Raw genomic sequence first — 72,089 nt, forward strand, 5'->3', positions numbered from 1 at the left:
TATTTCATTTATCATTTTATTGTGTGAGAATGTTGGGTGCATATTTTACACATTCGAGGACATCCATTTCTTGTTTTGTTTGTTTGGTTTTTCTTTTGCCAAATGGATGGACAAGAATGCCTAAGAACTCCCTCTAGCTATCTATGCTTTTCTCGTCTCAAACTCTATTCATGCTACATCACAAAGTTTGATCAAGTCAGATTCGAACCACTCCGTGTGAGGAGCACTCGAAGTCCCCGATTCGTCGTAGACTTAAACTTCCAAAACCTCTTTGTGCATTTCGGTCTGACCGAGAAATCCATTTCGGTCAAACCGAGTTCACTAAGTTGATCTAGGTTTTCATCTCGGTGCAACCGATTTGAACACTTCGGTCACACCGAGTTGCAGCAACCGCTTGCGATTCTGCAATCTCGGTGCCACCGAGTTGTTCCACTCGGTCACACCGACAGGGTCAGGATATAAATACCCACGGGTGAGACTTTGGAAATTTCTTCAAATTCTCTCAGCCCGCGCGTGTCCTGCTCTGCCTCCTCGGGTCTCCGGATCGTCTCCTCGCCGCCAATGACCTTTCGCCATTGGATTCTGCCGCCGTCGACGGAATCTGCTCCGCCGTCGCCGCCGTAGCGAACACTCGCCATTCTAGGGTAAGTGTTCGACCCCTTGTGCTATCTTTTTCACTCCGATTCCTAGCACAAGGACAATGCCATGTTTCTTGCCACGAATGAGATTAATCTATCCAGCTAAAACTTCCTTAGGTCTAGATTGATTCAAAAATTTTAGGGTTAGCTCTCCGCAGAACTCATCTCGGACCGATCGAAATGTAGAAATCGGTCTCACCGATTCAGCTTAGGCCATTGCACATGCGCTTTTCGGTCTGACCGAAACGTGCAAATTGGTGTGACCGAGTTCAAGATTCTGTGAAACCCTAGCAATCTCGGTGCCACCGAACTGTGACTCGGCCCAACCGAGTTCACTAGTTTAGGTTCCAACTGTTGCTTCGGTATCACCGAGTTTGTCAATTCGGTAGCTTCGAGATCACTTCTGTAGAGAACTAAAACTAAGATTTTTGACTCAATTTGTTTTGCAAAACCTCTGTACTTTGTGATGCTCATCTACTCTACCTCATCTACAACCTATTCACAGGGTCTGCTGATAGTTTGCCTACAAGATGTCTGACCAGAGTGACAACCAGAACAGGTCAGAGGAGCATGTGCAGATGAGTGAGGGCTCAGATCCCTCTAGCACTTCTGATGATGGCAGCAGGAGCACTCCAAGCAACTTGCCAAAGGCAGCCACCAGATCTAGGAAAAAGAGAACCTCAGAATCAAAGGATGAGGACTATGTGGCCACTGAGGAGGAAGTAATCTCCAAGAAGAAGGTGCTAAAGAAGGAGTATGGCATAGCTGCTGCAAGTACGCTAGTGCTGAACAAGAAGGCACCTGCCAGGAGAACTCCTATGTCTAAGGCCAGAGCCTCTACTCAAGAGACAATGGAGTTCACTCTTGAACCCAAAGAAGGAGGTGAAGGCAAGAAGAGGAAAGAAAGGGTCAAGAAGACCATTGCCTGAGTTATTGGGAAGTCCTCAATGGTGAGATCAGATGATGAAGAGGAAGAGGATGCTGCACCAGCACCCAAAGCTCGGAAGCTTATGGGAGATGCTATAAAGGCAGGGGCTACTCCATCAAAGCCCAAGTCTGCTCCCAAAGCTCAAGCTCAGAAGCCCCCAAAACCCAAGAGGAACACCAAAAGTATTCCAGCTGAGGAGAAGAACAAGGCCCCGGTGCTTGATGCTGAAGAAGAAGATGATGATTCACTTGTTTTGAGGAAGCTGAAGCCAAAGATCCCTGACCATAATGATGCACATCCTGTTGCGGAAGATATGAGGATCAAAAAGGATGCAGGACTGAGATTGTGGAGACAATCAGATCCTTATGCTGTGAGGAGGAGAACAACAGTTGATTATAGGTTCCACACAAAGGAACAATAAGATTTCTATGAGACTATCCTGCTTGACAAGAAGCCCATAGTGTGTGACATGAGATGGGTGGATTGGGAGTACATCAAGGAAAATGAAGATCACTATCCAGGAGTTTATGACAGCTCCAAGGCTTGTGGAGTAGATAAGTTTGTTGGACAGAAGCTCGCCAAATGGAATGATGAGCTAATCCTGCAGTTTTACTCCACTGCCCATTTCTATCCAGATGGGAGGATAATATGGATGTCTGAGGGTACAAGGTACCAGTCCACAGTTGAGGAATGGGCTAATCTGATAAATGCCCCTGAAGAACATGAAGATGACTTGGATGTGTATGCCACCAAGAAGAAGGATCACAACTCAATGGCAAACTGTACAAGGAGATCCCAGACAAAGCTTTGGAGACTCATAAGCTTGGATCAGTACATTACCTGTTGTCTGGTCTGCCTACCATCAACTGGATCCTTAGGCACACATTGCTACCCAAGTCTGGAGATCACAAGATGATAAGAGGACATGCTATCAATTTGCTACATTTGTTTGATGTGCCTCAGAAGTTCAAGGTCATGAGTTTGATTGTAGAGACAATCAAAAGGACAGCTGCTGACCAGAAGAGAAGATGTGGGTATGCTCCACACATTCAGGAGCTCATCAACTCCAAGATGGGCACATGCACATATCTATTGGACAAAGAGCATTTACCCCTCAGGCCAGACTTTGAGGACAACATTGTTGTCGTGACTGAAGAAGATCCATCATCAGTGCAAGCACATGAGAAGAGAGAGAAGGCAAGGGCAGAGAAAGCTGCAAGGATGCTAACTGCTGAAGAGGCATCTCAAGTTTTCCTGAAGAGCAAGCAAGATCAGCTTGGATATCTGATCCAATCCACCTTGAGGATTGAGAAGGGCTTGGCCACCCTGACTCAAAACCAGGAGAGCTTGGAGAGGATCATTGAGCAGAAATTCTATGATCTTGATGTCAAGGTAACTGAGATTCAGTCAGTGGTTGAGCAACTTCAGGAGGAAGTGGAGGAGAAGAAGGGCAAGTCTACTACTGAAGCTTTTACTAGAGTGTCCAAAAGCCAGAGGTCTGCTGCAGTGCCTATCCCAGACACAAGAGCTACTACATCAGTGCCACCAGCTCCAGCAGCCACCCCACCAGCTCCAGCTACATCGACAGAAGCTTTCGTCCTTGGAGTCATCTCTACACCACCTCATGAAGGCCAAGCTTGAGAGACGCGTATCACTATGCATATTTTTGAGTTTTTGGTACTTGTTGCCAAAGGGGGAGAAATATGTATAGATCATAGTCTGAGAGAGAGAGAGAGGGAGAGAGAGAGAGTGTTGTTTTGTCTCTCTTTGCATTTTTCTTGGTAGAACTTTATTGTGTGTTTGCTTGCTACATCATGTCTTTTGTGAGATACTTGGATGATCATGTGATTGATCATTTGCTACCTTAATGCTTGTTTGGATGATACTATCTTTTATATCTTATATATGATCATTCACTTTTCTTGGTGATGAGTGCATTGTCTTTAATTATTATCATTTTGAGCGCTCCACCAAGATGTATGTGACATGGAAGAGTGACCCATGATCCTAACAATTGTGCATTTGCAGTCCAAAGCAAATTTTAAATAATGCACAAATTTAGGGGGAGCTCTTGCTTATCACATACTTCTCAAAGCGACAATGTATTTCAACCTTATTATCATTTGTCGAAGCTTTGATCTATATGTTGTCATCAATTACCAAAAAGGGGGAGACTGAAAGTGCAACTATCGCTGGGTGGTTTTGGTAATGATTAACAACATATAGCTCATTGAGCTAATACTATTTGAAGATAAATATTTCAGGAAAGCTCGATGATTGGCATGGCATGGATTAGAAAGTGGACCCCTCAAAATGCTAAGGACAAAAGATTGGCTCAAGCTCAAAGCACAAGACTCTACATTTTATTTCTAGTGATCCAAGATCACATTGAGTCCATAGGAAAAGCCAATACTATCAAAAGGGGGTGAGGTGTTGCTTAATGAGTTACTTGCTCAAAATGCTTAGTGATATGCTCCAAAAACCCTCAACTACTTTCTCATATCCACATATGTCCCCCCAAACCAATAGTCAAACTCGGCCCCACCGGAACTTTCTATCCGGCGCCACCGAGTTCTCTTGACATAGCCACTTCCACATACCCTAGTCACTTCGGTCTCACTGATAGGGATCTCGGTCTCACCGAGATGGGATTGCAAACTCTCTGTTTCCCTTCGTAATGTTTCGGTCTAACCGAGATGAGCGATCAGTCCCACCGAGTCTGCAATGCAAACTCTCTATTTCCTTTTCATAACGCTTCGGTCCCACCGAGACGAGTGAATCGGTCCCACCGAGTTTGCCTGACCAACTCTCTGTTTGCTTATTACCAAAATCGGTCCCACCGAGTTTGAGTAATCGGTCCAAACGAGATTACGTTATGCCCTAACCCTAATGATATCGGTCCCACCGAGTTGACATCTCAGTCCCACCGAAATGCCTAATGGTCACATTATGAACCAAATCAGTCCGACCGAGTTTTCTCATTCGGTCCCACCGAGTTTTGTGATTTGTGTGTAACGGTTAGATTTTGTGTGGAGGCTATATATACCCCTCCACCCACTCTTCATTCATGGAGAGAGCCATCAGAACATGCCTACACTTCCAACATACATTTTTTGAGAGAGAGAACCACCTACACTTGTGTTGAGGTCAAGATATTCCAGTCCAACCACATAAATCTTGATCTCTAGCCTTCCCCAAGTTGCTTTCCACTCAAATCATCTTTCTACCAAATCCAATCCTATGAGAGAGAGCTGGGTGTTGGGGAGACTATCATTTGAAGCACAAGAGCAAGGAGTTCACCATCAACACACCATCTATTACCTTTTGGAGAGTGGTGTCTCCTAGATTGGCTAGGTGTCACTTGGGAGCCTCCGTCAAGATTGTGGAGTTGAACTAAGGAGTTTGTACGGGCAAGGAGATCGCCTACTTCGTGAAGATCTACCCTAGTGAGGCAAGTCCTTCATGGGTGATGGCCATGGTGGGATAGACAAGGTTGCTTCTTCGTGGACCCTTCGTGGACTTGCGCAACCGTTACCCTTCATGGGTTGAAGTCTCCATCAACGTGGATGTACGATAGCACCACCTATTGGAACCACGGATAAAAAATCTCCATGTCTACATTGCGTTTGCTCCTTCCAAACTCCTCCCTTTACCTTTGTATGCAATTGTTTTACATTCCGCTGCCATACTCTTAGAATTGCATGTGTAGGTTGATTACTTGATTTGTGCTAAGTTGCTAAAATCTGCCAAGACTTAAAATTGGGAAAAGGCTAGATATTTATTTGTTCAAGTAGTCTAATCACCCCCCCCCTCTAGACTTACTTTCGATCCTACAAACTCTCCCTCGGCACTCAGCTGGATCAAGAGTTCGAGGGACGTCACCGAGCTGAGCGTGTACAGATCGCAGAGGTGTCGTGCGTTCGGTACTTGATCGGTTGGATCGCGAAGACGTTCGACTACATAAACCGCGTTGCTTAATGCTTCCGCTTTAGGTCTACGAGGGTACGTGGACACACTCTCCCCGCTCGTTGCTATGCATCTCCTAGATAGATCTTGCGTGATCGTAGAATTTTTTTTGAAATACTGCGTTCCCCAACACTTTTGCCCTTGTGTATTTCAGGCGTTGCCGCATGTGGCTTTTTTAATCATGTTCCCAAATATGTAAGACAATTATTATCCACTGTCATCGTCCTTATATTCATCAGTCTTGCTATTAGTCGCAGTCGATGCTATATAGGTCCGTCGGATCTTACATCCAAATCCATGCAAAACTTTATTTTCAGATTTTCTTTTTTATCTCTTTAATCTCAGTCCAGTGAGACATAGCCACACCGTGGAACAGGGGCTCGGGCGCCATTAATGGAGACGTTGGGAGGGAGATGCACAACGGATAGAGGTCAAAGGGCTCTCCTCCCGATGAGCATGTGCAGGGGTCTGATCGCAAGCCTCCCGTACTCAAATAGCTACCCCGCATGGCACCTCCTAGCCAATAAAAAAAAGGGATGCGTGGCGGCACGTAATTAGTAAGTGGAACGCCCACGGTTTCAATAATGCTTGTGTTTTCGATTTGTAACGTGACAGCACTTGTTCCAAAATGACTGTGTTGATTGTTAATGTGTGTGCCTTCACAAATCGGACAGAAAGATTACCACAACATGTTGGTGCCATGTCATGACACCATGCCAAGTTTCATGATTTTCAGGCGAGTTTTGGATTTACAGGAATTTTAAAACCAAGTTTCTCGATGTTTTCAGCCGAGCCAAGATGCTCAGATGTTTGAATTCCATTCCCACTTCTTCCATGGGACCTAGAAGTTCTCCCAAGTACACATAAATGATTTTCCAACTAACTTTTGCGCACTGGAGCATGCGCTTGTACTTCAAATTTGAATTATGCGCATTAAATGCTTGGAAAATGAATTAATGTATAAAAAGGCCAAACGAACCCAGAATAATTCCAAAATTTAGCATGAAACTCCTATTTGGTCTAAATTGCCTGTGTAAAAAAATAAAGGCGGGAGAAGGCAGTGTATGTCATTTCGCACACGGAGGTGACACGTTCCCTCTCGAAACCATGAGCCTTCTTGAGATAAGCTCCGGTTTGCAAGCAGCTTATACCAAAGCTTGTCCCAATTCGGCCAAAAAAATTACCACATCATATTAGTGCCATGTCATGACACCATGCCAAGTTTCATGATTTCCAGGCGTGTTTTGGATTTACAGGAATTAAAAAACCGAGTTTCTCAATATTTCCAGTCGAGGCACGATGCCCAGATGTTTGAATTCCATTCCCATTTCTTGCATGGGACCTACAAATTCACCCAAGGACACACATGTGGTTTTTAAACTAACTTTGGTGCACTGGAGCATGTGCTTGTAGTTCAAATTTGAATTATGCACATTAAATGCCCAAAAATTCAATTAATGTATAAAAAAGGCCAAATGAACCCGGAATAATTCCAAAATTTAGCACGATACTTCTATTTGGTCTAATCTACATGTGTAAAAAAATTAAGGCGGGAGAAGGCAGTGTATGTCGTTTCGCACACGGAGGTGACACGTTCCCTCTCGGAACCACGAGCCTTCTTGAGAGAAGCTCTGGTTTGCAAGAAGCTTATACCAAAGCTTGTCCCAATTCGGCCAAAAAATTTAGGGATATTTGCATTCGTGCCCCTAGTTGGGTCACGCTCGACTGATTTGCCCCTATTTTTTCAATAATTGCGGTTTTGCCTAGCTCACTTCACTCGCCTTGTGTTTTTGCCCTTCTGGGGCGGTTCCGACCAGTGGCGAGCCCCAGAAGGGCAAAAACACAAGGCGAGTGAAGTGAGCTGGGCAAAACCGCAATTATTGAAAAAATAGGGGCAAATCAGTCGAGCGTGACCCAACTAGGGGCACGAATACAATTGAGACACCATGCCAAGTTTCATGATTTTCAGGCATGTTTTGGATTTACAGGAATTAAAAACCCAAGTTTCTCAATCTTTCCGGTCGAGCCACGACGCCCAGATGTTTGAATTTCATAATTCCCATTTCTTGCATGGGACCTAGAAATTCACCCAAGGACACACATGTGATTTTTCAACCAACTTTGGTGCACTGGAGCATGTGCTTGTAGTTCAAATTTGAATTATGCACATTAAATGCCTAGAAATTCAATTAATATATAAAAGAGGCCAAACGAATCCGGAATAATTCCAAAATTTAGCACGGTACTTCTATTTGGTCTAATCTGCTTGTGTAAAAAAATTAAGGCGGGAGAAGGCAGTGTGCGTATGTCGTTTCGCACACGGAGGTGACACATTCCTTCTCGGAACCACGATCCTTCTTGAGAGAAGCTCTGGTTTGCAAGAAGCTGGTACCAAAACTTGTCCCAATTCGGCCAAAAAATTTACCACAGCATGTTGGTGCCATTTCATGACACCATGCCAAGTTTCATGATTTTCAGGTGTGTTTGGATTTACATGAATTAAAAAAGCAAGTTTCTCAATCTTTTTGGCCGAGCCACGATGCCCAAATGTTTGAATTTCATTCCCATTTCTTGCATGGGACCTAGAAATTCACCCAAACACACATGTGATTTTTCAACCAACTTTGGTGCACTGGAGCATGTGCTTGTAGTTCAAATTTGAATTATGCACATTAAATGACCAGAAATTCAATTAATGTATAAGAAATTCCAAATGAACCTGGAATAATTCCAAATTTTAACATGGCACTCATATAGTTCTATGTTGCCTCTGTAAAAAAATCAAGGGGGGGAGGCAGCGTATATCGTTTCGCACACAAAGGTGATATGTCCCCCCTCGGGAACCACGAGTCTTCTCAAGAGAAGCTCCGGTTTGCAAGAAGCTTAAACCAAAAACTTGTCCAAATGTGGCCATTTTTTTAGCACAGCATGTTGGTGCCATGAAATGACACCATGCCAAGTTTCATGTTTTTCAGGCGAGTTTTGAATATCCAGGAATTTAAAAACCAAGTTTCTCAATGTTCCCGGCCGAGCCACGACGCCTAGATGTTTGAATTTGATTCCCATTTCTTGCATGGGACCTGTAAATTCACCCAAAGACACACATGTGATTTTTCAACAAACTTTGGTGCACTGGAGCATGTGCTTGTAGTTCAAATTTGAATTATGCACATTAAATGCCTAGAAACTCAATTAATGTATAAAAATGCCCAACGAACCCGGAATATTTCCAAATTTAAACACAACACTCATGTAGTTGCATGTTCACTATACATAAATGTTCTAGCAATTCAAACACCATCCTTTCCATCCGTAACACCATTTTGTCTTTCAAAACATAATGAAAAAAATCAGGTATACCAAAAACAGTTTACTAGAAAGAATCGTGTGGGATGCGATATAAAATATCTTGGCGCACCGTCTTGTCTGGCTTACGTAGGAAGCTTCGTCGTCTATAGTCCATCGCCCCCGCTCGAACCACACTTGCGCGCCAGTTTCTCGCGGCACCGAGCGAAATTTTTCTACCATCGCGGAAATATCTATCTCCTCGCCCCTTCCTCCCACCAAAAGCCACATTTCCACTGTTCCTCCTTGCTTTCCAAGTTCAAACCTTCACTGCTGCTTACTGGCGGCTCAGCCTCCTCCCCGGCGACCCTTCTTCTTGCAGCGTCGCCTCCTTGCCAGCTACCCTACTTCTTGCAGTGCCACCTCCTCGCCGGTGACCCTTCTTCTTGCAGCGCCGGCTCCTCTCCGGTGACCCTTCTTCTTGTAGCACCGCCTCCTCGCCGGTGACCCTTCCTCTTGCTGCACAGCCTCCTCGCCGGTGACCCTTCCTCTTGCTGCACAGCCTCCTCGCCGCTGACCCTTCTTCTTGCTGTGTGGCCTCGTCGATATGGTCAGGTAATCCACACCCCACCCACACCATCCTCCTCCTTCCTCGTCCCACATGCCCCGACCGACGGCGCGACACCTTCCACCAAAATCACTCTCCCCCTCCTCCAATTAAGCGCCGCCCACATTGATACGTCCATTTTGCATCATGCTTTTATATCGGTATTTATTGCATTATGGGCTGTTACTACACATTTTGTCACAATACTTATGCCTATTCTCTCTTATTTTACAAGGTTTACATAAGGAGGGAGAATGTCGGCAGCTGGAATTCTGGGCTGGAAAAGGAGCAAATATTAGAGACCTATTCTGCACAACTCCAAAAGTCCTGAAACTCCACGGAAGTTATTTTTGGAAATAATAAAAAATATTGAGCGGAAGAAATACCAGAGGGGACCCATACCCTGGGCACGAGGGTGGGGGCGCGCCCCCTGCCTCGTGGGCCCCCTGGTGGCCCTCCGGTGGCCATCTTCTGCTATATGAAGTCTTTCGTCCGAAGAAAAATCATAAGCAAGCTTTCGGGACGAGACTCCGCCGCCACGAGGCGGAACCTTGGCGGAACCAATCTAGGGCTCCGGCAGAGTTGTTCTGCCGGGGACACTTCCCTCCAGGAGGGGGAAATCATCGCCATCGTCATCACCAACACTCCTCTCATCGGGAGGGAGCCAATCTCCATCAACATCTTCACCAGCATCATCTCCTCTCAAACCCTAGTTCATCTCTTGTATCCAATTCTTGTCTCTAAGTCTAGGATTGGTACCTGTAGGTTGCTAGTAGTGTTGATTACTCCTTGTAGTTGATGCTAGTTGGTTTATTTGGTGGAAGATCATATGTTCAGATCCTATATGCATATTAATACTCCTCTGATTATGAACATGAATATGCTTTGTGAGTAGTTACGTTTGTTCCTGAGGACATGGGAGAAGTCTTGCTATTAGTAGTCATGTGAATTTGGTATTCGTTCGATATTTTGATGAGATGTATGTTGTCTCTCCTCTAGTGGTGTTATGTGAACATCGACTACATGACACTTCACCATTATTTGGGCCTAGAGGAAGGCATTGGGAAGTAATAAGTAGATGATGGGTTGCTAGAGTGACAGAAGCTTAAACCCTAGTTTATGCGTTGCTTCGTAAGGGGCTGATTTGGATCCATATGTTTCATGCTATGGTTAGGTTTACCTTAATACTTCTTTTGTAGTTGCGGATGCTTGCAATAGGAGTTAATCATAAGTGGGATGCTTGTCCAAGTAAGGACAGCACCCAAGCACCGGTCCACCCACATATCAAATTATCAAAGTACCGAACGCGAATCATATGAACGTGATGAAAACTAGCTTGACGATAATTCCCATGTGTCCTCGGGAGCGCTTTTCTCTATATAAGAGTTTGTCCAGGCTTGTCCTTTGCTACAAAAAGGATTGGGCCACCTTGCTGCACTTTATTTACTTTTGTTACTTGTTGCTCGTTACAAATTATCTTATCACAAAACTATCTGTTACCTATAATTTCAGTGCTTGCAGAGAATACCTTGCTGAAAACCGCTTATCATTTCCTTCTGCTCCTCGTTGGGTTCGACACTCTTACTTATCGAAAGGACTACGATAGATCCCCTATACTTGTGGGTCATCAAGACTCTTTTCTGGCGCCGTTGCCGGGGAGTGAAGCGCCTTTGGTAGGTGGAATTTGGTAAGGAAAAATTTATATAGTGTGCTGAAATTTACTGTCACTTGTTACTATGGAAAGTAATCCTCTGAGGGGCTTGTTCGGGGTATCTTCACCCCGACCAGTAGAGCAAAGAGTTGCTCCTCAACCTACTGAACCTACTGAAAATGAAAATGTCTACTTTGAAATTCCTTCGGGTATGATAGAAAAACTGCTAGCTAATCCTTTTGCAGGAGATGGAACATTACATCCTGATGAGCACCTAATATATGTGGATGAAGTTTGTGGATTATTTAAGCTTGCAGGTATGCCCGATGATGTTATCAAGAAGAAGGTCTTCCCTTTATCTTTGAAGGGAGATGCATTGACATGGTATAGGCTATGTGATGATATGGGATCATGGAACTACAAACGATTGAAATTGGAATTTCATCAGAAGTTTTATCCTATGCATCTTGTTCATCATGATCGCAATTACATATATAATTTTTGGCCTCGCGAAGGAGAAAGCATCGCTCAAGCTTGGGGGAGGCTTAAGTCAATGTTATATTCATGCCCCAATCATGAGCTCTCAAGAGAAATGATTATTCAAAATTTTTATGCTCGGCTTTCTGACAACAATCGCACCATGCTCGATACTTCTTGTACTGGTTCTTTTATGATGAAGACTATTGAATTCAAATGGGATTTATTGGAAAGAATTAAACGCAACTCTGAAGATTGGGACCTCGACGAAGGTAAGGAGTCAGGTATAACACCTAAGTTTGATTGTGTTAAATCTTTTATGGATACCGATGTTTTCCATAAATTTAGCACTAAATATGGACTTGACTCTGAGATAGTAGCTTCTTTTTGTGAATCTTTTGCTGCTCACATTGATCTCCCTAAGGAGAAGTGGTTTAAATATCATCCTCCCATAGAAGTAAAAGTAGTTGCACCTATTAAAGTTGAAGAAAAGACTATCACTTATAATGATCCTATTGTTCCTACTGCTTATGTTGAGAAACCACCTTTCCCTGTTGGAATAAAGGATCATGCTAAAGCTTCAACTATGGTTCGTAAGAGCAATATTAGAACTTATACACCTCCTGAGCAAGTTAAAGTTGAACCTAATATTGCTATTGTCAAAGATCTCTTGGCTGATAATATTAATGGGCATGTTATTTATTTCTGTGATGAGACTGCTAGAATTGCTAAACCTAGTGCTAAAGATAAACATAGACCTGTGGTAGGCATGCCTGTTATTTCTGTTAAGATAGGAGATCATTGTTATCATGGCTTGTGTGATATGGGTGCTAGTGCTAGTGCAATACCTATTGATTTATACAAAGAAATTATGCATGATATTGCACCTACTGAGTTAGAAGAAATTGATGTCACCATTAAGCTTGCCAATAGAGATACTATATCACCAATTGGAATTGTTAGAGATGTTGAAGTCTTGTGTGGGAAAACTAAATATCCTGCTGATTTTCTTGTTCTTGGTTCCCCACAAGATAGCTTTTGTCCCATTATATTTGGTAGACCCTTCTTGAACACTGTTAATGCTAAGATAGACTGCGAAAAGGATGTTGTTACCATTGGTCTAGGTGATATGTCTCATGAGTTTAACTTTTCTAAATTTCGTAGACAACACCGTGAAGAGGAATTACCTAGTAAGGATGAAATTATTGGTCTTGCTTCTATTGCCGTGCCTCCTAGTGGTCCTTTAGAACAATATTTGCTAGACCATGAAAATGATATGTTTATGAATGAAAGAAGGGAAATAGATGAAGTGTTCTTTAAACAGGTACCTATTCTGAAACACAACTTGCCTGTTGAAATCTTAGGGGATCCTCCTCCACCCAAGGGTGATCCCGTGTTTGAGCTTAAACCATTGCCTGATACCCTTAAATATGCTTATCTTGATGAAAAGAAGATATATCCTGTTATTATTAGTGCTAACCTTTCAGAGCATGAAGAAGAGAGACTATTGAAAACTCTGAAGAAGCACCGTGCTGCTATTGGATATACTCTTGATGATCTTAAGGGCATTAGTCCACTCTATGTCAACATAAAATAAATTTGGAAGAAGATGCCAAACCAGTTCGTGATCATCAACGAAGGCTGAATCCTAAGATGAAAGAAGTGGTAAGAAAAGAAATACTAAAGCTCCTTGAGGCAGGTATAATTTATCCCGTTGCTGATAGTCAGTGGGTAAGTCTTGTCCATTGTGTCCCTAAGAAGGGAGGTATTACCGCCGTTCCTAATGATAAAGATGAATTGATTCCGCAAAGAATTATTACAGGTTATAGGATGGTAATTGATTTCTGCAAATTAAATAAAGCTACTAAGAAAGATCATTACCCCTTACCTTTTATCGATCAAATGCTAGAAAGATTATCCAAACATACACATTTTTGCTTTCTAGATGGTTATTCTGGTTTCTCTCAAATACCTGTGTCAGCTGAATGATCAATCTAAAACTACTTTTACTTGCCCTTTCGGTACTTTTGCATATAGACGTATGCCTTTTGGTTTATGCAATGCACCTGCTACCTTTCAAAGATGCATGATGGCTATATTCTCTGACTTTTGTGAAAATATTTGTGAGGTTTTCATGGACGATTTCTCCGTTTATGGATCCTCTTTTGATGATTGCTTGAGCAACCTTGATCGAGTTTTGCAGAGATGTGAAGACACTAACCTTGTCTTGAATTGGGAGAAGTGCCACTTTATGGTTAATGAAGGTATTGTCTTGGGGCATAAAATTTCTGAAAGAGGTATTGAAGTTGATAAAGCTAAGGTTGATGCTATTGAAAAGATGCCATGTCCCAAGGACATCAAAGGTATAAGAAGTTTCCTTGGTCATGCCGGTTTTTATAGGGGGTTCATTAAGGACTTCTCAAAAATTTCTCGGCCTCTGACTAATCTATTACAAAAAGATATACCATTTGTCTTTGATGATGATTGTGTAGAAGCATTTGAAATACTTAAGAAAGCATTGATTTCTGCACCTATCGTTCAGCCACCTGATTGGAATTTACCCTTTGAAATTATGTGTGATGCTAGTGATTATGCTGTAGGTGCTGTTCTAGGGCAAAGAGTTGATAAGAAATTAAATGTTATTCAATATGCTAGTAAAACTCTAGACAGTGCTCAGAGAAATTATGCTACTACTGAAAAAGAATTCTTAGCAGTTGTATTTGCTTGTGATAAGTTCAGACCTTATATTGTTGATTCTAAAGTAACTATTCACACGGATCATGCTGCTATTAAATATCTTATGGAAAAGAAAGATGCTAAACCTAGACTTATTAGATGGGTTCTCTTGCTACAAGAATTTGATTTGCATATTATTGATAGAAAGGGAGCTGAGAACCCCGTTGCAGACAACTTGTCTAGGTTAGAAAATGTTCTTGATGACCCACTACCTATTGATGATAGCTTTCCTGATGAACAATTAAATGTCATAAATGCTTCTCGTACTGCTCCATGGTATGCTGATTATGCTAATTACATTGTTGCTAAATTTATACCACCTAGTTTCACATACCAGCAAAAGAAAAAGTTTTTCTATGATTTGAGACATTACTTTTGGGATGACCCACATCTTTATAAAGAAGGAGTAGATGGTGTTATTAGACGTTGTGTACCTGAGCATGAACAGGAACAGATCCTACGCAAGTGTCACTCCGAGGCTTATGGAGGACACCACGCTGGAGATAGAACTGCACATAAGGTATTGCAATCCGGATTTTATTGGCCTACTCTCTTCAAGGATGCCCGTAAGTTTGTCTTATCTTGTGATGAATGTCAAAGAATTGGTAATATTAGTAGACGTCAGGAAATGCCTATGAATTATTCACTTGTTATTGAACCATTTGATGTCTGGGGCTTTGATTATATGGGACCATTTCCTGCCTTTAATGGATATACACATATTTTAGTTGATGTTGATTACGTTACTAAGTGGGTAGAAGCTATTCCAACTAGTAGTGCTGATCATAACACCTCTATTAAGATGCTTAAAGAAGTTATTTTTCCGAGGTTTGGAGTCCCTAGATATTTAATGACTGATGGTGGTTCACATTTTATTCATGGTGCCTTCCGTAAAATGCTTGCTAAGTATGATGTTAATCATAGAATTGCATCCCCATATCACCCTCAATCTAGTGGTCAAGTAGAATTAAGTAATAGAGGGCTCAAATTAATTTTGCAAAAGACTATTAATAGATCTAGAAAGAATTGGTCCAAGAAACTTGATGATGCATTATGGGCCTATAGAACTGCATATAACAATCCTATGGGTATGTCTCCGTATAAAATGGTTTATGGAAAAGCATGTCACTTACCTCTCGAACTAGAACATAAGGCATATTGGGCCATGAAAGAGCTCAACTATGATTTCAAACTTGCCGGTGAGAAGAGGTTATTTGACATTAGCTCACTTGATGAATGGAGAACCCAAGCCTATGCGAATGCCAAACTGTTTAAAGAAAAAGTTAAAAGATGGCATGACAAAAGAATACAAAAGCGTGAGTTTAATGTAGGTGATTATGTATTATTATACAACTCTCGTTTAAGATTTTTTGCAGGAAAACTTCTCTCTAAATGGGAAGGTCCTTACGTTATTGAGGAGGTCTATCGTTCCGGTGCCATAAAAATCAACAACTTCGAAGGCACAAATCCGAAGGTGGTGAACGGTCAAAGAATCAAACATTATATCTCAGGTAATCCTATAAACGTTGAAACCTATCTTATTGAAACCGTAACCCCAGAGGAATACATAAAGGACACCTTCCAGAATGTTCCAGACTCAGAAAAGGAATTGGTATGTGGTACGGTAAGTAAACCGACTCCAAAACAGTTCTAATGGCATTTTTTCTCCGTTTTGGAATATTTAGAAAAATAGAAAAATAAGAAGCAGTCTGGGAAGGACACGAGGCCTCCACGAGGGTGGAGGGCGCGCCCTACCCCCTGGGCGCCCCCTGCCTCGTGGGCACCTCGTGCGCTCTCCGGACTCTGTTTTCTTGCACGATACGTATTTTGGTCTGTAAAAATTCATTATATAAACTCCCGAAGGTTTTGACTCCTGTATCACGCAATTGTCCTCTGTTCTTGTTTCGAGCTGTTTTTCTGACAGATCTAGATCATCATGACGTCTCCAAGTGCCCCCAAGGACAAGTTCTTCGAGAAGGTCATCAACCCCTACCTCGCGGAGGTACTGCAACACCGTCAAACCATTGAGATGCATGGGGGGGTGCACATCCGCGATGTTGAGGGACCAAGGAGGACCGGAAGCGTGGAGACAAGGCTCGAGGCAATGGAGCAACAAGTTTTCAAGTGCCAGGAGATGGTGGAGCGTGGACTTGACTCCAATCACATAATGATCACGGAGTTCACCAACAACCACAAGTTGGATGCCAAGGACATTGGGGAGGCCATCTTCAAGCTCCACGAGAAAATCGAGCACCTCCAAGCCCAAATCTATGACCTGCAAAACCAAAACTGTGAGTATGAATATAGATTCAAGAGGATGAGTTTGGCTGCAGATTTAAGGATCCCGGAGACTCGATCATCCTTCTATGATGGTGAGCCTATGCCTTGGAAGATGAACGACAAGCCTACATCATCAACAACTCCATCATCACCTCCTCCGAAAAATGAAAACTAAGTATCTGGTATGGGCACTCCCCTTGGCAACTGCCAAGCTTGGGGGAGGTGCCCCTGTATCGTATCACCATCACATCTCTATCTTTACCGTTTTTCTTAGTTCATTCCTTTTAGTAATATCTTGATCTAGTAGAATAAAGTTTTTAGTATGATTTAGTTTTGAGTTTTGCTTTATGATGCCTTTATGTAATCGAGTCCGTGAGCTATATAATAAAGATTAGTGTTGAGTCAAGGGCTTGATTATTTTGCTATGATCTTGAGGGAATAAAAGAAAAGATAAAGAATAAAAAGAAACAAAGAGATCATATTGATCTTATGGAGAGTAATGACTTCACATAGAAAGAGTATGATGATTAAAAGTTGTTGAGAGTTGACAAACATAGCTTTGGTCATCGTTGCAATTAATAGGAAGTAATAAAGAAAGAGAGGTTTCACATATAAATATACTATCTTGGACATCTTTTATGATTGTGAGCACTCATTAAAATATGACATGCTAAAGAGTTGATGTTGGACAAGGAAGACAACGTAATGGGTTATGTTTTCTTATATCTGAGATAAAGTATATTGTCATGGATCATCCAACATGTTGAGCTTGCCTTTCCCCCTCATGCTAGCCAAATTCTTTGCACCAAGCAGAGATACTACTTGTGCTTCCAAATACCCTTAAACCCAGTTTTGCCATGGGAGTCCACCATATCTACCTATGGATTGAGTAAGATCCTTCAAGTAAGTTGTCATCGGTGCAAGCAAAAAAATTGCTCTCTAAATATGTATGACGTATTAGTGTGGGAGAAAATAAGCTTTATACGATCTTGTGATGTGGAAGAAATAAAAGCGACGGACTTCATAATAAAGGTCCATATCACAAGTGGCAATATAAAGTGACGTTCTTTCGCATTAAGATTTTGTGCATCCAATCCTAAAAGCGCATGGCAACCTCTCCTTCCCTCTGCGAAGGTCCTATCTTTTACTTTTACCTCTTACCCTTATGCAAGAGTCATGGTGATCTTCACCTTTTCCTTTCTACATTTTATCCTTTGGCAAGCACAGTGTGTTGGAAAGATCCTGATATATATCCAATTGGATGTAAGTTAGCATGAACTATTATTGTTGACATTACCCTTGAGGTAAAAGGTTGGGAGGCGAAACAATAAGCCCCTATCTTTCTCTGTGTCCGATTAAAACTCCGTAACCACAACTGTTGCGTGAGTGTTAGCAATTGTGAAAGACTAAATGATAGTTGAGTATGTGGACTTACTGAAAAGCTCTGACATAGACTCTTTCTGATGTTATGATAAATTGCAATTGCTTCAATGACTGAGATTATAGTTTGTTAGTTCTCAATAAAGTTTCTGATTCATACTTGACATTGTGAATAGATTATTACTTGAGCGTAAGAAATCATATGACAATATCTATATATGTTGATGTTATAAGAATGATCATGATGCCCTCATGTCCGTATTTTATTTTATCGACACCTCTACCTCTAAACATGTGGTCATATTTATCGTTATCGGCTTCCGCTTGAGGACAAGCAAGGTCTAAGCTTGGGGGGAGTTGATACGTCCATTTTGCATCATGCTTTTATATCGATATTTATTGCATTATGGGCTGTTATTACACATTTTGTCACAATACTTATGCCTATTCTCTCTTATTTTACAAGGTTTACATAAGGAGGGAGAATGCCGGCAGCTGGAATTCTGGGCTGGAAAAGGAGCAAATATTAGAGACCTATTCTGCACAACTCCAAAAGTCCTGAAACTCCACGGAAGTTATTTTTGGAAATAATAAAAAATATTGAGCGGAAGAAATACCAGAGGGGACCCACACCCTGGGCACGAGGGTGGGGGCGCGCCCTACCCCCCTAGGCGCGCCCCCTGCTTCGTGGGCCCCCTGGTGGCCCTCCGGTGGCCATCTTCTGCTATATGAAGTCTTTCATCCGAAGAAAAATCATAAGCAAGCTTTCGGGACGAGACTCCGCCGCCACGAGGCGGAACCTTGGCGGAACCAATCTAGGGCTCCGGCGGAGCTGTTCTGCCGGGGACACTTCCCTTCGGGAGGGGGAAATCATCGCCATCGTCATCACCAACGCTCCTCTCATCGGGAGGGGGCCAATCTCCATCAACATCTTCACCAGCACCATCTCCTCTCAAACCCTAGTTCATCTCTTGTATCCAATTCTTGTCTCTAAGTCTGGGATTGGTACCTGTAGGTTGCTAGTAGTGTTGATTACTCCTTGTAGTTGATGCTAGTTGGTTTATTTGGTGGAAGATCATATGTTCAGATCCTATATGCATATTAATACTCCTCTGATTATGAACATGAATATGCTTTGTGAGTAGTTACGTTTGTTCCTGAGGACATGGGAGAAGTCTTGCTATTAGTAGTCATGTGAATTTGGTATTCGTTCGATATTTTGATGAGATGTATGTTGTCTCTCCTCTAGTGGTGTTATGTGAACGTCGACTACATGACACTTCACCATTATTTGGGCCTAGAGGAAGGCATTGGGAAGTAATAAGTAGATGATGGGTTGCTAGAGTGACAGAAGCTTAAACCCTAGTTTATGTGTTGCTTCGTAAGGGGCTGATTTGGATCCATATGTTTCATGCTATGGTTAGGTTTACCTTAATACTTCTTTTGTAGTTGCGATGCTTGCAATAGGAGTTAATCATAAGTGGGATGCTTGTCCAAGTAAGGACAACACCCAAGCACCGATCCACCCACATATCAAATTATCAAAGTACCGAACGCGAATCATATGAACGTGATGAAAACTAGCTTGACGACAATTCCCATGTGTCCTCGGGAGCGCTTTTCTCTATATAAGAGTTTGTCCAGGCTTGTCCTTTGCTACAAAAAGGATTGGTCCACCTTGCTGCACTTTATTTACTTTTGTTACTTGTTGCTCGTTACAAATTATCTTATCATAAAACTATCTGTTACCTATAATTTCAGTGCTTGCAGAGAATACCTTGCTGAAAACCGCTTATCATTTCCTTCTGCTCCTCGTTGGGTTCGACACTCTTACTTATCGAAAGGACTACGATAGACCCCCTATACTTGTGGGTCATCACACATCCATTTTGCACGCAGTATAACATGGAGCTTAGTAGCATCTGGCAGCGGAGAAGCAAATCGCGGCCGCACGTGCGCATGAGGTCACTATGGCTGCCATGCGTGCCGACCGCCAGATCTTGGAGGAGCACCTCGTCTTCGAGGCCACCATCGACACCGCCACGCGGTTGTCTACTTTAAAATACAGTTCGTGTTGTTTTCTCGAGGCCACCGCCAGTGCCTTCTAGTGATTTGTCCTCTGTAATGTTAATATGCAATCTGATGTTCAGTTAACAGTTTGGTCCTCTGAAATGTAATGTTCAGTTAATAGTTTGGTCCTCTGAAATGTAATGTTCAGTTAAAAGTTTGGTCCAACAATTGCTACATTTTGTAGTAATGTTCTCAAGCATTTTTTGTTTTGTTAACTGTCTTATCTTCTAGTGCATGTTTCTATTCTGCAATGTCGTGCTCAATTAACTGTTTTGGTTCAATTCTGCAATTTGATTTTCATTTGCTGTGGGTACAATTTTGTATTGTTATGCATGTGAAATAAATCGAATTTGGCTATACTCAATACATATTCTACTGATAGTATGGCAATTCTTAGTTAACCTGATCAAGATCTTCCTTATGTGTGTTGCAGGAAAACAATGGGAGACACTACGGTTTACCATCGAGGTTTGCTCATGCATGGTCCTTTCGCTAATAGCACATTATTGTGCAGTTGCAGGAATCATTCTAATATTTAGGTTTCTTACAATTCGGTCTTGCACATGTAGGTTCTGATGTCAGAGGCTTAGACCCACTGTTTGACCCATTTTGCATATGGGGAAATGAGATGTCCATGAATATCAGTCAAGTCAAGAAACTCAGAAAGATTGTTAGGATGAAGAAACTTGCGACGAATAACAGCAAGATCTTTGTTTGCACAATGAACAAGACATCAGTCAACTATAGGATGGTACTAACTCTTTTACCTTGTTTTTACCCCTTGCGCCATTTCAAAATTTATAACAGCGATTTATGCATATCTTTGTTTTCAGTACTTTTCAAAGCAGTTCACCGATGATTACCTCTCAAAACACCTACATGGTCAAGAGGCGAGGAAGGTATTCATTCAACACCCACGGTACCATATTGAAGTCTTCCTAAAGAGGATGAAGGTTGGGCGGGCAATTATCCATAGCCACTAGCCTAAAGTTGCAAGGACATTCAACATCACTGAAGGCTCAATATTTGCCTTCCGCTTCTACAGTTTCCCAGATGAGATTCATCTGTCTATTTACCGTGTATGATGCTACTTTCCAAAGGTTTTCGATGTGCATGTGAAACTTGGTGCTGTTGTGTAATGGCGTAACTGAGTGCCGAAGCTATCTGATGTAATTCGATTATGAAATCCTGGTTGCTGTTATATGGATATGAAATATCTGGTGTGTTTTATAAGAAATATCAATTTGATTAGTACATGGATTATCAATAATAGGCTAATTACCCTGCTTATTGGGGTTTTCTATTGCAGACGGTTACTCAGACAGCACCGTGGGCGATGAACTCAAACAACCCACACGGTTTCTAGAAAGTAGGCGTGTTCGATCAACTAACAATCACACACAGCTTCCGGCAGAGAACTGTTTGCGTTAGGCCACCTTGCACAAACGTTTTCACACAAAAAACTGTGTGTGATATACATACAAACGGAAATGTTTTTCTGGGATTCACCGTGTGGGATGTACATATGAACGGAAACGATTGGGTTTCGATGCCTCGCCAGATCGCACATGAGCTCATTTTGCCCCAGCCAGTGTGCCAGGAAGGCCTATCCCCAGCGGTTTCTGGGTTGTGTGGGAAGGACCCCCCCTATCGCCCACACTCACTTGGCGACGGTTCCAAACGCCGTCGCGGAAAGGGGTTAAAAACCGTTTGTATAGCAGGTCTCTGCACTAGTGTTAGTATACACGTGTGCTTCAAGGTAGCACCACATCATGCATTGTCAAGCAGAAAGTTTCATGAGCTTCATATGTTTCATACTAGTGGGGAACTCACACTATAGAACTTGGCTTGTATATTCCGATGACGAGCATCCTCAAAAGCTTGAGGTCTTCATGAGCAAGCAATTTGGATGCACCCCCACTTAGTCCGTACGAGAGCTTTCACATATTCATAGCTCTATGTGCATCCTAGTTGCATGGCGATCACTACTCCTTACATTAACATCGATCATACGGCCTTCTCCATTGCCCAGTGGTCAGCTGCGTTGATGCAATACTTTCTTTGTTTTTGACTTCTCAAAACCCCAACCATTTTTTATTATTCCCTTAAGTGCGAGGGATAGGCTTGCTCTCAGTGTTGCATAGGTAGTTGAGCGGTTGAATAACACGGACATATGATCTTGCTATTGTACCTGGTATGCCTCGGGTTGGAGTTTTCAAGCGATCATTGACGCAATATTTTTTTGTCTATGGTTGTCATGGATGTGTTCCTAACATAATATTGACCTCCTCTCTAAACCGTTGGCAATGGGAATTTGGGCTCCAAAAATATTTTCCTCTTTCTCAACCTCCAAGGCAATGGAACTAAGAGGATAGCTTGTGTTACTCCCTTGCTGGTTGACTTTTGCATACTTGCACGATGAACATGGATATCACTTTTCGGTTTGGTTTAATGTATGCTTTAGAGTTGGTAGCATTGAGATTTTTGTAGTCCACCTTCTTACTCGAGGACGAGTAAGGTTTAACCGTGGGGAGGTTGACGACTCTATATTTTACGCATTTTTAGAGCTCATTTGTTGCATGTTATCTTTATATATCATGTCCCATTGAACTAAATAGTTGTCCATTATGCATGATTACCGGTATTTACACTAATCATTGTGAGCATTGCACATTTAGTATTTTATTTATTGTTATTAGTTTTCTTTGTTTTCTTGTGTCTATAGGTGTTTTGGAGCAACCTAGGACCAAGCACGATGAAAGGACCAAGGATGGGATCGATGCGAAGTCATTCAGGGGTCAGACTTAGCCATTTCGAAGGTTGGAAAAAGTCATTTTTTCAAAGTCCTACAAATCAGGATCTAAGACCATAAATGGATCAATGTTGTTCATATGAATCTAACGAGCCCAAGAACGTCAAATTCTGAGTTCATATGAAGATTTTGGTGGCCTTTTTACTAGAGGAGGACAGATTGAAAGACGGCGTTCCGAACGACCGCATGTGGTCGTTCGAGCAGTCGTTTGACGTGCACACAGCTCCAAAAGTTCCCCTTCCATATGGAATGCTTCACCGATTTCGTCCCCGCTCGATCCCACGAGAACCTTGGCTCATAAAGAAGAGATTGGGAAAGGATTTGGCTCATTGAGAGCCCTTGGATGAAGCCCATCAAGAGAGGAGGCTAGGGAGGCTCTCTATATATGTCTCCCTCAACCCTAGCCGCCGCATACACCACGCAATTCACCAAGAACACATCCATCTCATCTCCGTTGCCGCTCCACCATCAAGAGAAGGAGCGACAACGTCAAGGAAGGAAGGAGGAGGCACCACCACCATGAGCACCAGCCTTCGGGCCGGTGCCCTCGCACCAGCGCCGCCACCACCGGTGGCGCCCCCATCTCCATCACCATCATCATCATCACCACCACGCTGCCGCCATCACCGCTATGCCTTCTCCCTTCACCGGCTTGTAACTTGTCCCTAGCCTTCATGTGTCTGATTGAGTAGTTGTACTAGCTCTTGAGGATATGGTTGAACCCTTTATGGTATTTGTTGTGATCCAATATTAGGTGTGGAGTACATGTACGAAGAGAAGAGGTGCATGCACATACTCCTTTTCTCATACACATGCGCTGGTACACGGGGGAGCACATTTCCATAAGAAAAGGTCGCCCGCGTGATAAAAGCAAAACCAACCCAGGCTAGACTAGCATGTTGGCATTTTTTTAAGAAGAAAGCCCCGTGAGCACCAAGCGCTCGAGCCGAGACTCGAACATTGATGGGCTGGCTGCAAACCCCGTGAGCTGTGATAAATTTGACGCGTGTAGAAAGGCTTTAGATGATGTGGCACTCGTACTTTCGGTACGTGCAAAGCACGTAAGTTGGAATTCCAATTACACGACACTACTTCACAGAAAAAAATACGAGCAAGATCTTGTTTCCGGTGATGTCTCTCTTTTTCCGGTCAATATTTTTATGATTAGAATGATGTAGGGGCACCCATGAGGCCACATGGCACATGTGGAGGTGTTTTGCGGGCTTCTTGTGTGGGTTGATCGCACTGATGTGCTGCTGGTTTCAGAAGAATGTAGACACAACTGGGTACAATTAGGTTACTGTAGATGTGAATCCCAACCACCTAGACCATTGGATCAACATTAATGAACGGCTGATAGCACGTCACACGTGAACGATTGAAAATTTCAAAACTGATTTATAGAAATAGCCAGCAACGGGATCCTCTGTTAACCTTGCTCTGAGAGCTTGCAGGCGTCCGACTCCACCACGTACGCCTTCGACAACGTAGGCCCACATACGCCTCGGACAAACGTATGCACATCGTAGGACAAACTCCCACGCCTCCCAACCACGTGACACATGTGGTGAGAAATCAAAACAATTCAAAAAAAACTCCCACGCCTCCCGCGCGGGAAAAAAATCCGCCCTCTCCTTTCTAATCGGGATTTCTATCGACCAATCTCGTCAAGGAGCCAAACCAAGTGTTACACTTTACAAGTTATAAGTTAGGCGGTAAACTAACAGCATGTCACGTTCGCTTCACATGAACACACGCTCAGTCTGGTCCGCCGCTCACCGAAGGGACGCCCATCGACTTGTTACATCATTGACATGTGCGACCGCATGTGAACAGTAGCAAACCAAGAGGCCAAGCTCCCCTCGCTTACCGTGCGCCAAAAGCCCGGCCTTTTTAATAAGATTACTCCAAGGAGCTGAACATGGCACTTACGAACATTCGTGTGGCAGTTTCATGTGTAGGGTGAGGGGCGTGGTGTGGCAGTTTTGTGAAATGCCATGGAATTTCTTTTAAACTATTGTTTGCATCCAATAACTGCCACCGCGAGATGCAGATCTTACGGTTATTGGGGCGAACGACGGGAATAGGCTCGTGGCGAACTATTGACTAGTCTCTTTTTCACACGCATTACATAGATACGCCTTGAATGCAAATGATGGAGAAGGTAGCAGTTCCCGAAACGTTGAACGGTCAATGATGCATCCTCCTTCAATTAGCATGCAGAGGGAAGTAATGCGAGAAGCTGCATGGAGCCAGCATGATATGAATGCAACGCAGTTTGCACTCTCATATGAAGGCTCCCCTCCACTCCAATCCATCTACCAAATCATACGCAACTAGACTAAGCGCAACACTGCCCACTCCAATCCTAAGATCAAGTGACCAGAAGCCAGACTCACCCATGAAGGCGATGCACATGAGCGGCAAGCGACTGTGGCTGCGTCTCCAGACAGTTCTGGTGACCGCCGGCGTCATAGCCCTTGTCGACGTTGGTTTCACCTCTCACATGGACGAGATGATCGTCCGCTCCATCCGCAGGCTCACCGTCGTCAAGCGCACGGATGACCTTGTCATACTCCTATAGCCCACGTGCCTAGGCTCCTCGTTGCCTACCACCCTCATCGGCCTCCATGGTGACAATCTCTTTCACGCACTGGTGGCCCTGCAACTGCTCGATGTCGCGACGAAGAATGTCCACCTCGAGGTCGTGCTCGCAGCGCAGTGCCTCGCCCGGCAAGAAACCGTTGACCTACACATCCATGTCTACGAGGGAATCGTCTACATAGGCCACTACAGGGCCAGGAACGACGCTAGGCCATTGGCCTTCTTTGACCGGCTAGAAGCCTTGGACGCCTTTATTTACAAGCACGTTGACCTCGCCACAAAAGCTGTTGCTCCTCAGTCGGCGGTCGGCGGCCCGGCGCACCGAGTCGAGAAGGAGGAGGTAGTCGATTGATGCACCTTTCTTTGCCTCCTGTAAGCACCACTGTATCGCGTCGTCCTGGCCTTAATTGTTACTATATCTCATTATTATTCCAGTCGTTAAAGACATGTTTGATCCTTTGCTCACATTTGGCGTCAATTATATGTATCACTTTGTCCTGGTTTATTGGTCACCTTCGTGTTTTGTACAAAAATTTGACTTTAGATTTAACCAACAATATGTTAATGCATGTCACAAAAAATAATATCATTGGAAACTATGTTCAAATACGAATCCAACGATATAATTTTTTATGACATTCATTAATATTTTGTTAATTAAAATCTATGGTCAAAATTTAGCACAAAGGGACCAACAAACCAGGTCAGAGGTAGTACTTACCTTTTGCATCAACTTCGTAATTTACGTACGATGCATGCATGACCCAACCTACCAAGCTACTCCTCCATTCCTAAATATAAGTCTTTTTAGAGATTCCTATACAGACTACATATAAAGCAAAATGGTTGAATTTACACTTCAAAATATGTCTATATATATTCGTATGTAGTTCATATTAAAATATCTAAAAAAGCTTATATTTAGGAAAGGGGAGTATATATGGGCGTGACGACTAAACTTATAAATTCAAAACTAAGTGTTACACTTCACAAGTTCAAAACAAGAAACTCGAACACGTACAACACAGCTGTCCCATTCGCGTCGCACCCCACACGGTCGTTCCGGCCCGTCGGTCAACGCGCATTGGCTTGACATAGATCACTAACATGTGGTACTGATGTGAGCAAACCGATGATGCACCAAACTGGCAAACTCCTCGCTTATCGCGCGGGAAAAGCCTCGCCCTAGCGATTTTAATCTATCGATCGCGCCAACTCTAAAATATTTTTATCTATCAATCGTGCCAAGGAGCAGAACCAAATGTTACAATTTCTACAAGTTCAAAAGAAAAAGTCTGTCGCGTTCGCATCGCACCCCCACACGGCCGGGAGTACTCCATGATCGGTCCGTACGACGCTCGAGCTAGCGAACGCGTGTTGTCTAGCATTTTCACTGTCATGTGAGACCATAGTTGAGCAAACCGACTATCAGCAAATCTCCATCCCGGTCGCCACACGTCGGTTGAGTTAGAATTATAAGAGATGAACGAGTAGGGAGAAGAACTAGTTGTAGCACGGACACCAAAAAAATTGTTCTCAGATGGGACTCGTGTTAATAGAGTAGGAGCACTCCGTAAATGTTTGTACTACCAGTGTACTACTACTCCTACTCTACTAGTACAACTAATACTCTACTGTACGTACTAAATTTGTAGAGTACCAGTACTCCGGTACGTGCAAAGCACGTAAGTTGGAATTCCAATTACATGACACAACTTCGTAAGAACAAAATACGGGCAAGATCTTGTTTCGGGTGATCTTCTTTTTTCTGTCAACGTGTAGTGATGCGTGCATGAAGGTTTTACGTTAATTTATTATAAAATATTTTGGCAACTGATTGATTTGGTAGGTATGAACGTGCTATTTACGGTTGAGCATGTTATTTTGGCAACTAATTTGGTAGGTTTGGTATGTATGGCTATGCGTGTGTTTGGCCAGTGATTAAAAGAGGGAGGGGATAGGGCCAAGAGGGAGGTGGAGGGGTGGAGGTGAATGTACGATGACCAACTCCCCTTTAATAGTATAGGTTGATCTTTTTTTTTCAAAGGTTCAATCTAGCCCATTACAACCAATATCATTTAAACCTCATATATCTACCACTTCTCGGAAGCTTGTCATTTGCGCAACATCCCTCTCATTTGGTTCCATTTGCTTCTCTCGGCGCATAACCCCACTAAAGTCTCCTATACATACCCACGACAAAGTTTATTCTCCCATCAATCTTGTCATTATGTCCCATGTTTTTGCCTCTCCATAAAAACAAAGTCAACCTCTAGTGTTCCTTCCCCGTTCCCGCTAGCATCAATGTGGTACCGAGAAAAGTTCTTCACACAATTTTTTTAAACCACGCCGCTAAAAACACTCCAATACCCCTCCTTCTACCATTCGCTACAACAAAGCCACCTTCAAAGCCCAACATCACCGTCAAGCCCTCCACACTTTGTCTAAACAACTGAGTCTCCACAATATATACCACCTACGGCGCACTATGTCGAATGAGCTCATGGAGCTCATGAATCGTCCTGGGATCACCAATCTCGCGGTAGTTCCATCATAATATTCTCATTGGCCTTGGCGGCCCTCCTCCCGGGAGCTCGCTCCTTTGTAAGCTCGTTAGCATCTCCCCCTTCTCCTCCCCCTGTCTCCTTCCCTTTACTATCGACTCCTTCCTTAGTATGGTTGTGACATTGGCATCTGGTAAAACTGAATGGGACCCTCAATCTGAAGTACCTTACCTGAAATAGTACCTAGAGGAACAACCAACTGCCCCAAGAATTAACAGTACCATCTTGCAAACGCTTTTGTGGACCCCTCGGTATAATTTCACTTCCTGATCGGGCGTCCCGTGCAAGAAATCTGAGTTATTCGTATTGTTTGTGTCTGGATCAACATCATTTGGGTTTCACGCACCTTCTCCTCCCCCTTCCTCCTCTGCCACTTGCACTTCGGCTGCCTCTCTCACCTCCGCCCTTCCTTGATTCTGCCCCATTGCCAGACCATAAAACTTCACATTAGCCACACATCCCATTCAAATTTACTTGGATCATGAATTCCATCTCCACACTCTTCAACCACATGTCCCATTAGGCCACAAAAATAGCAAAAGTTTGAAAGTTTTTTCATAGAACACCGAATACTTTTTCTTCCCCTCTAAGGCTATAAGCACAAATCTAATCAAAGGAACTTGAACATCCAGAAAAACTCTTGCCCTCAAATATTTCGAGGTGTTGATGATACCCTCATCAACTCAATTGTAATTGGAGGTTCCCCCCACTTTCCTCGTTACTCTATCCGCTAGCTCTTTCTTCCTCATCAAACCACCGGGAACATCCTTAGACTCTAGCCCAAAATGGAATTTTGTCTAACTTATAATCACTGACATTGCTAAAACCATCGCACTATTGAATTACCACAAACCGCCATCCATCACCCTCTTCCAATCCCCCCAAACATCTAAACTGAACTATGAACAAATTGCACCCATTGTTCTAAATGCGATCTGCCAGGCCAACGACCAGGCTGTACACATCGTGTTGAACAACACGGAGTGTCTGAACAAGCGGGTGGTATGGGCCCTAAAGATTGCCAGCCATCCGACTTCTTTCACCAAGTTCCTCTTAAATCAAAGTTTGCCCCTTCTTCCGAGTACAAGTTGAGGCCCTCAAATTCGTCTTCAAGGTTTGGGATCGGCCCCATGCATGATCCGCCCATTCCTCTTCCTTACGACCCTCACCTCCACTTCCTTCTCCTTCACCCGACACTCCCTTCCCATGATCTGCTGCCGATGTCTTTCCTGCATCTCCATCCGCTTCCTTCCCTAGTTCACCCGCTTCTACCTCCTTCAGTCCACCCCCTCCACCGCCACCATCAAGGAGCGGTGGTTCTCCCATGCAACACGCCCAGATAACGCCCCTAACCTACAAGACTCCTGCCCGTCGGGGAGAACTCTCGCCGAACGTGAGGATTTTGGTGGACTCTGGCGGAATCGCCGGTGGATGGTGAAACCCTAGAAAACCCTAGGGGACAAAAAGTAGGGGAGGACTAGGTACATACATAAGTGGAAGCCCTAGCACATCCACTTATGCCTACCCAATGAGGGAAAACTCCTTCCAACTCGCTCCGTGCCCATGGGCCATGGCGCAGAAAGGCCATCAACAGTTCGCACGGACGGCAGCGCTGCACTAACACACGCAACCCCACACACACGCGCATCCCGCCTCCCCCGCAGACACTGACAAGGCGGTCCACCACTCCTGGGCCCCATCACCCCTCCTACGGACTACGCGTCGCTGCCCGATTGGCCCCACGCACGGCGGCCATCGACGAGCCCCCGGAGGCCCGAAATACCCCAAACAAAAACGCAAACGCAGCAGAGAGGAGAGAAGAGAGAGGAAAAAACTTATCTGCCCCTCTAATCTCCCTTACCCCCCGTCTCGTGATAGATAACCACCCCTCTCTCTCCGCGCCGCCGCCGCCGCCGCCGCGGCGCCCGCGCGACCCCTCGCCGCCCGCACCTCTCCGGTGATCGCCGCAGCCTAGCACCCCACCTCCCCCGCCTCCGATCCGATTTTCTCCCCGGAAAAATCACCGAAATACGGCAAAAAATCCCCAGCAATCCGCCGTGTTCCCACTTTTGAATAAATCGCACGGGTGTTTTCCGCTGCCCCGCCCGACCGCCGCGCCCCCCGCGCGGCCGCCGGCGCCGGCGATCGCATCTGGCGATAACCGTCCCCGTCGGGCCACCCCCCGCCTCCCCGCGGTCCAAACCTCCGCGTCCTGCCGGGAAGACCACGGCGCGCGGCCTCCTCCTCGCCCGCCGCGGCACGAGGTGCGTCTCCTCGCTGCCCCTCGCGGGTTTTGGAGGGGATTTGTGAAGTTTTTTTGGTTATAAGGCGTGGGCACGCATCACGCACACCGGTTCGGGCGCCCCGCACCCGATCCGCGCCGTGGCCGGCTCGATCTGGCTGCCGCCGGCGCCGATCTATCGGGCGGCGCGCGAATCGGTCGGGATTTAGGGTTTCGGAATCCAATTCGAAGCTCGCGCGCTCGAGGCTGCTCAGCGCCTTGCTGCGCTGCTTCCACTGCTCGATTTCGATTAGAGCTCCGCACACTTGTTTCTTCCCCGCCATAGTTTGGTTCATTTGGTGCTTTACAAAACGACCAACCCCTAGCAAAAGCTTACTAAAACAATAGCATCCGAGTTCCGATGCTCGTTTAGGGCATCAGACTTTGGCCATGAGCTACCCAACTGAGGTTCTAAATCAGCTTCATTTTATAAACTGCAGGGAGCAATAGACTGCTGAAGCGTTCCCAGTTTCTTCATGTTGTGTTGTCATAAATTGTGATGGCATTCTTCAGTAATTCTGGGAGCAGGGCTGATTCGGGGGGGTACAACTTGAACGAGAAGGCTGATGACGAAGGCGCGTATGAGTCAGTCAGGGATAGGGATGCTGACTTGAACTCGGGCCAGTTGAACTTGAATGAGAAGGCTGATGATGCCTACCACAGTGAGGAGGAGCAATACGAAGCTGGCCAGTCAAGTCTGAGCCCTTCTGAGATTAAATCAGGGCAGAATGCCCCGAGAGTAGGTGGCCCTTCTGGCCCATGGGGTACAAACTTTTTGAAGGACTGCAGATCCACGGAAGGGGAAGAACCGTCAAATAGTGATAGGGGAATGGAAGACGGGTCTGCGGCTAGCTCACATGATGACATGGATGGTAGTGGAGAGGATGATGAGCTAAACAGAGGGCACGGGGATGTGCCCGCTGAGGAAATGCTTTCTGATGACTATTATGAGCAGGACAGAGAGGAGCAGAGTGATTCATTGAATCGTCGTGGGATGAGCCACCCAAGCTGTTCCACTTCTGGGGTCGCATCAAAATCTGTACCCTCAAGACAAAAGAAGTCGACAAAGGGCAGTGCTTATGACGACGATGACGATGCGTATAATGATGAGAATGACAATGACGACGATGATGACGATGACGCAGATGGTAATATTTATACGTGCAGCCTTGTTCTCAGCCAAATTTTCTGTTGCATTTGCTAATTTTCTCCATTCGCAGAAGATGGTCCAGCTCATTGTTGACTCAAAATTTGCTTCTTCCTTTTTTGCAGAAGATGATCCAGATGATGTGGATTTTGAGCCAGACAGTGAAACCGACAAGGCTGCTGTTAAGGTCATTTACCAACTGGAATTTTTATTATCGCACGCGTAACTTCAGCAATTTATTGTATTGTCTACACATTATGCTACATGTTATTATTTAGGTTAGCTGGTGCAGTGGAAGTTTGTTGCCGATGTTTTTTAGAACTACATGACACTGCCGCTAACTTCTAAGTTGTATGGTTCATAATTTATTTTGTGAAGATGAACTGACCAGCATCTGTTTAATTGGCATGGTGAAAAGAGTGCCCTAGCTGATCCAACTTGCACAAAATCGATCGATTCTTCAAAAGAGGAAATACATAAAAGTACTCCAAATTATAACCTGAAGATCAAATAAGTATTCTTTGAGAAATTTGGAGACAGAAGAACTACAGTAAATAGAGTCATGTTTAAACCAGAGTTACCGGATTCGCTGGGCGAGGCCTTGAACTTCGATCCAGATCCAGATCCAGATTGGGGTTCGATCCAGATCGGAAATCACTGCCCAATTCGCCGAACTAGAACTGATCTCAAGTTTCCTCCCGATTCGTGGATCTCAATTGAACCCATCGATTCAGCAGCCATTACGGGCTAGATACTACTGCAGCTCCTCTCTTGCCAGGGCTGTCCAGGTGACGATGGTGGTGGAGACATGGCTGTCGGCCCGTCGCAGCTCCTCATGTGCAGCGGCGATACATGCCTGCAGGCTCCTCTCCATCCACCAGAGCACGAGCGGCACGGGAGAGAGAGCAGGGAGGGGGGCGTGTATTAAGGTGGAGACGAACTAGCATTAGAACAGAGGAAAGATGCGTGCCTGAAGCGAGGTAGAAGAAAGATGTGTGCGTGTGTGGCGGCTGGGGTCACAAGGACTAGGACGTCAGGATGTGAACCCAGCAGGTTAGGTTTTCATTCTCCGGTGGGCCTAATGGGCTGTTCCTTTTATTACGTATGGATCAGATGTATAATTAGATATGTGGCCCACCTAGTCCGTACATCCCCATAAAGAGAAAAATACACTGTATAATAGAGGTGGCGAATCATAATCGCCGGGTTCACGAACCCCTTCTCCGATTCGCAAATTAGAGATGTGTACCCTCCATTGAATCCGATCGGCAGATGTAGCGAATCCCGAATCGCGAACCAAGCGAATTGCGAATCAGGGTCTATGGTACAAACAAGAACCAAATATGGTGCAAATGCACAGAAGCTTGGAAGAAGCATATGCTTTTGTCTTCCATATTTTTAAAGAAAGTAATAATAGAAGACAGTTGCCTGTGGCAGCTGCATTAATGCATTCATTCATAAACTTCTAACCAAATCCTTGAGTTGTTCAATTCAATACATTTCTGTAGTTGAATGTCATGGTTGCAGTTCATGTACTTCGCATTTTCTTGGGTGACATTATGGCTAATAGCACATCATTGTAGCAATGTTCTGGGGTGTATATTCCTTGTGTACTGTGAACATACGAGGACACATGCATATTCTTGCTCCTCTAGTCATGCTTTTCTTAATCAGTTTAGTCTTTAGGGTTTTTTGTTGGAAATTTTGAACTCATTCAACAGTTGTGTAGATTTTCTTCTTCTGCAATGCTGATTTTTTTGTGGTTTGTGGTCATGATAGCTTTCACACTGTTCTTTTATTAGTATTCCAGTTTAGCTATATGACCTTTTTGTTCGTTATTATTTAAGCTGACCTTGTGAAACTCGAATTTCAGGAGAAGCTTGTGGACAGTGAGAACTCAGGCGAAGAAGAAGAAGATGATGAGCTTGAGCTCTCGGATGATGATGATGATTTTATTGATAGTAGGAGGCAATCGAAACGACTTAAGGTCGGAGGAACTAAAACTTCCCAGCGAAAAAAGCTTCCTATGCAGGCTCCACGCAAACGAGGTGTATCTTTCACAGACGAAGAATATTCTTCAGGAAAAGACTCAGATGCACCCAACAGTCCTGATTTTAGTCATCGACCGAAAAAACCTGTCAGGTTGCATCTGAAAACTGTGGGCCATAATGATGTTTTCTCAAATGTCAATTCCCATAATGAATCCCGAACTTCGGGGAGGAGGAGGACACAGAGAAATATCTCATATGCTGAAAGTGACAGTGACGATAGTGAGGAGAAGTCAACTAAACAACAAAAGGTTAGAGTTCAGTTTGAATTATGTATCGAATTATTTATGTCACCGATATGTCTGAGGTTTAAATTAGATGAAATTTGATTACTTTTTCCATGTGCTGGAGTAGAGTAGTTGGTGACTACAAAATGCCTAAACTTTTGCAATATCCTTTTTGTTTCAGTCCTTCCTTAAGGGTTACCCCCACTATTAGTTGGCATTGACTGTTTATAAATCTATTTTATGTATGCTGTGTGCACCTTTATAAATTTTGATCTCAGATCACTAACATATTTCCAATGTATCTAGATCTTGAAGGAGGATCAAGATGAAGAAGATGGAGAAACAATTGAAAGGGTCATTTGGTATCAGCCAAAGGGTGTCGCTGAGGATGCACTGAGGAATGTTCAATCGACTCAACCTACTGTTATGAGCATGCCATTAGATTTTGATCAACAATGGGATGATGTAGAGTTCTACATAAAATGGAAAGGGCAGTCTTACTTACATTGTCAGTGGAAGACATTATCCGAGCTTCGTAGTGTAAGAGCTCACCTGGATATATTCTGCTTACAATTTCTGTTTGTAATATTTGCTGTTTGTGTTTTATCTCTTTAGCCTATTTCTTTAGATATGTGTTCACTTTACCTTTAAAATGACAGGTTAGTGGATTTAAAAAAGTTCTAAATTACATGAAAAGAGTATCCGAGGAGCAGAGGTACAAGAGGTCACTATCGCGCGAAGAGGTAACAAAAAACTTTTGGCTTTTGCACTTTTGCGTTTTAACTCTTTGACATGAAGCAAAGCACGGTAACTGTCAGTTGTACTTCTTATCCAGACAATAAATAGTAACCAAACATTTGTCTTGAAGAGTGGAAAAGAAATGTATGTGCATGCTTAGGAAAATAATATTCACCATGATATGTTAACTACTATCAAGTACACCCTCCGTTCCAAAATATAAGGCGTATTAATTTTTTCAAAAAAGTACTTCTATAACTTCAACCAAGTTTGTAGAGAAAAATATCAACGTCTACAATACCAGATCCTTATCATTAGATTCGTCATGGAGTATATTTTTGTATTTTATTTATTTAGTATTGTAGATGTTGATATATTTTGCTATAAACTTGGTCAAATGTAGATACATTTTACTTATGGGAAAAGTAACACACCTTATATTTTGGAACAGAAGGAGTAACAATTAATGGATAGCATGTCACTGCATTTTTATAAATATCGAGATCTGTATTATGTGGTTCATAAATGACTGAAGTGTTTAATATTTCTAGTCTTGAACAAAATGTCGACTATTTGATATATTTATTCATCAACTCTATGCCTCTTCATCTATCAGGTTGAGGTGCATGATGTGGGCAAGGAAATGGAGTTGGACCTTATTAAGCAATATAGCCAGGTTTCACATTAATCCCAACTTTAGGCTATTAATAAACACACTTATTTTTGTATTTGTACTCTGTCTTAAGTATCAATCTCCAGGTTGAACGGGTATTTGCTGATAGGGCAACCAAAGTGGATGGGGATGTTGTGGTGCCAGAATATTTAGTCAAATGGCAGGGACTTCCTTACGCAGAATCAACCTGGTAATTTTTATGACTTGATTCTGGGTTAGTCATTTTCATAGCTATGATAATACTTTGCATGTGGATGTTTATTTGCGCTGACCCATTGAATGGAATGTCCATGGATATGTTAGAAGTGATAAGATATCCATATATAAATTGTTTTGTTGACCCTGTACAGCTGTATCCATGCTTTTCTGTTGTATTCGTGTTGCCCACATTATCTGTCGCCTTGCAGGGAAAAAGATACGGATATTGATTTTGCTCAAGAAGCAATAGATGAATACAGGGTAGGCATTCTATGTATCTAATCCACCGGTATTTCATAGCTACATAAGTTTGTATGTTAATTGGGTTTACACTAAACAACAGGCCCGTGAAGTTGCCACTGCCATACTGGGGAAAACAGTTGATTTCCAAAGGAAGAAAAGCAAAGGTAGCTTTTCTATGCATAATCTGTGCTTGCATACTTGATGACTGAACTTGATAGTTTTTTTGGCTTTGAGGACTAGTGTCTTCCCTGTGGATTGGAATTTTTCTCCCTTGTTGACCTAGAAAGCATAAATAATTTTAGAGATATATTCATTGTAAAATGGCATTTCCACCTTGTTTCCCATAAGTTACCAAATATTTATAGGTACTGTGTCATGTGATGCAATGAATGCTATCTATTTAGACTTTGCATTTCTTTTGTGGATTTTGACTTCCTGAGCACCATCACAAATTGACATTGTTGAATTATGTACTTATACTTCGGCGATCCATGGTCTGGTCTTGAGTTATCCGTTTCCTTGCGTTGCTGTATCACTATTCTTGAACTTCATCTAATACTAAGTTTATGTTACTCAGCTAGTTTGAGAAGGCTTGATGATCAACCAGAATGGCTAAAAGGAGGTAAACTTCGCGATTATCAGCTTGAAGGCCTAAACTTTCTCGTTAATGGGTATGTAAAATCTATAGATATGCATAACAAAAGCACCTTGCTTGCCAATCCATGCTCATTGATTGATTTGTAAAACAGGTGGAGAAATGATACTAATGTTATTCTTGCCGATGAGATGGGTCTGGGAAAAACCATTCAATCAGTTTCCATGCTTGGCTTCCTTCATGTAATTTTTTCACATGATCCTTGTTTTGCATGGTACCAGGATCTTTTTACTGATTAACAATACTTGGTATGTATCTTGCAGAATGCTCAAGAAATTAATGGCCCATTTCTTGTCGTTGTGCCGCTCTCAACATTGTCAAATTGGGCAAAAGAATTTCGGAAGTGGCTACCTGACATGAATGTTGTAATTTATGTCGGAAATCGTGCTAGCAGAGAGGTAAAGCTCAGTAAATTTCTTACATGTCTTGCTTCTTTTGAGGTTTGTATGCAACTAAATGCCATTTTCATATTTTGGCAACCCTTTTTTATTTATGACACCTAATGTTTCTAATTGTTGAATGTAAACATTATCACATACCGTCAATTCATGTAATTATTTAAGTTGCTGCTGGTTATAAAACATACTGGTTGTCCTTTAAACTCCTATATTATGTAAACTTGAAAGGAGCTTATTGTTATTTGTTTGAGCAAGCTTTTCTTGCATTGTGTTGCTGGTCATGTACTTGTCAGTTGTTCCACTTTGAAGGTACCGAGCTTTGCTATTCTGCTAGTTTGCCATCCGATGGGCTCACTGAACACTGTGATTGTGGCGCACACTTTATTTTAGACACTGTTTTCATACAACCTTTGTTCTTCTTTTATACTCAATCCTAAGCAGTTGTGAGCGCTTCTTTTGATTAGTAGCTGCACATAATTATTTGTAAGGAGCACAATTTGTTAATGGAAAACAGCAGGGACATACAGGTTGCCGCTGAGCATAGTTTAAATATTTTAAATACCAAGAACACATGCTCATCAATCCTATCTTCTTTGTAACAATTAATTTAGCTTACATGGTCATAAGTAAATGACCAGGTAGTCCGTGGTGCTCGATCTGCTGATTAAGGGCTTGTTCGGTTGCAACAAAATTGAAGGGGATTGGGGTGGATTAAATCCCATACAAGTCAAAATCTCACTCAATCCCCTCCAAACCTCTCCAATCCCCTTCAGGAGAGGTTTAACCGAACAAGGCCTAAGGCAGAATCACAGGCTCACAGCAGCGAAGGGGCATCTACTACCTAGTGGTTACCTAGACCATTTTTTCTTTTACAATTTCATTTTCAAGTCGCAAAGTATGTACCTTGGTGATTTGGACACCACGGTAAAAATCAGATGTACTCAGTATTGAGTGTAGCACAAGGTCTTAATTTTCTTCCATGCTTTAGAAACAAGCAAAGATAAAGGAATAAGTGGGTAAAAATGATCAGTGTTTACAGCGAAAATTTAGGGAACCAACACTTAAATCCTGGTTTTCGTAGGGAGGACCCCAAAATCTATAATGTCTCTAATTATTTCAAAATCACAGTTTTAGCGCCTTGTTTATTGTTAGGATCCTAAAATGGGATAGTTGAGCTATCGCTAGCTTTTTAGAACCTACTGAAACTTATATTTGCAGACTTCTGCAGAAGATGAGTATATCCTGTTACTATACCGAGCTTCATGAATGGTATAATTCATCTTTGTTGCGGTATATATCACATCGTGTGTGGGATGAATCCGTCTGCTAATCATGGATCTTGAGCAGATCAGAGCTCTGCATAATTTAGAACCATTGCACATCATGTTTTGGCTACTATGTTTATATATATCTGCCAGGTTGTTTTTAGGCTATGTTACTTTGTTTGCTCATTTGGTTCCTGCTTTTCTTCCTATTTTCTGGACTTTGCATTCAAAAATGTCAATTACCAATAAATATGCTTTTTTAAAGGGCATGTTCTTAGTTCCACACTTCCTAACGAGTTGTGTTCACCTTGCATTGTGCTTGACATTCTTCCTAATCCATTGGCGGCAGATGTGTCAGCAGCATGAGTTTTTTACAAATAAGAAGGGTGGGCGGCATGTAAAATTCCATACTTTGATTACTACTTACGAGGTGATACTTAAGGACAAAGCCGTCCTTTCAAAAATCAAATGGAATTATCTTATGGTTGATGAAGCCCACCGTTTGAAGAATTCTGAAGCATCACTGTATATTGCTCTTTTGGTACGGATATTCTCTTGAACTAAACGTAACAGCCTATGTATTGGGTAATTACCGCAAAAAGATAAAACTGTATTTGTTCTCTGTCAGGAGTTCAGCACCAAAAATAAGCTGCTAATAACTGGGACCCCTTTGCAGAACAGTGTTGAAGAGCTGTGGTATGTCCTTTTCTTATGCAGACTTGAGCTAGACATTTTTTTTATATAAGTTTGCATTGTTGCTAGGTACTTGTAATTTGATACTGCAATATGTGAGTGTAATTCAGAAGTGAAATGGGTTGCTTCAACTACTTGAAAAATAGTTAACTTTTTTGAGAAGAAACATGGATGTTCATCGTAATATAAAATGCACAGTTCTAAAGTTTGTGATAAAAATATGACCATGCATCCAGCACAAAAATTAATATGATTTTGCAGGCGCAGAATATGCCTTTTTTTGGTGCAAGAAGCATGTTAATTTTTTCACCATATTTGGAAGTGCATGTCATATCATGACTACCCATGATTATTTTATTTAGAAAATCAACTTCTTGAAGTGGATGAAAAAGAGAAAATACATAGTTTGCGTACAACCATGTGCGCAAAATTCAGGTTCCAAGTATGCTCATAATTTTCTCCTTTTTTTTTGTTTGCAGGGCACTACTTCATTTCCTTGATCCAGTCAAATTTAACAGCAAGGATACTTTTGTTGAGAGATACAAAAATTTGAGTTCGTTTAATGAAACTGAGGTATTAATTTGTGAACGATGGTTTTGTATTGACCTGGATTGTATTCACAATTGTCCTATACTATTTGATAATCATTAACTCTCTTTGTTTTGATCTTTTTGTAGCTTGCAAATCTTCACATGGAATTGAGGCCCCATATTTTAAGGCGAGTTATAAAAGATGTCGAGAAGTCTCTACCTCCAAAAATTGAGCGAATTCTTCGTATCGAAATGTCTCCCCTACAGAAACAGTATGTTCTTGTATTAACTTACTTCCTCCGTTCCAGAATATAAGGTGTATTAGTTTCCGTGCAAGTCAACCATTTGAAAGTTTGACCAAGATTATAGAACAAAACAGAAACATCTGCAACACCTAATATATAAAATATGAAACTACCTTTCATGATCGATCAAATGATATAAATTTCATATTGTGGACATTGATATATTCTTCTTAAAACTTGGTCAAACATGCACTTGTTTGACTTCTGAAAAAACAAATACACCTTATATAAAGGAACGGAGGGAGTATAAGTTCAATACATTTCATTCCTCCTTGAAATGAACCTTTTTTATTTTTTTGCTAGATATTACAAGTGGATTCTAGAGCGAAATTTTCAGAATCTGAATAAAGGAGTTCGCGGGAATCAGGTATTAATTCATGAGTGTAAATTTTTTATCAGTTTGTTTATTTATCCAGTTGGTATCAACAATTCATTTTTCTACCAGTTTGTGCTGTTAAAGTGTTATAAACAAATGGTTTGTTTCGATATATTTTGTGAAGAACCGCCACTTCACAGAACTGCTTGCATAGGTTGCTCATTATATTAGTCTAACATGTAGGTTGGCCAATGTTGAAGATCCTGTATCTGCGAAATGAGAAACATTTGATAAATAGGGGTCTTGGACCAGTGTTTCTTGAGCAATGCTGTAATGCTTGATTATTATGAGAACCACATCTTGGTAGGATGGTTGTTAGTATATTTAAAATAGTAAATAATAGGGCTTTGAAAAATCCGTTGCAATATCAAAAGGAAGGCTTGACCCCTCTGTGCATTATATTGCCCCTCTTATAGACAGAACTTAACTCAATTAGTGTGTTTATGCTGTGGAATTACTGAGCACTAAGTGTCTATCATCAGGTGTCACGGCGTCGGCCAAAGAAGGGCAATCTATGAATATCAGCCTCTTGTTATCTAGGAATCTATGTTATTGTGTGTTTTTAAGAGGCATTTTTTCTTATTCTACATATACTCCCTCCGTCCCATAATATAAGAACGTTTTTGTCACTAGTGTAGTGGCAAAAACGTTCTTATATTATGGGACGGAGGGAGTAATTAATTGTAATAGCCTGTCTAGGGTTGCATATGCAAAGTATAATCTTTTTTAGACAGCTCTAGTTGCTTGGATATCATGTACTATTATTTTTTGTTTTTTGATGTTCATCATTTATTCTGTAAACAATAGCTCTTCTTGTTCAGCATATTTGAGTTGCTATTTATACTAATTTGTCTGGCTGGCTGGATCATGATATATGCAGGTCTCGCTTTTGAATGTTGTCGTCGAGTTAAAAAAGTGTTGCAACCATCCATTCTTGTTTGAAAGTGCTGATCATGGTTATGGTGGAGATAGCATTGGTGATCGCAATAAAGTTGAACGTATTGTTATGAGTAGTGGGAAGTTAGTTTTGTTGGACAAGCTACTGCTGAGACTGCGGGAGACTAATCATCGCGTGCTTATATTCTCTCAGGTTATTTATTATTTGCTTTCAAATGATGTAATTTTTCAGTTTTAGTTAGCAGAGCTATTATTAGTTTTTGATATATTATTCTAGTATCGGTACTGATAAAACCACCAATTCTTCTATTAACTATGTAATCCAACTGAGGAAAATAACCAGCTTACAGATGTCAGTTGGATTAGTTGGCAGTGGACAGAATGTATTGTGTTACCATTTCAGGAACCACATTCTTATAGCGCCAACATCAGTATATTGGACAATACATGTATAAATGATTTCTGAATTTTCATCTTTCCAGATGGTGAGGATGCTGGACATCCTTTCTGAGTACCTATCCCTTCGAGGCTTCCAGTTTCAGAGGCTTGATGGCAGTACAAGAGCGGATCTTCGTCACCAGGCCATGGAACATTTTAATGCTCCTGGAAGCGATGATTTTTGTTTCCTTCTGTCTACACGTGCTGGTGGACTTGGTATTAATCTTGCAACAGCAGATACAGTGATAATTTTTGATTCAGATTGGAATCCTCAAAATGATCTACAGGTCCTCTAATCTATCTGTGACTATGATGTTATGGATGTTTTAATTGTTAAATAGCATTTTCTTATCTTCCCTCTGTTTTTTTGTGCATCCTGATGTGATGCTAGGCAATGAGTAGGGCACATAGGATTGGGCAACAAGATACTGTCAACATCTATCGTTTTGTCACCTGCAAAAGTGTTGAAGAGGATATATTGGAGCGGGCAAAGAAAAAAATGGTGCAGACACCGAATATCTTCATATAGTGTTCAAATGAAAATACATGAGATGTGTTTAACTTATTTTAGTTATTTATTTCAGGTTCTTGATCACTTGGTGATTCAGAAGCTGAATGCTGAGGGCAGGCTTGAGAAGAAAGAAACCAAAAAGGGTGGCTCCATGTTTGATAAGGTAGTATTTTGCCTAAGCTGTCTTGTTTTCGTGGGTTAGTTTGGATGACAACTTGTCTAGTATATGTTGGTGTAGAAATTCTCTTAGTTACTTGTTAACTAGATATGTTTTAATTTTGTTTATGCTTTAATGTTTTACATGCACTTGCATTGTTGTTTTTGTTGCGATATAGCTTGTAGTCTTAGTGCAGGTTCATTGACTTCCATTATAGCATGCATTTGGCTTCTGCCCTAGTGTACACATTCCCTAGGAAGTATATAAAATGGAATCCGATCTGCAAAATTCAGTGGGGAAAACATTTTACCTTGAATTGTTGAGTCTCTTACTAGTGGACACATTTGGAGTATTTCTTTCTTCTTGCGCTAGTGATGAAATCCATATCATTTGGCAGAATGAACTTTCAGCCATACTGAGGTTTGGGGCAGAGGAGTTGTTCAAAGAAGAGAAGACTGATGAAGAGACCAAGAGGAAGCTTGAAAGCATGGACATTGATGAAATACTTGAGAGAGCTGAGAAAGTTGAAACAAAGGCTGCTGAAGGGGAAGAAGGAAATGAGCTTCTTAGTGCTTTCAAGGCATGTCACAGCGCACAACCATAAACTGATGCAGAGCACATAAATTATTGTGCATTAATGTTTCTTAGTATTTTGGATATGTTATTAATTGTTTCAAGTATTTTGGTTAGGTTGCTAATTTTTCCAGCGGTGAGGATGATGCCTCATTCTGGAGTAGACTAATACAACCAGATCCTGCAGATATGGGTCAGGTATTTATTTGGACATCTGATTCAGTTCTTGCTTGCCATCAACTTAACCAGAGAGTAATAGAATGTTTTCTGCAGGAAACTTTAGCACCTCGTGCTGCACGGAATAAAAAGAGCTATGTTGAGGATCACCAACTCGACAAAAATAGCAGCAGGAAAAGGCGAGCGGTTGACTCACAAGAAAAGCCAAGAAGGCGTTCCAGCAGAACAGTCGACACAATGGTTTCGTTACCATTTATTGATGGAGCAGTCGCTCAAGTACGGAGCTGGTCATTTGGAAATATGCCTAAGAAGGATGCCTCCCGCTTTGTTCGAGCGGTAATCTGCGCCCACTACCAGCATATTTGATTCTTCTGCTTTTCTGACTGGTTATATTTGCACATATCCTGAAGTATGCATTATATATCTTAGTTCCACGGTTATTATAACAATATGATCATGAGATCTGTTACATTATAGGTTCTCATCTTGTTTTATTAGAGATGTTCTGCAACTAGATAATTTTAGTTATTAACGTGTCAGTGTGCGACCATCAAATTATATTTGCCTCTGTTTTTTCCTGCTACCGTTGTCTTTTAACTCCTACTTAGTTACTTGTTATTGAATGGAATGGTCATAATTTTAGTACAAATGGTGCGTATAATTACATGGTCACTGCAAGTTTTGGTACCAGTACTATGTTTTTTCTGTTCAGTTTTCTGAAATTTCTATGACAATTTGTATGCAAAATTTGTAGATTGCATTGTATTGTTTCAGGAGCTATATATGTGGTTGGCGTATTTTCTCCAGCTTCATCTATCTAATTCTCATGGTGAACTTCAGGTTAAAAAGTTTGGAAATCCAAGCCAAATTGGCTTAATTGTGGATGATGTTGGTGGTGCAATAGCAAAGGCTCCATGTGAAGCACAAATTGAGCTGTATGAGTCGCTCATTGATGGCTGTCAGGAAGCTGTGAAAGAGAACACAGACATCAAGGTATATTTCATTGTGATACCTTGGAGAAAATGGTCCTCCTTCCGATCCATATGTAGTCGTTTCCTTGTGCGTTATCTTCCTTTATTGAGTTCAGTTCATTGTACTTCAAATATAGGGCACAGTGTTGGATTTTTTTGGTGTACCAGTGAAGGCCTATGAGTTGTTGGCTCGTGTTGAAGAGCTTCAATGCTTGGCAAAGCGCATCGCACGTTACAAAGATCCAGTTAGACAATACCGGATCCAATCACCTTACAAAAAGCCACAGTGGTCAGCAAGCTGTGGATGGATTGAAAGTAATTGCTGTTTGACTTAGCTTCTGTAAAAATGTTTGAGAATATAAGCTCATAAATCTTTTTATATCTTTAGCTGATGATGCAAGATTGCTGCTTGGAATTCACTGGTATGGTTATGGAAACTGGGAGAAGATACGATTGGATCCAAAGCTTGGTCTGACAACAAAAATTGCACCAGCAACACTTGGAGAGAGAGAAACATTTTTACCACGCGCACCAAATTTGGATAATCGTGCTAGTGCTCTCCTGCAAAAGGTACTCTCCCTGACCTTTCATCCTCTTCCTTGTGCGCGCTTGTGCTTGTTTGTATGCTGTTTATGTGCAAGTGCGTCTTACGTTGCATATTCTGTATGTGAAGCGCACATCTGCAATTTCTAGAGCTAATATAAAATCAGAAGGTTGAGGTTGTCTCATGTTTGGATGTCGAGTCAGATGTGATTAATTAATTATTGATGTTAAGCTAGCATCTGAACCTCTTTATGCCCTGACTATCCATGCTTTTGAAGTTTTCTGGTTCCACCAAGATTAGTGGTACCATTCTGCTCACAATATCCCTGTACACATACTTACTGATATGATTTCTCAAGCAACTCATGAGCTTTTTTTTTGCTTCACTATCAGTTGTTCTTCTGATCGACAGCCATTTTTTTTTGAAAAATATAAATCAAAGCTTGATTTGAATTCTGTATCTTTTTTTATATGCAATAGTTATATCTTTTGCATGTGTCCAGCTTTGATAATTTAATCCATTGACAAGAAAATTCTGCTTTTCTAGGAATATGCCAATCTGAGTGGAAAGAGCTCAAAAGCCAAAGGAGGTGCTAGCCAAAAAGTCAATAATGAAAATGGTGGTGCTCGATCGTTTAAAGGCCGGCAAAAAGATTTAAAACCACAAGAGGATATTAAGTCGAACAAAGATGACATTAAGAAACGCAAGGTGGTGGAAGAAGCTGAAGCAAGAGAAGAGGGTGAAATTTCAGAGTCTGAAGAACAGATTAAATATCGTTTGGAAAAGGAGGAAAAGTGGCTGGAATGGTGCTCTGAAGCTTTGGATGAAGAGCAGGACATATTGAAACGCCTTGATAGGTTACAGAATACAAGTTTAAATCTTCCGAAGGAAAAGGTTTCTGCTTTATATCTTGATATTGACAATCTATTCTTAAAATGCTCTACTGCCACTCTAACCTTATAAGCATGTGTGCAGGTTCTTTCAAGAATTCGCCGGTACCTCCAGATAATCGGTGAAAAGATTGGAAAAGTCGCTGCCCAACATGTAGAATCGTACAAGCAGTCCCGTAAGTGTTGGTAGCTCCTACCTTTTTGTAGGAAGCATATGTGATGAATAATTTGGTTGTTTTTTTTGAGAAAACGCAAAGGACCTTTGCGCTTTAACATTGAAAAGATAGGGGTACAATTATAATCCTTCTAGGATTTGAGTTTTACAAAACCAACAGTCTAATCAGTGGACATCCCAGGATGGGGTCAAACAACCCTGAGCCCTTGAGCCCCAGCCTTTGCCCAGCATTGGACCTTGTCCTTGATCTTGTCCAGTAGCCCATCGACCGAAGGTCTCGCATTGTCGAAGACACTCGTTCCTGTGCTTCCAGATCATCCACATTCTTGAGACATTCATATTCATGAACATTCTAGAGACATTCTTTCATGAACACTGATATTCCTTTTTTTTTTGCGGAACTTATATATACTGTCAAAAGATACCTATCTAAACAATTGCATTGTTTGCAGGTATGACCACAAGATTATGGAATTATGTGGCAAGATTTTCAAATATGTCTGGGGAGCAATTGTGCGATCTCTATTTAAAAGTTTGTCAGGACCAAATGGAAGCTGGAGTCGGCCCCTCACATGGTGGCAATTTTGCACCCGCTCCTAACAGAGGTTCTTCAAATCAGCCTCATCCTCCTAGAAACCAAAGGTCAACAAGGTCTTTCCAGCACACTCCAGAGCCTCTTAATAATGGTGAAAACACTGGGAATTCGGAAGCCTGGAAGCGCCGGAGGAGAGCTGATCAGGATAATCAGTTTGACACCCAAACGATGTATCAACCTCCTCCATTTATGGCAAATGGTAACAGGTCGCAGGAATCTAGCAGTTCTGCTGGTATTCTTGGTTGGGGTCCAGTTGAAATGAGACGATATGGCACTGAAAGATCAAAGAGAGGTGTTCATCCCAGTCGTTTCCCTGCCGGGCATGGGCCTTTGCTTTAGCTGAAGTAGTCAGCTTTGTCAATTCCTAGGAGTCTTCAGCTTCTACGCAGGTAGAAGTGGAGAATTGAAATTCTTTTTAGGCAAGACAAAAGAATAAGCTGTCAATATCTTGTCTGGATCACAGCTTGGAGTCTGTGCCTCGAAGAAACGGCTGATGTGCACAGAAGATTCCTGACACTGAAACAAATACATGGGTCTTGTAAACCGCCAAGAGGAAGAGTCTCGAAAATTTTGTCGGTCCAGTTTTGTGGTCTAATAGAAGAAGAAAATTTCCGTTGGGGTCTTTAAGAAGGTTCATCTCAAACAAATGATCTATAGTTCAGCCTCAATACATGTACGGTCTTTTACAGCGCATTATATATAATGAAAATTTGGTTTAGTTGGACATTCTCTCTCTCTCTCTCTCTTTCTCTCTTCCCCGTGTGCTCACATGTTCCAGATTTTTCTGCAAATATGATTTTGTTGTTGTTCATGTAACAAATCAACTATCACCAAAGAACTAGCCATGGACCGGGGTGCGTGGAAGTTAGCTATCCACATGCCTGCCAGAACCATGAGTTGGTTTTGAGATCTTATGGATTTCAGATCTAGCTGTCATGCTCTGTACAGAGTAACTGCATTTCCATCTTCTGTCCCAGGTCCTGTGGTACAGGTGAACTGAGGAAAGCTTGCCGTACTTGTTGGTAACCTGGCTGGTTGGGTTATCGTACAATTTTTCTGACTTGTATTTCCTCGAAGCTGTAGGTTTCTTGGACATTCTCTATCATAAAACGCACACATCTTTTATCATCAGTGTACGCTGCAAATCATTCAGCATGCAGCCGTTTTGAAATTATGGAGTTTGTGGGCACTGGCTCTCTTTTCTAATATTGTGCTTGCACTGTAAACCTGGAATTTTGTGTAAATGGCAGAAGTATATTATTGTTCGGCAACATGTCATTGTAATTTCTCGTAACTTCCATCCGAGCGTCCTCATTTGCTTGGGTCACAGCATTGTAATACTCCGTATGCAGCAGGGAGTCCAAATTTGAAGTTGATAGCACTACAGAGACGGAAATCCAATTAGACTCAAAAATGTTTTTTCTGCGCCCCCTTCCGTCAACGCCGCTTGCTGCCGGAGGATGGCAGCCTCTCGTTGCCTTTTTCTGGTCGTGATCTCGTTGTCGCCTTTGACCACCGGTGCTGGGAGGGAGCTGTGTGGATCCTTGTGTCCGTGGCTTGGGTGATTCTCTCGTTCTCCCTTGTTGCATGATCCGATGCTCCTTCGGAGCTGGCGCATCTCGTCGTGGTCGTTGTTAGTTCTGGGGGCAATCCCGTACCTCCTCCAAGCTCCCATGCTTAGGATCCTCTTGTAGACCTTGCTCCTGCATTTGGTACCTTCATCAAGTTGCTCCCGCGGCGGGCGGTGCCCTTCGTGCGTTGGATGTGTTCGTTGGTTCGCTCCGGGTTTTGGTTGGCTTGGATTCTTTGTTCGTAGTTTGGTTACGAGTTACCCGGCTCGTCGGCATTCGCCAGATGGGTATGGGTTCCTCTCTGTATCTGCGTTTCATGCTTTGCTCGAGTAATAGTAGTAGCAAGGAGATTCCCCCAAAATCATTCATGATTAAAAAAGCCCGCGACGCCGAGGCACGAGACCAACGGCTCTGTTATTCTTTGGCACATGCCGTGTGCGCACACTGCCAAAGCTCCGGACAAACGGCACGCAGCGGTAGCCGCTACGGAACAGAGAGGCCAATACCCTACACTGCCACAGTGCCACTGTTGCTCGCGGGGAAAAACCATAATAAACTAACTAAAGAACTGAACCTTGGGATCGAATCGTGCAGTTTGTTCGGATCAATCTCGATCTACTCCATGCCCTGTTTGCGGCTGCTGCTTCAGCTTCAAGCAGGGCTGCAGGACTCTGCTCGATCCACCTGTTCGTGATCGCACACTCGCGCAGATGAGCTCCCTCGCAAGTAAGTACTACTTACTGTACTTTTCTCACCCGTCCCCATGCATGTTGCTGCATAGCTACATCAGCATTGCTACATTGCTACTGCAAGAGCTGGGAAATCTCACTGCGACGCAACGCTCTGTGATTTACGCCTCAGGTTCCTGGGCGACGATGATGAACTTGTGTGGGAGCCCGGCTTGTTGCGGCCAGGGCGTCCTCAGACAAGTATTCGACGGCTCCACCTGCACCAACCACCTGGTGGAAACCGGCATCGTCGCGCCGCTCGCGCTCACGCTCCTGCTCCAGTTCCTCGTCAGACTCCCCGAGAGCAGAGCGTCCTCCGCACGCCGGCGGCTTCTCAGGCCCAGCTCACCGCTGCATCTTGCCACCGTGCTCTTCAATGGCTGCTTGGGGTTGTTCCATCTCGTCCTGGGACTGTGGATGCTGCTGGGGAGCAACTTCAGCAGTCAGGACGCCTCTAGGACTTACCTGCCGCACTGGTGGCTCGTGACACTGTCCCAGGGGTTCAGCTTGGTCCTCGCCGGCTTTGCTTTCGCCGCCGGGACCCAGTTTCTCGGGCCGGCATTCGCTCGACTATGGTCGGTGTCGCTGACCGTCTACGCGGCGTTCGTCTGCCGTTCCTCGGCTGTCACCATTATCGCGGAGAAGGCGGTCACCGTCAAGGCCTGTTTGGACCTCCTGTCCCTGCCAGGCGCAGTTATGTTTCTCATCTACAGCATGCAGAGCAGCCATGACGAAGAGGGACATGAAGATGAAGGATTATACAAGCCACTGAAGACGGATGATACAGCTGACAGTCAAGAGGTAGCTGCTGATTCTTCAGAGAGCACCCACCAGAAGGTGACTCCCTTTGCCAGAGCTGGCATTTTGAGCCAGATGACATTCTGGTGGCTGAACCCTCTGATGAAGACGGGCTACCAGAAGCCCCTCGACGACAAAGACATGCCGCTGTTAGGCGCCGCAGACCGGGCACAGAGCCAGTACTCAATGTTCTTGGAGAAGCTGAACAAGAACAAAAACAAGCAGACGTCACATGATGCCACACCACCATCAATCCTGTGGGCTATTGTTTCTCAACACAAGTGTGGGATCATGGTCTCAGGTCTCTTCGCCCTGCTCAAGGTGCTCACCTTGTCCACAGGCCCGCTGCTTCTGAGGGCATTCATCAACCTGTCAACCGGGAAAGTGACCTCCGATTCCAAGCATGAAGGCTATATGCTGGCTGCGCTCATGTTCATCTGCAAATTGTGCGAGTCGCTGTCGCAGAGGCAGTGGTACTTCCGCACCCGGAGGCTGGGGCTCCAGGTGAGGTCGCTCCTCTCGGCGGCCATCTACAGGAAGCAGCAGAAGCTATCAAGCTCGGCGAAGATGGCGCACTCCTCGGGACAGATCATGAACTACCTCACCGTGGACGCGTACCGGGTCGGGGAGTTCCCGTACTGGTTCCACCAGACATGGACGACGGTCGTCCAGCTCTGCATCGCTCTGGTGATCCTTTACAGCGCGGTCGGCGCCGCCATGGTCTCGTCCTTGGTCGTCGTCGTCATCACCGTGCTCTGCAACGCTCCGCTGGCCAAGCTGCAGCACAGGTTCCAGAGCAAGCTGATGGAGGCGACCGACGCGAGGCTGAAGGCCATGTCAGAGTCACTGGTCCACATGAAGGTGTTGAAGCTCTACGCGTGGGAAGGTCACTTCAAGAAGGCCATTGAGGAGCTGAGGGAGGTCGAGTACAGGTGGCTGTCGGCGTTCCAGCTGAGCAGGGCGTACAACAGCGTCCTCTTCTGGTCGTCGCCTGTCTGGGTCTCGGCGGTGACATTTCTGACATGCTACTTTCTGGAGATCCCTCTTGATGCCAGCAACGTCTTCACCTTCATTGCAACCCTGCGTCTGGTGCAGGACCCGATTCGGGCGATACCAGAGGTTCTTGGCGTCGTGGTGCAGGCTAAGGTGGCTTTCACTCGGATAGAGAAGTTTCTAGGTGCACCTGAGCTGAATGGACGAGCTAAGGAGAAATGCTCCTCCGTGGCCATCAGTTACCCGGTAGCGATGAACTCGTGTGGCTTCTCGTGGTGCGAAGATCCATTGAAGCCTAATCTGAAGGACATAAGTTTGGTGGTAAAAGCCGGGGAGAAGGTTGCCATTTGCGGAGAGGTTGGGTCAGGAAAGTCGACGCTTTTGGCTGCGATGCTCGGAGAGGTCCCGAGAACTCAAGGCACGGTAATAATGCTTTCCAACAACATTGTCTTCATTTTGTTATCTTCAGTTGAGGACCTAAGTTTATCAAATGAACAAAAAAAAACATTTATCAGTTCTTAAGGTTATGATTGATGTGACAACAAGCTTTAATCATGTGTAAAATGTTCATCCATCAGATTCAAGTCTGCGGAAAAATAGCATATGTGTCACAGAACGCATGGATCCAAACCGGAACCGTGCAGGAGAACATCCTCTTCGGGTCTCGTATGGACAGCCAAAGGTACCAGGAAACACTCGCGAGGTGCTCGCTGGTGAAGGACCTTGAGATGTTGCCGTACGGAGACGATACTGAAATCGGGGAGAGGGGAGTGAATCTGAGTGGCGGTCAGAAGCAGCGCCTTCAGCTTGCTCGTGCGTTGTACCAAGACGCAGACATATATCTCCTCGACGACCCTTTCAGCGCCGTCGATGCCCATACAGCAACCAGCCTCTTCAATGTAAAGATCACAATTATCAGCAGCTTTGCAGAGTGCTTAATGATTTTAGTTGGAAACTGTTGTTTAAATTAAGTTACTATTGATTTATCTGACATGCAGGAATATGTCATGGGCGCCCTTTCAGACAAGACTGTTCTTTTGGTCACCCACCAAGTCGATTTTCTACCCGTCTTCGACTCCATTTTGGTCTCTCTCTCACAAACACATATCTATAATGGCCTGTAAGTTTTTGTTCATGTTATCATCTAAACTAGTGGTAATTTTTAACAGCTGATGTCAGATGGGGAGGTTATTCGGTCGGCACCTTATCGAGATCTATTCGCGGACTGTCAAGAATTCAAAGACCTTGTAAATGCCCATAAGGATACCATTGAGATTTCAGATGTTGATAACAATGTTGCTCCTCACAGAGCAAACGGAACATCAACAAAGGAGAAGCATCATATCAATGGAAGTGGATACACGAAGTCTGAGAAGCCATCACCAGCACACCAACTGATCAAGGAAGAGGAAAGAGAGACAGGAGACACTGGACTTAAGCCCTACATGATTTACCTACGCCAGAACAGAGGCTTCATGTATGCCTCTCTGTGTGTCATTTCTCACATGATCTTCATAGTGGGGCAAATAGCGCAGAACTCTTGGATGGCGGCGAATGTCCAAGATCCGCGTGTCAGTACACTGAGGCTAATCACGGTGTACATTGTTATCGGACTTTGCACGGTGTTGTTTTTGCTATCAAGATGTCTATCGGTTGTTGTTCTCGGGGTCCAGACATCGAGATCCTTGTTTTCCCAGTTACTTGACTCGTTGTTCCGTGCACCGATGTCCTTTTATGATTCTACTCCTCTAGGAAGGGTCCTTAGCCGGGTAAGAATTCTTGAATAGATGGCAAATATGATAATAAATTTGAAATTCTGTTTCACATTCTGACGTTTTTAATGACGGGCCAGCTCTGTTTTCCCTTGTAATGCAGGTCTCTTCCGATTTGAGTACTGTCGACCTTGATGTCCCATTCGCGTTCATGTTTAGCCTTAGTGCCAGCTTGAATGGATACAGCAATCTGGGGGTATTGGCTGTTGTTACATGGCAAGTTCTATTTGTGTCCGTGCCAATGATAGTTTTGTCAGTTAGGCTACAGGTAACTGGTTTTGTTACAGTTATATTTGGCAGTAATTATTCCATTCACCAGCAGATGTATTCTGTTGCTTTTTTTCATCCAACGGTGAATTAGTTAACCGTTTTCCATTGACGATTTCCGATGATCTGTCATGTTTTTTCCTTTTTTTGCCATGCAGAGGTATTACTTAGCCTCTGCTAAGGAACTTATGCGGATCAATGGCACTACCAAGTCTGCTCTAGCAAATCACCTAGGCGAATCAATTTCAGGGGCTATAACCATAAGGGCCTTCGAGGAAGAAGATCGTTTCTTTGATAAAAATTCTGATCTTGTTGACAAGAATGCTATCCCATACTTCTACAACTTTGCAGCAACGGAATGGCTGATTCAGCGCCTTGAAATAATGAGTGCTGCAGTCCTTTCTTTTTCTGCATTTCTCATAGTTCTTCTTCCTCCAGGAACTTTTAGCCCTGGTGAGTAGCTTATGCTAAGCACAAGCACCAAAATCATTTGTTATGAAGAGACCAACATTACGATCGAGAAACTAATTACTTTTGTTCCTGCAGGTTTTGTGGGAATGGCATTGTCGTATGGTCTTTCCATAAATATGTCTTTTGTTTCCTCTATTAGAAAGCAATGCACCTTTGCGAATCAAATAATATCCGTGGAACGGGTGAACCAGTACATGGACATAAAAAGTGAAGCAGCAGAAGTCATCGAAGAAAACCGGCCGGCACCGGATTGGCCTCAAATTGGTAGTGTGGAGATTAGAGATTTGAAGGTAATGAATCAAAAATATAAATATATACATGTATGCCTTAAGAGGTGAAAACCTTTAGGATTAATTGTAACAGATTGTGGTATAAACATTTTGTTTGACAGATTAGGTACAGAAAGGATGCTCCCCTTGTACTGCATGGAATCAGTTGCAAGTTTGAAGGTGGAGATAAAATTGGTATAGTTGGTCGAACAGGAAGTGGGAAGACAACCTTAATTGGCGCATTGTTTCGCCTTGTTGAACCATCTGGAGGGAAAATAATTATTGACTCTTTGGACATCACTTCTATCGGCTTACATGACCTGCGTTCACGTTTGGGCATCATCCCACAAGACCCGACACTTTTTCAGGGCACTGTAAGATATAATCTAGATCCACTCGGGCAATTCTCAGACCAACAAATATGGGAGGTAATATATGTAATGATACATATTTTTTTATGTTGTTTTTCTCTTCTTATTCCATCATCAGACGATTTAACCATGGCAATTTAGCTCAGTTATCAAGATAATATATATTACAGTTTCAGAAAGTTCACCACGCTATCAAACTGAATTAAGGGCATCTCAGATGACAAGTTACCTTTCTCCTTTTATGTCCCTTGCACATCTTAAAAGGAATCACCATTGTTATCTCACCTTCTATCCTGTTGCAGGTTCTGGATAAATGTCAACTTTTCGAAGCTGTCCAGGAGAAAGAACAGGGGTTGGATTCACTTGGTAGGAAATTCCATCTGCATATGCACTTTAGTTTCTGGAGTTCATTTTTTCTGTTCCTAAGAAACTGCGAAAACAGTAAGTTATACCTCAGTCATTTCAAAGTTCAAAATAGGGTGAACATACTCGTGCTACTCAATTTGTCAAGCCGTGAGTAGTCCTAGGCGCACTAGATATATCTGTTTTAGAGCGCAATTTCTGAAACTGTGTAATGGTCATATTACTAATCAAGATAATTGTCATGCAGTTGCGGAAGACGGATCGAACTGGAGCATGGGCCAGAGGCAGCTCTTCTGCTTGGGACGCGCACTTTTGAGAAGGTGTCACATCTTAGTTCTTGATGAAGCCACGGCCTCTATAGACAATGGAACAGATGTTGTCCTTCAGAAGACTATTCGAACAGAATTCACACATTGCACCGTTATTATGGTCGCGCACCGTATACCGACAGTTATGGACTGCAATATGGTACTTGCAATGAGCGATGGTATGCTTCCTAGTTTCCTATCCCCAACATAATATAACTACAGCGATTCGCTTATTGTTAGCCTTATTGAACAGCACAAAATTAATACGGAATATGAATCATACTCAGGAACCCAAAGGCAATGTGGATCTGTTCTCTAGTTCCAGTAAACCCGCCTTTTTCCATTGTATTATTTTAGTCTTACAAAATCCTTTGTATAAGATAGGACTACATCATATATTTTCATAGTCCATACTAATGAGCTATATACTCTTTCAGGGAAAATAATGGAGTATGACAAACCTACAAACCTAATGGAAACCGAAGGATCCTTCTTCCGCGAGCTGGTCAGGGAGTACTGGTCATACACATCAAACAGAAATATATAGATCATTTTTTTTATTCACAAAATTACTGTAGCAAGGCAATAATAAGAAAGCCAACAGAATTTGACAGGAATTCATGTACGTAGAAAACAGAGGAATCCAAGCAATGATGTATTGAGGCAACATACTTCTAGTGCTAAATATATGCGACCTTACACTGACACCGTATCACGCTTTTAGTAGGAACAAAAAAAGGAGCTGTTGGTAGGACATTGATTTTCACAAGTTTTTGCTATGGAAGGGGAGACAAGGGAAACTTGCAAACTTTGCTAATCCCTCCGTTTCTAAATATATGCCCTTTTAGAGATTTCAATATGGACTATATACGGAGCAAAATGAGTGAATCTACACTCTAAAATATTTCTATATACATCCGTATGTAGTCCCTAGTGAAATCTCTAAAAGGTACTCTCTCCGTAACCAGATCAAGGATGCTGTAGTAACCAGATCCATAGGAATTAGAATCCAAATAAAAAATTGGAAAAGCTATTTGTTCTTTCAGAATACCGACAATTAAGAGCTGCCACAACTCATGGTTCCATGAGCAAAAGTCTGTCGAATTAGACCCTTCTAATAAAGTCTTTCGGTGCTGGTTGCGAGCTACTCCAGTAATTAACTACTGCAGGTATTAGTTTCTGACCGAGTGACTCTTTAAGACCACATGTGAAATTTAGTCCGTAGAGTGAGGAGATTTTCTACTATAGCAGTTGGTAGCGAAGCATACCATCGATGAAGTGTCCGGGGAGGAAGGAGCTCCAGAAAAGAGTTCTCACCGGAGAGGTCTGCAACGAGGTCAGAGCCCCAGGTCTACACGAGGATGTTGGAGAAGGCTTCCGTGGGGGAGGTCCGCACGTAGCGGCGGAGACGCATGGGGTGGGGGGCGGGCGGCGCCGCCGGCTACCTGCTAGGACTCGGTGCCTGCTCCAGCGCTTCGCCCACCATGGACACCGCGGTACAGCTGCTGCCTGCCTGCCTGCCAGAGGGCCGGAGTGTTTTTTTTTTTTGAGAGCCAGAGGGCCGGAGCTATGGTCGCTCGTACCGAGACGTATTATGTCTCGCCTACAGCGCCGACTAAAACACTATAGCTGCGCGCGACTTTTTCCTGTGATTTTAATCGGGTTTTCACTGTTTTGCATCTGTTTCTTTGTTTTTGGAGTTTCCTATTATTTTTTTCATGTTTTCCTTTTACTTTTTATTTCGTTTTTAGATTCTCTCGTGTTTCTTTCTTAGGTTTTCTTTGGATTTTTCTTTTTCTTTTTTTAACACATGTCTAATTTTTTCATTTGCACTGGAAATATTTTTTTACACACGTTTGAACATTTTCCAAATACATGATCAGTAAAAAGTATATTCAAATACATGTTTTCATGTCTATTTTTTGATACACATTGTATATTTTTGGTATACATATAAAATATTTTTTTGAGGGATGTTAAACATTTTTAAATACACGTCGAAGCATCTTTAAGACCATTTTTACATTGTATAAATATTTTTTTAAAAATGTAAAATTTTAATGCGTGTTTTTTAAATGTAACATACATTTTCTGAATGGCCCAAAACATTTTTAAAAATGTCATGCACATTTTTTGAACGCGTGAACATTCTTTTGAATGCTATCAACATTTTTGTGAAATTACACTAACAAAACTTTTACACTGTTAATATTTTATAGTTTGTGATTTTTAATTTTCGTTAAGTAAATATAAGTTTTTGAATATATGTATTCAGATTTTTTTTCCGAAAATATGAGCAAAAGAAAAAAAAAGTGAATGCTCGCGGTAGGCGAGTGCCTACTCTGTCTTGCGCAAACGCGATACATAGCTACGCCCCTGCCACAGTGCCAGACCCCCATACCCCCGTATCACGGTTGACCTGTTTGGGCCTCCCAGGCCTAGATAAACATGGCAAAGAGGGAATGGGCCCGTAGCACTAACCTTCACGAACATGCCAACCCCCGGTTTCCATATAAGGGGTCCTCAGGAGTAAGAGTACAAGGACTTCGAGGAGAAGGCAAATACGAACGAGACCAAGACGAAGACGACCAGAACAACCAACCAATTAACCAACAATAAATAGGCAATCCCCACGAGTCAAAGGACATCTTCGATTGGAGCCAAAAGCACCTGAAGTCCCAAGATCCACCGGATTAACCTAGCAGATTAGATCCGATGTAGACATCTCCTCTAGACCGTCCATCTTTCAGCTCATCGAGTTCACTTCGAATTCAATGAGTTACATCTTGTACTTGATCATTGTAATTCTTTGACGATCTAATTTTAGACATGCATGATTAGGGTTGCTACTCGCCACACGACAGCTTGAACTTTTGACTAAAACATGTGCTTATGTCCATTTGATAACCTGTCATATAAATAAGGCATGGTTCCCACATCGTTGGTATGCACTTGACGAGAAACACCTTGGCCATAAATGAGTACTTTCTTCTCGGCAAAGTCATGCAAACATGCATTGGTGAGAAGAGTAGCAAATTGGCCGTAACTTCCCGAACTATGTAAGAAGGAAACATTCACCCACTTCGTCGGTTTCATTTCATTGTAGACGTCTTGTAGTAGAAACTTTCTTGGCCTCAGTCTTGACGAGGTGTGGTGGGGCTGTGATTTTTTTTTTTTTTTTTGCAAAAGTGGGCGGGGCTGTGCTCATGGAAGCCATTGTCTCTCACTCTATCTCTCCGTGAATGAGAAAGTGACTCTTCAACTTGTGATCCATTTTACACGTATTTTGTTTTTAAATGCATACAATAATAATATTATCCAATAAAAGTGCAGGAAACACTTATATGATCATACTAGCAATCAAATTAACTCAAAACACTCTAAAATTTGACGTGCCCACTTAAAATCTAGGACACCAATAAACAAAATTCTAATTGGAGGAACGGAGGATAAACATAACAATGATCAATTCCGCGAAGGAATCAGAAGCGGTCGGAGGAGTAGGGAGATCCAAGGGGGAGGAGGTTGCTGGAAAATTTCTTTTAACCACTAAATGTAATTAATATCTCCTAAACCGCAAATCCACTAAATGACATGAATCCATTTTTTATATAAATTCATCATAAATCAAAACCTATCCAACTGTAGCATTTTTAATAACATTAGGGTTTCTACGGATTATTGGGTATTTATTGAGTTGTTTTATTACTTTTTTGGCGATTATAAAACAATGACTAGGAGGAATTTCTCAGGAACAGAATATTTGGATGACTTTCCTGAGCCAGGTAAGCACCTACTTTGACCATGTTGATCTTATATTTGCATTATCTACATTTGTTTGAATGAAACATGCATTATTACTTTTCTAGGAAATACTATATAAAGATAGAAATTAGATAAGGCCTATATCCTTCGTAGAAAAATCTTGATGATTGATATTACCATGCTTTGTCACACTAGGAAATAATTTGAGTTTTCTATTCAATTAGGCAGTCTTCTGAGGAGGTTGGAGTGAGTTCAGTTCTGGACATGTTTATTTCTTCACATACTAGCAAAAGAGCCCGTGCGTTGCAACGGGAGGAAAAATAACACACGCTCTTAACCCAATAACAAGACTCTAATAGGTCCACATCATTTATTTTCACATGGCATCACATTTGTATTGTCGACGGTGGCCTCAGTATTCACACAACGAAAATGTGTTTGAATGTGGTTAGTTCTAAGGCGCCTTTCTCTCTCTCTCTCTCTCTCTCACACACACACACACACATGGTGAGAAATTAAGCAATTGTTCGATTAATTTAATCCAATAATAAATCATGAACATGACATACTAGGCAGATAGTAGAAATATCTACGCAAACCAGTAGTACTGCACACATTAAAATAAACAGGAGCGGGGTAAATGTGTTATACCCTCCAGTAGGCCAGTCGGCCGTAGCAGCAGCGGAGGCGTTGGCCTCGTCGGCGATTGTCTTGTCAGCAGCGGCCTTCTCGGCAGCCACGCGATCGACGTCAGTGCTCATGGTGAAGACGAAGGTGACGCGGTAGTAGTCGAATAGAGGCGAGCAGTCGCGTAGGAGACGCTCCCCAAAAACCTAACCGCCTCTCTCCCGTACAAGATCTGGAGAAGCGGGGTTTTGGATGCCTGCTCTCCTGTCAGCCGTGTACGCGGTAGACGGGATGGGATCACCCAGTCGCGTAGGAGACGCGGGGCGGCGAAGGAGGAGGAGGAGCGCGCGTGTGGAACACCTCTCCTTCCTTCACACCAACTCATACTAGTGGGAGAAGAGCTCACCTTATAAGTTGGTGTACATCTCTCTCAACTAGCCATGTGGGACTAAACTTCCCACCACTCCCTTGACAGCATGGGCCTTTAGGGATTTTCTGAAATTGTTAAATGGGCATATAGCCCAACTAATATTCATCAACACACTCGCTCAAAATAAGATAAGAAATATGTTACTTTTCCCCACGTGATTTTTCAGAGGTGTGCATGCATGGTTATCGGTATTTTCTTTTCTCTCAATCTGGTTTTAATGGATGTTTATTTACGATTCGGATTGCCTCCGGTACGAAAGAAAAACCGACCATGCACTATAGATTAAGTTTGTACCTAACAAAATATTTAAGAACTAAAAATAATATCATATTTAGATTCTATAAATTTTTGTAATCAAATTTCATATATGACATGTTAAAACCATAGTTACGGTTTAAAAAATACAGATACTTTTGTTTTAGATAAATTGTGGATTGATTAACTGAAAAGTAAGGGGGGTTTCTGTTAAAATGAAAAGAAGCGATCCGGCTGACTTAAATATGGACGGCGGGTTGATTAGTTGAAACGTCAGGGGTTTTTCTAAGAAAATGCAAAAAAAAAACGGTTCGGTTGTGACTTAAACGTGCACTGTGGGTTAATTTACAGAAAATAGAGGTTTTTTTAATAAAATGGCGTGACAGTGAGCGGGCAGAAACACTCTGTGCTTTGTTATTAGGTAGAGAAGTATTACTTCCCAGATCAAATAATTAAATTTGTTCTCTTTATCAGGAGAAAAATAGTAGGTGCTTTGAACAAGTTCATAGCAAGATATTTTGACATCCTTATGGCTTATTTGCATTGAAATGGCGAGCCTTGGACTTGATATTCAAGGAGTTGATGTGGTTATCAATTATGATATTCCAATGAGTTCTAGGGTTTTCTACCTTATTTATGCCAGTACCTGTACTGATCAACGTATATTGCTTTTATTGTTGAGAGGATTATGTATTTATATTTTTGTCATTGATTTTAAATCTTATACTGCACCAAATTCATGATTATGTACATCAGGTCCAGAGAACTGCATGTGCAAGACCATCAAATACGTTGTATCTTTGGTGAATCAGTATGTGGCTTAGTGGTTTAAGATGACCGAGGAGCTCCTTGGTAATAGTTTTCCTTGTTGCTTGTCTGCCTTGCACATAATTTGAAAGTAAGATATGTGATATACACAATTTTTCATGTTGCTCTTCTCATCTTACTTAATCATCATATGACTTAGCCATGGCAATTTAGCCCAGTTACCAAGATAACATATATAAACTCTGCGAACCAATCTGTGGTTGGATGGTTAGAGAGACTGTGGTATCCCCAGCCCATCAGGATTCAAATGCTAGTGCTCGCATTTATTTCTGAATTTATTTCAGGATTTCCGGCGATGCGCATTCAGTGGGAGGAGACGTTCCCGTCGATGACGAGGTGCCTACGGTGACTTCGTAAATTTCAAGATGATATGCCGGCTCAGTCCTTCGGAGGTGCTCATAGGGGTAAGGTGTGCGTATGTGCGTTCATAGGGGTTAGTGTATGCATGTGTATATGAGCGTTTGCGTCTATACTGTGTTAAAAAAACATATATAAACTCTATTCGTCATATCTTACTTCATAATATGGTAATTTTATCTCACACGCACATCATAATATAACCTCACCGGCATAATCTTACCTCACATGTATTGAATTCTCACATGCATGTTATAATCTTACCTCACCTCACATGCGTGTCATAATCTTACCTCACATGCATGATGCATTTGTTTCTCATGGTGGATGGTAAGGAGCCATTAACTACGCACCGTCGCATGCATTTTGGTTTTTACAGTGACTACAGGGTGCGTGGGGAGGTGGGTGAGGAATAAGAATTCTTCACCCTGCATGCCACTGCCTTCATTTACACCGTGAGTTATGCCATGTGGCGCTATGTTTCCGCTCCCTGTATTTGTTGAGAAACGTAGCATGCAATTTCAAAAGAATTCTACGCTTATGCAAGATCTATCTAGGAGATGCATAACAACAAGAGGGGGAGAGTGTGTCCACGTATCCTTGTAGACTGAAAGTGGAAGCGTTTGATAATGTGGTTGATGTAGTCGAACTTCTTCTCGTTCCGACCGATCAAGCACCGAACGTACGACAACTCCGAGTTCTGCACACGTCCAGCTCGATGACGTCTCTCGAACTCTTGATCCAGCAAAGTGCTGAGGGAGAGTTTCGTCAGCACGGCGGCGTGGTGACGGTGATGGTGGAGTGATCCGCGCAGAGCTTCGCCTAAGCACTACGACAATATGACCGGAGGCGTAAACTGTGGAGGGGGGCGCCGCAAACGGCTAGGAATCAATGTTGTGTGTTCTAGCGGTGCCCCCCTCATATATATAGGTTGGAGGGGAGGAGAGGCAGTCAAGGGGGCGCCCCAAGTAGGAGGAATCCTACTTGGGCGCCACCCAATTCGGCCTCCCCCCTTCCATGTTCATCCGGAGGGGGAAGGAAGGAGGAGGGAGGAGAGAAGGAAGGGGGAGGCCGAATCCCTCCCCTTCCTTTCCCTCTTCTCCTCTTTCCTTCCCCCCTATTTCGGCCTACATGGGGTGCACCAGCCCCCTAGGGCTGGTCTGTTCCCTTCTTGGCCCATTAGGCCCATGTAGTTGCCGGGGGATGCCCGGAACCGCTTTCGGTGACCCGATACGTACCCGGTACCCCTGGAACACTTCCGGTGTCCGAATACTATCGTCCTATATATGAATTTTTACCTCTCGGCCATTTCGAGACTCCTCGTCATGTCCGTGATCTCATACGAGACTCCGAACAACATTCGGTCACCAAATCACATAACTCATATAATACAAAATCGTCATCGAACGTTAAGCGTGCGGACCCTACGGGTTCGAGAACTATGTAGACATGACTGAGACACCTCTCTGGCCAATAACCAACAACGGAACATGGATGCTCATATTGGTTCCTACTTATTCTACGAAGATCTTTATCGGTCGTACCGTAATGACAACATACGTTATTCCCTTTGTCATCGGTATGTTACTTGCCCGAGATTCGATCGTCGGTATCTTCATACCTAGTTCAATCTCGTTACTGCCAAGTCTCTTTACTTATTCCGTAATACATCATCCCGTGGCTAACTCATTAGTCTTTTGCTTGCAAGGCTTATTATGATGTGTATTACCGAGAGGGCCCAGAGATATCTCTCCGATACTCGGAGTTACAAATCCTAATCTCGATCTATGCCAAACCAACAAACACCTTCGGAGATACCTGTAGAGCATCTTTATAATCACCCAGTTACGTTGTGACGTTTGATAGCACACAAGGCATTCCTCCGGTATCCGGGAGTTGCATAATCTCATAGTCAAAGGAATATGTATATGTCATGAAGAAAGCAATAGCAATAAAACTGAACGCTCAATATGCTAAGCTAACGGATGGGTCATGTCCATCACATCATTCTCCTAATGATGAGATCCCGTTCATCAAATGACAACACATGTCTATGGTTAGGAAACTTAACCATCTTTGATTAACGAGATAGTCTAGTAGAGGCTTATTAGGGACACGGTGTTTTGTCTATGTATTTACACATGTATCAAGTTTCCGGTTAATACAATTCTAGCATGAATAATAAACATTTATCATGATATAAGGAAATATAAAATAACAACTTTATTATTTCCTCTAGGGCATATTTCCCTTTTTGAAGTTTCCCTTTCATTCCCTTGCCATTTTTCTTGAAACTAGTGGTCTTGTTAACCATCAACACTTGATGCTATTTCTTGATTTCTACCTTCTTGATTTCAGCATCGCGAAGAGCTTGGGAATCGTTTTTGTCATCCCTTGCATATTATAGTTCATCATGAAGTTCTAGTAACTTGGTGATGGTGACTAGAGAACTGTGTCAATCACTATCTTATCTGGAAGATTAACTCCCACTTGATTCAAGCGATTGTAGTAGCCAGACATTTTGAGCACATGCTCACTAGCTGAGCTATTCTCCTCCATCTTGTAGGCAAAATACTTGTCAGAGGTCTTATACCTCTTAACACGGGCATGAGTCTGAAATATCATTTCCAGCTTCTTGGAACATCTCATATGCTCCATGGCATTCAAAACATTTTTGAACTCCTGGTTCTAAGCCGTAAAGCATGGTGCACTAAACTATCAAGTAGTCATCATACCGAGCTTGCAAAACATTCATAACGTCTGCATTTGCTTCTGCAACAGGTCTGTCACCTAGCGGTGCATCAAGGACATAATTATTTTGTGCAGTAATGAGGATAATCCTCAGATCACGTACCCAGTCCACATCATTATTACTATCATCTTTCAACTTAGTTTTCTCTAGGAACATATCAAAAAACATAGGGGAGCTACAACGCGAGCTATTGATCTACAACATAGATATGCAAATACTATTAGGACTAAGTTCATGATAAATTAAGTTCAATTAATCATATTACTTAAGAACTCCCACTTAGATAGACATCCCTCGAGTCATCTAAATGATCACGTGATCCAAATCAACTAAACCATGTCCAATCATCACGTGAAATGGAGTAGTCATCAATGGTGAACATCTCTATGTTGATCATATCTACTATATGATTCACGTTTGACCTTTCGGTCTCCAGTGTTCCGAGGCCATGTCTGCACATGCTAGGCTCATCAAGTTTAACCTGCGTATTCCGCATGTGCAAAACTCTCTTGCACCCGTTGCATGTGAACGTAGAGCCAATCACACCCGATCATCACGTGGTGTCTCAGCACGACGAACTCTCGCAACGGTGCATACTCAGGGAGAACACTTATAAGTTGAAATTTTAGTAAGGGATCATCTTATAATGCTACCGCCATACTAAGCAAAATTAGATGCATAAAAGCTAAACATCACATGCAATCAAAATATGTGACATGATATGGCCATCACCATCTTGTGCTTTTGATCTCCATCTCCAAAGCACCGTCATGATCTCCATCGTCACCGACTTGACACCTTGATCTCCATCGTAGCGTCGTGGTCGTCTCGCCAACTATTGCTTCTACAACTATCGCTAACGCATAGTGATAAAGTAAATCAATTACATGGCATTTGCATTTCATACAATAAAGCGACAACCATAAGGCTCCTGCCAGTTGCCGATAACTTTTATAAAAATATGATCATCTCATACAACAACGTATATCACATCATGTCTTGACCATATCACATCACAACATGCCGTGCAAAAACAAGTTAGACGTCCTCTACTTTGTTGTTACAAGTTTTACGTGGCTGCTACGGGCTTCTAGCAAGAACCGTTCTTACCTACGCATCAAAACCACAACGATGATTTATCAAGTTTGCCGTTTTAACCTTCAACAAGGACCGGCCACAGTCAAATTCGATTCAACTAAAGTTGGAGAAACAGACACCTGCTAGCCACCTTTATGCAAAACTAGTTGCATGTCTGTCGGTGGAACCGGTCTCATGAACATGGTCATGTAAGGTTGGTCCGGGCCGCTTCATCCAACAATACCGCCGAAACAAAATAAGACATTGGTGGTAAGCAGTATGACGATCACCGCCCACAACTCTTTGTGTTCTACTCGTGCATATCATCTACGCATAAACCTGGCTCGGATGCCACTGTTGGGAAACGTAGCATGCAATTTCAAAAAATTTCCTACGCTCACGCAAGATCTATCTAGGAGATGCATAACAACGAGAGGGGGAGAGTGTGTCCATGTACCCTCGTAGACTGAAAGCGGAAGCATTTGACAATGCAGTTGATGTAGTCGAACTTCTTCTCGTTCCGACCGATCAAGCACCGAACGTACGGCACCTCCGAGTTCTACACATGTTCAGCTTGATGACGTCACTCGAACTTTTGATCCAGCAGAGTGTCGAGGGAGAGTTTCGTCAGCACGACAGCGTGGTGACGGTGATGGTGAAATGATCCGCACAGAGCTTCGCCTAAGCACTACGACAATATGGCCGGAGGCGTAAACTGTGGAGGGGGGTGCCGCACACGGCTAGGAATCAATGTTGTGTGTTCTAGTGGTGCCCCCCCTCATATATATAGGTTGGAGGGGAGGAGAGGCAGCCAAGGGGGCGCCCCAAGTAGGAGGAATCCTACTTGGGCGCCACCCAATTCGGCCTCCCCCCTTCCATATTCATCCGGAGGGGGAAGGAAGGAGGAGGGAGGAGAGAAGGAAGGGGGAGGCCAAATCCCTCCCCTTCCTTTCCCTCTTCTCCTCTTTCCTTCCCCCCTATTTCGGCCTACATCGGGTGCACCAGCCCCCTAGGGGCTGGTCTGTCCCCTTCTTGGCCCATTAGGCCCATGTAGTTGCCGGGGGGATGCCCGGAACCCCTTCCGCTGACCCGATACATACCCGGTACCCCCGGAACACTTCCGGTGTCCGAATACTATCGTCCTATATATGAATCTTTACCTCTCGACCATTTCGAGACTCCTCGTCATGTCCGTGATCTCATCCGGGACTCCGAACAACATTCGGTCACCAAATCACATAACTCAAATAATACAAAATCGTCATCGAACGTTAAGTGTGCGGACCCTACGGGTTCGAGAACTATGTAGACATGACCGAGACACCTCTCCGGCCAATAACCAACAGCGGAACATGGATGCTCATATTGGTTCCTACATATTCTACGAAGATCTTTATCGGTCGTACCGTAATCAAAACATACGTTATTCCTTTTGTCATCAGTATGTTACTTGCCCGAGATTCGATCGTCGGTATCTTCAGACCTAGTTCAATCTCATTACCGGCAAGTCTCTTTACTTGTTCCGTAATGAAGGAAATATGCCCTAGAGGCAATAATAATGTTGTTATTTATATTTCCTTATATCATGATAAATGTTTATTATTCATGCTAGAACTGTATTAACCGGAAACTTAGTACATGTGTGAATACATAGACAAAACAAAGTGTCCCTAGTATGCCTCTACTTGACTAGATCATTTATCGAAGATGGTTATGTTTCCTAACCATAGACATGTGTTGTCATTTGATGAACGGGATCACATAATTAGGAGAATGATGTGATGGACAAGACCCATTCGTTAGCTTAGCATTATGATCGTTACAGTTTCATTGCTACTGCTTACTTCATGACTTGTACATGTTCCTCTGACTATGAGATTATGCAACTCCCGAATACCGGAGGAACACCTTGTGTACTATCAAACGTCACAACGTAACTGGGTGATTATAAAGATGCTCTACAGGTGTCTCCGAAGGTGTTTGTTGGGTTGGCATAGATCGAGATTAGGATTTGTCACTCCGTGTATCGGAGAGGTATCTCTGGGCCCTCTCAGTAATGCTCATCACTATAAGCCTTGCAAGCAATGTGACTAATGAGTTAGTTGTGGGATGAAGTATTACGGAACGAGTAAAGAGACTTACCGGTAACGAGATTGAACTAGCTATAGTGATACCGACGATTGAATCTCAGGCAAGTAACATACCGATGACAAAGGGAACAACGTATGTTGTTATGGGTTTGACCGATAAAGATCTTCGTAGAATATGTGGGAGCCAATATGAGCATCCAGGTTCCGCTATTGGTTATTGACTGGAAACGAGTCTCAGTCATGTCTACATAGTTCTCGAACCCGTAGGGTCCGCACGCTTAACGTTCGATGACGATCGATATTACGAGTTTATGTGTTTTGATGTACCGAAGGTAGTTCAGAGTCTCGGATGTGATCAAGGACATGACAAGGAGTCTCGAAATGGTCGAGACATAAAGAATGATATATTGGACGATGTTATTCGGACACTGGATGAGTTCCGGGGGTCACCAGATAAATATCGGAGTGCCGGAAGGGTTATCGGAACCACCGGAGAAGTAATGGGCCTTATTGGGCCTAGGGGAGAGAGAGGGGCAGCCTAGGGCTGGCCGCGCGCCCCCCATGGGCCTAGTCCGAATTGGACTAGGGGGAGGGGCGGCGCCCCCTCCTTCCTTCTCTTTTCCCTCTCCTTCCTTCTTCTCCTAGTAGGACTAGGAAAGGGGGGATCCAACTCCTACTTGGAGTGGGATTGCCCCCTTGGGTGTGCCCTATGACGGCCGGCCGGCCTACCCTTGCTCCTTTATATACGGGGGCAGGGGGGCACCCATAGACACACAAGTTGATTGTTTAGCCGTGTGCAGTGCCCCCTTCCACAGTTTTCCACCTCGGTCATATCGTTGTAGTGCTTAGGCGAAGCTCTGCATCGGTAACTTCATCATCACCGTCATCACGCCGTCGTGCTGACGAAACTCTCCCTCGGCCTCAGCTGGATCAAGAGTTCGAGGGACGTCACCGAGCTGAACGTGTGCAGATCGCGGAGGTGTCATGCGTTCGGTACTTGATCGGTTGGATCACGAAGACGTTCGACTACATCAACCACGTTACATAATGCTTCCGCTTTCGGTCTACGAGGGTACGTGGACACACTCTCCCACTCGTTGCTATGCATCACATAGATATATCTTGCGTGATCACTGGTAATTTTTTTAAAATACTGCGTTCCCCAACAGTGGCATCAGAGCCAGGTCTATGCGTAGATGTTATATGCACGAGTAGAACACAAAGAGTTGTGGGCGATAATAGTCATACTGCTTACCAGCATGTCATACTTTGATTCGGCGGTATTGTTGGATGAAGCGGCCCAGACCGACATTACATGAACGCGTTCATGAGACTGGTTCTACCGCCGTGCTTCGCACATAGGTGGCTAGTGGGTGTCTGTTTCTCCAGCTTTAGTTGAATCGAGTGTGACTATGCCCGGTCCTTGTTGAAGGTTAAAACAGCACACTTGACGAAAAATCGTTGTGGTTTTGATGCGTAGGTAAGAACGGTTTTTGCTAGAAGCCCGTGGCAGCCACATAAAACTTGCAACAACAAAGTAGATGACGTCTAACTTGTTTTTGCAGGGCTTGCTGTGATGTGATATGGTCAGGACGTGATGATATATAATTTGTTGTATGAGATGATCATGTTTTGTAACAGTTATCGGCAACTGGCAGGAGCCATATGGTTGTCGCTTTATTGTATGAAATGCAATCGCCATGTAATTGCTTTACTTTATCACTAAGCGGCAGCGATAGTCGTAGAAGCAATAGTTGGCGAGACGACAACGATGCTTCGATGGAGATCAAGGTGTCAAGCCGGTGACTATGGTGATCATGAAGGTGCTTTGGAGATGGATATCAATGGCAGAAGATGATGATGGCCATATCATATCACTTATTTGATTGCATGTGATGTTTATTCTTTATGCATCTTATTTTGCTTAGTACGACGGTAGCATTATAAGATGATCTCTCACTAAATTTCAAGGTACAAGTGTTCTCCCTGAGTATGCACCGTTGCGACAGTCCGTCGTGCCGAGACACCACATGATGATCGGGTGTGATAAGCTCTACGTTCACATACAACGGGTGCAAGCCAGTTTTGCACACGCAGAATACTCGGGTTAAACTTGACGAGCCTAGCATATGCAGACATGGCCTCGGAACACTGGAGACCGAAAGGTCGAGCGTGAATCATATAGTAGGTATGATGAACATAGTGATGTTCACCATTGAAAACTACTCCATCTCACGTGATGATCGGACATGGTTTAGTTGATATGGATCACGTGATCATTTAGATGACTAGAGGGATGTCTATCTAAGTGGGAGTTCTTAAGTAATATGATTAATTGAACTTTAATTTATCATGAACTTAGTCCTGGTAGTATTTGCACTATGTTGTAGATCAATAGCTCGCGATGTAGCTCCCCGTTTATTTTTGATATGTTCCTAGAGAAATACTATGTTGAAAGATGATAGTAGCAATGATGCGGACTAGGTCCGTGATCTGAGGATTATCCTCATTGCCGCACAGAAGAATTATATCCTTGATGCACCGCTAGGTGACGGACCTATTGCAGGAGCAGATGCAGACATTATGAACGTTTGGCAAGCTAGGTATGATAACTACTTGATAGTTTAGTGCGTCATGCTTTGCGGCTTAGAACCAGGACTTCAAAAACGTTTTGAACGCCTCGGAGCATATAAAATGTTCCAAGAGCTGAAATTGGTATTTCAGACTCATGCCCAAGTCGAGAGGTATGAGACCTCTGATAAGTACTTTGCCTACAAAATGTAGGAGAATAGCTCAACCAGTGAGCATGTGCTCAGATTGTCTGAGTACTACAATCGCTTAATCAAGTGGGAGTTAATCTTCCAGATAAAATAGTGATTGACAGAGTTCTCTAGTCACTATCACCAAGTTACTGGAACTTCGTGATGAACTATAATATGCAAGGGATGATGAAAACGATTCCCGAGCTCTTCGTGATGCTGAAATCGACGAAGGTAGAAATCAAGAAAAGCATCAAATGTTGATGGTTGACAAGACCACTAGTTTCAAGTAAAAGGGCAAGGGAAAGAAAGTGAACTTCAAGAAGAATGGCAAGCAAGTTGCCAAGAAACCCAAAACTAGACACAAGCCTAAAACTGAGTGCTTCTACTGCAAAGGAAAAGGTCACTGGAAGCAGAACTGCCCCAAATACTTGGCGGACAAGAAGGATGACAAAGTGAACAAAAGTATATATGATATACATGTTATTGATGTGTACTTTACTAGTGTTCATAGTAGCCCCTGGGTATTTGATGCTGGTTCAGTTGCTATGATTAGTAACTCGAAACAGGAGTTACAAAATGAACAAAGACTAGTTGAGGGCAAGGTGACGATGTGTGTTGGAAGTGATTCCAAGGTTGATAAGATCACCATCGCACATCGCTATTGTTTATTGACCGGAAATGAGTCTCGGTCATGTCTACATAGTTTTTGAACCCGTAGGGTCTGCACGCTTAACGTTCGATGACGATCGGTATTAGGAGTTTATGTGTTTTGATGTACCGAAGGTAGTTCGGAGTCCCGGATTTTATCACAGACATGACGAGGAGTCTCAAAATGGTTGATACATAAAGAATGATATATTGGACGATGTTATTCGGACACCGGATGAGTTCCGGGGGTCACCGGATAAATATCGGTGTGCCGGAAGGGTTATCGGAACCACTAGAGAAGTAATGGGCCTTATTGGTCCTAGGGGAGAGAGAGAGGGGCAGCCAAGGGCTGGCCGCGCGCCCCCATGGTCCTAGTCCGAATTGGACTAGGGGGAGGGGCGGCGCCCCCTCCTTCCTTCTCTTTCCCTTCTCCTTCCTTCTTCTCCTAGTAGGACTAGGAAAGGGGGGGATCCAACTCCTACTTGGAATAGGATTGCCCCCCTTGGGCGCGCCCTATGAGGGCCGGCCGGCCTCCCCCTTGCTCCTTTATATACGGGGGCAGGGGGCACCCATAGACACACAAGTTGATTGTTTAGCCGTGTGCGGTGCCCCCCTCCACAGTTTTCCAACTCGGTCATATTGTTTTAGTGCTTAGGCGAAGCCCTGCGTCGGTAACTTCATCATCACCGTCATCACGCCGTCGTGCTGACGAAACTCTCCCTCGGCCTCAGCTGGATCAAGAGTTCGAGGGACGTCACCGAGATGAACGTGTGCAGATCGCGGAGGTGCCGTGCGTTCGGTACTTGATCGGTTGGATCGTGAAGACGTACGACTACATCAACCGCGTTACATAACGCTTCCGCTTTCGGTCTATGAGGGTTCGTGGACACGCTCTCCCGCTCGTTGCTATGCATCACATAGATAGATCTTGCGTGATCGTAGATAATTTTTTTGAAATACTGTGTTCCCCAACATGTAATACATCATCCTGTGGCTAACTCATTAGTCTTTTGCTTGCAAGGCTTATTATGATGTGTATTACCGAGAGGGCCCAAAGATATCTCTCCGATACCCGGAGTGACAAATCCTAATCTCGATCTATGCCAACCCAACAAACACCTTCGGAGATACCTATAGAGCACCATTATAATCACCCAGTTACGTTGTGACGTTTGATAGCACACAAGGCATTCCTCCGGTATCCAGGAGTTGCATAATCTCATAGTCAAAGGAATATATATATGACATGAAGAAAGCAATAGCAATAAAACTGAACGATCAATATGCTAAGCTAACGGATGGGTCATGTCCATCGCACCATTCTCCTAATGATGTGATCCCGTTCATCAAATGACAACACATGTCTATGGTTAGGAAACTTAACCATCTTTGATTAACGAGATAGTCTAGTAGAGGCTTACTAGGGACACGGTGTTTTGTCTATGTATTCACACATGTATCAAGTTTCCGGTTAATACAATTCTAGCATGAATAATAAACATTTACCATGATATAAGGAAATATAACTTTATTATTTTCTATAGGGCATATTTCTTTCAGTATTTCGGTGACGTGACAAATGTAATAAGGGTTTATATTCAACGGTGGCACTCAACAACCGAGCTATGTGTGTCTTTGAGGCATGGGGGAGGGGGGCAGTGCCCCTCACAACAGGCTTGGTATAATCACAGAAGAAGAAAATATTAGGGTCTGAAATAGCAACGGCAATCCAAAGAGACGATTGAACTAGCAATGGGCTAATATGTGCGGGCACCTTAATCGCTGAAACTTGTTGCTCACCAACGCATGGGCCGATGAGCCAATGGACGAGGTCGTGCAGCTCCGAGCTCCGCCACCCTTCCATCCACCACTAGCCGGAGCCGGTGCACCACCTCACGGGAGCAGAGAATGTTGGCATAGGTATCGATGTGTCAGTGCTCACAATCGCCGCTTTTCCGCTACTCGTGTATTGCTGCACCACCGGCGGCCACCCACACGCGCCACACGTCGTGGTGCCGAGGCGCGCTGAAATCGTGGTGCAGAAGCCGCCTCCTGATGTGCGCATGGCATGAGGTTACGTTTGATAATATCTCATCGCGGCAGGCCATGGCGACGGTGGTGGAGTGCATCAAAGCTGACTGGAGTCTTTGGTTGCTAGCTTGGAATAGAAGTCATTGCATACTAGTGGTAGAATCACATCAGTTATATAATAGAATATGTTTCGATAAACTTTTTTGTGTGCAATTTATTCCCCGTTTGATGCAACTGTCTAGAAGTCGATGTGCAACTACCTGATAGTTGATGTGCAATTTTCTATCTATCAGTGGACGTGTGGTTTTTAATGATGCAAACAAATGTGAACACATTCAATTTGAGTTTTCATTTTTCTACAAAAAGTTATAACTCTTGAACTAAACATCAAAATTAAGACCCCCTTTCACCATAGGAGTCCTCACAACACGCTCTTTGAAATTAGATCCCACATGGTTATGTTTCGACAAACTATTTTAGGTGCAACTTAGTTCCCGTTTGCTGCTACTGTCTAGCAGTCGATGTGTAACTACCTGACAGCTGATGTGCAACTTTCCCCCTATCCGTGGACTTGCGGTTTTCACTGATAGTACCTTCGGCCCCAAACTACCCCTACCAGTAAGATGTGCAACTTTGTCTACTGCCCCGACCAACTGCCTAATAAAATGTGCAGCTTTGCGGTCCCACGCGTGTGACTGTGTCACGGCGCGTGTGCAACTCCCACAGTCATGCATGAGCTACTATACCAATGAGAGTGTACACCTCCACGACCGCGCGTGTGACTATGCCAACGAGAGTCTGCAACCCATAGTTAGGTGTGTGCGACTATGCGAACAACGGTGTGCAACTCTGC

General features: G+C 43.2%; 2 protein-coding genes and 1 long non-coding RNA gene across 6 annotated transcripts; 2 read left to right on the forward strand and 1 right to left on the reverse strand.

The window, feature by feature from the left end:
• Positions 1-29,831: 29,831 nt before the first annotated feature.
• On the forward strand, positions 29,832-46,429 carry LOC123051727 (protein CHROMATIN REMODELING 5). Of its 2 annotated transcripts, none has more exons than XM_044474691.1 (31): positions 29,832-30,262; positions 30,720-31,427; positions 31,552-31,613; positions 33,300-33,725; positions 34,008-34,241; positions 34,361-34,444; positions 35,056-35,115; positions 35,199-35,302; positions 35,520-35,571; positions 35,654-35,717; positions 36,131-36,224; positions 36,303-36,390; positions 36,472-36,606; positions 38,221-38,412; positions 38,500-38,567; positions 39,044-39,137; positions 39,242-39,366; positions 39,703-39,766; positions 40,656-40,865; positions 41,155-41,397; positions 41,502-41,612; positions 41,695-41,784; positions 42,176-42,358; positions 42,469-42,549; positions 42,625-42,864; positions 43,369-43,521; positions 43,637-43,814; positions 43,888-44,069; positions 44,590-44,937; positions 45,019-45,109; positions 45,561-46,429. In XM_044474691.1, the coding sequence occupies exons 2-31, from the start codon at positions 30,779-30,781 to the stop codon at positions 46,040-46,042; spliced, it is 5,187 nt and encodes a 1,728-aa protein (XP_044330626.1). In that variant the 5' UTR covers positions 29,832-30,262; positions 30,720-30,778; the 3' UTR covers positions 46,043-46,429. The 2 variants fall into 2 exon arrangements, with proteins under 2 accessions (XP_044330626.1, XP_044330627.1); XM_044474692.1 differs by having other exon boundaries at positions 29,834-29,955.
• Positions 46,430-47,639: 1,210 nt separating this feature from the next.
• Positions 47,640-54,319, forward strand: LOC123051729 (ABC transporter C family member 10). 3 transcript variants are annotated; one of them, XM_044474695.1, is made up of 12 exons: positions 47,640-48,000; positions 48,136-50,216; positions 50,372-50,692; positions 50,792-50,878; positions 50,963-51,562; positions 51,669-51,833; positions 51,991-52,285; positions 52,379-52,593; positions 52,695-53,000; positions 53,246-53,384; positions 53,554-53,793; positions 54,052-54,319. In XM_044474695.1, exons 1-12 carry the CDS (start codon positions 47,985-47,987, stop codon positions 54,159-54,161), a joined length of 4,575 nt encoding a protein of 1,524 aa, XP_044330630.1. In that variant the 5' UTR covers positions 47,640-47,984; the 3' UTR covers positions 54,162-54,319. The 3 variants fall into 3 exon arrangements, with proteins under 3 accessions (XP_044330630.1, XP_044330628.1, XP_044330629.1); XM_044474693.1 differs by having other exon boundaries at positions 47,640-50,216; XM_044474694.1 differs by having other exon boundaries at positions 47,642-50,216; positions 53,246-53,309.
• Positions 48,779-55,159, reverse strand: LOC123051730 (uncharacterized). Its single transcript, XR_006424248.1, has 5 exons — positions 54,932-55,159; positions 53,173-54,130; positions 49,419-50,685; positions 49,130-49,330; positions 48,779-49,001 (listed from the first exon to the last, which is right to left on the reverse strand). It is a non-coding gene; the product is annotated as an uncharacterized lncRNA (long non-coding RNA).
• Between the last annotated feature and the right edge of the window lie 16,930 nt (positions 55,160-72,089).

This window comes from Triticum aestivum, chromosome 2D (genome assembly GCF_018294505.1).
Source record: "Triticum aestivum cultivar Chinese Spring chromosome 2D, IWGSC CS RefSeq v2.1, whole genome shotgun sequence".
Lineage (NCBI taxonomy): Eukaryota > Viridiplantae > Streptophyta > Magnoliopsida > Poales > Poaceae > Triticum > Triticum aestivum.

Coding starts and splice junctions, on each gene's coding strand:
- LOC123051727 (XM_044474691.1), top strand. CDS start 30,779: ATGGCATTCTTCAGTAATTCTGGGAGCAGGGCTGATTCGGGGGGGTAC. Junction 43,815..43,887: donor AAGCTGTGGATGGATTGAAA/GTAATTGCTGTT, acceptor TTATATCTTTAG/CTGATGATGCAAGATTGCTG. Junction 45,110..45,560: donor AGAATCGTACAAGCAGTCCC/GTAAGTGTTGGT, acceptor CATTGTTTGCAG/GTATGACCACAAGATTATGG.
- LOC123051729 (XM_044474693.1), top strand. CDS start 47,985: ATGAGCTCCCTCGCAAGTAAGTACTACTTACTGTACTTTTCTCACCCG. Junction 50,879..50,962: donor CCGTCTTCGACTCCATTTTG/GTCTCTCTCTCA, acceptor AATTTTTAACAG/CTGATGTCAGATGGGGAGGT. Junction 52,594..52,694: donor TGGAGATTAGAGATTTGAAG/GTAATGAATCAA, acceptor TTTGTTTGACAG/ATTAGGTACAGAAAGGATGC.